Raw genomic sequence first — 72,089 nt, forward strand, 5'->3', positions numbered from 1 at the left:
AAATTATAGATATTAAAGTTTTAATGTTTTACTAAATATATTTGAACATAGTAATTTCAATATTATAATTGTTTAAAAAATATAAGATTCAATTTTAGATTTCAATTTATATAGGTTATTATTAATATTAAAAATATAATTTAATATATTAGTATAATGATATCTTATATACTATATTATAAATATTTTATAACCATTCCAATAATGAATTTTTATAAATTAATGTATAATTTATCTGAAAAATATTGGTCTAAAATATTTTTTATATTTTTAATATATAATATTAACACTTATAAATTTATTCTAATTTGATTCATAATCGTATTTTTTTTTGTTATTTTAAAAACTCATACAACATAATATTAAACCATACTCTTATACATTAATTAAAAATAGTAATTTAAAACAAATACGCATAATTAAACCATGTTGTTATAAATATTCACCAAAAAGTTGTGGTGTAAATAGCAATTAAAACCTTCCCAAATATGACACATTAGATACATTTCTTTTAATAAAATCATTTATTAATTATGGAAGGACTCTGCTACCTAGTATGACCAGTAACAACAACTTACCATATATGGCCACAAAATTTCCTATATTAGATTATAATGCAATTTTGCATTGGTTGAAAATGGATTATAATGTCAAATTGCATTAGTTGAGATATTTTACGAGAAACCTTATATCTTAATAAATTTATTAAAATTATAAAGTATCTCTCACAACGAAAAAGTGAGATTTTATTTTATATATATATATTGTTTATTGGATGAGATTGAAGGGTAGTTGAAAATTATTTGTTAATCAATTTAATATAAGTTTAATATAAGTATGTAATTATTATAAACTCAAAATTAAAAAGAGAATTTTCTAATTTAATTTTAAATCAAACTTAATAGTCATTTTTTAGATAAGGAATTAGTAATTTCTTTTAGATATATGCAACATATATAGTTATGTTTGGAGACCATTAGAAAGTAGATTAAGATCCCAAATTTTAATAAGACATTTATCTTTTTAACCTTACTATGACAAGCCATGTCACTAAAAACTTGAATCTAACTGAATGAGATAGAAAACCACCATTGACAACAAACTTAATAATCATTACCCATATCATTAGTGAACTTGAACAGAGTCTATGTTGTGTATGTACCCATAGAATCCATGTTGTGTATCATGTTTCTTGAATTCCTCATTGGCTTGGTTGTTGGGGCATGTGCCAATCATTTGAGAAGTCTTGTCATCTGACTCACGTGTTGGGGCATGAGCCAAGCCAAGCTTTTCAGGGGTCTCATCATCTCTGACTCCTCCCCGAGAGAACTGAAGAGGAAAAGTGAATCCCATCGAGCCTTAAGATTAATCAACAGAGTTGTCTTTAGTGCGACATTTTGGACTTTCTAGTCCTGGAATCCGACGGAAAAAATTGAGGTGAAATCTTGATTTGTGTTATTTAAACTAGTTTTTTTACTATATATATGGATTGAGCACCCTCAAAAACCTCTAGGACACTTAGATTGTGCAGAGGTTACCTATCAAACTTGTAATTTCAATCAATTCCTGCCAGATTTTAAAGAAATTATACCAAAAAACCCGACCAAAAAAATTTCCAAAATTCACACTAAAAACAATTAATCAACTCTAATTTGCCATCCATCCCTATAACATGGTAATTGAAGAAAACATAAATGCTTCCACCAAATCCACTTAAATCAAGTTTGACTAATTTTGATGATTGATATTGATTCAACGATGTAAAAGTCAAAAATCACACCGCTTTCTAAAAATAGATCTACATTATCTTACAAACTAACCCGAGTCCGACTCCGACTTTGAGCTTTAGCCCGGATCTTAATAGATTCATCAGATTTAGAGTTTCTATGATCATGGTGTGGGGTGTGATATCGGTACGTGTCTTCGGTTTAAGAAGATATTAGTGTCCACGTGGAATAAGCTTTGCTGTAAAGGATGTACGGTCATAATATGCACGTGTTAATTTTTTTTTAAATTGGTCATCCTAGAGAAGTTTGAATAATCCTACTCAGTATTTGTGAAATTAATTACGTGCACCATGAAAATAATGTTTTGATATTTTGAAAAAATTAATACATTATTAGTGGAAATAATGTTTAGATACTTAAAAATAATAATACATCATTAATGTAATAATTCCATAAATATTTATTATTATTATTTTAATTTTAAAATATTTGTAAAATAAAAAATTTAATACTTACAATATATAAAGAATCAATATATGAGAAATATAATATGGATTGTTGTGGTTTAATATACGAGTATAATATGGATTGTTGTAGTTTAATATATGTTTTTTATATCAAAAGTAATATATATGGATACATATATAATTATAATTTTAAGATAATAAGAATTTTTTTTATAATGTTTTGAGGGATTGATTTTTTTATTTACAATTGGATTATCCGTTTATATATATATATATAATTTTAGATTCAAGTTTATATATTAAAATTTATGTTCGATTTAAGATTATAAATATTTAATTTTATAATAAATTTAAAAAAAAAAAAATCTAAATGTTTATATTATAGATTCGTAATAGAGATAAGGCAAGAGTCTGTGTATTTATTTGGTTAAGAATTTAGTGAATATAAAAATGTTATAAATTAAATTAAAATAAAATATTTATAAAATATTTTGATTTTGAAATGAATTATAGTTTTTTGGCAAGTGATATTGATAAGTCATGGTATTGTAATAAAGTATATTTACAAGTTATTAATATCCGTGGTGAAATGAAGGTAAATATCAACGGTTAAGAATCTTGTTATATTGTAAATATTAAGTTTTAATTTAAAAAATGTTATAAAACTAAATTAAAATAAAATATTTACAAAATATTTTGATTTTGAAATGATTTATGGTTTTTTGGTATGTGGTATTGATAAGTCATGGTTTTGAAACAAAGCCCAAATTATTAGGACACTAGGGATATAGAATTTTTTTGAAAAGTACCTAAATTATTATATGACACTTGGTGAATAGAATTGTTTTTGAAATTTTTTATTTTTTAATATAATTTTTATATCTAGTAAATTAATTTAAAACCACATAAAAATATTCAATAAACAATTTACATTTTAAATATTAAAAAAAAAATTCAATATATTTAATTTAATATTAAAAAAACTATCAAAATAAAAAACAATATAGCCCGAGAAAAATAACCTATAAAAATAGTATAGAAAAAATTAATAAAATACTATTGGTATCCTAATTATTTGTATTATTAAAATAAATTAGAAAATTATAGTTTAATTAAATATATTAATTAAGAAAATAAGGTGATCATATATATGAATGGAAGAATGATAATAATCTGTCTACCTATGTGAGGTCGTTTTCTCTCCTACATCTGATTCTCACTTTTAATCTCTCTTCATGAAATTTTAATAAGTAATTTAATGAATATTAAAGTTATTCATAGAAACTAATTGATTGATTTAACAAGTAAATATGTGGGCAAATCCACTCAAATGGATCACATCCTATGTATTAGGAGAGCCTAAGGTCATCGAGGAGAATTGACCCTATTGACCTTGTGACCTATTTGTGAGTTGCCATTAGTAGCAGAAACTCGACGAATTGAACTAACCTTAAAGACTTATTTGACCCTGTCTTTATATATAATTATAGAATATTTATATATGTTCAATATCTTAATAAATTTCCTATATATAATATTTTAAAATATTTAATATCTTAATAAATATGCATGAAAGAAAGATGACATTAGATTAAGTTACATTCATATTATTTTTAGTCCCTACCGTTAGCGGCATGGGACTATTGTAATCGATTTTTTTTGTCTTGGCATTAATCTATCTTCCGACTATGCTTATTTCATAAAGTATCGTTGCCAAACCTATCAAATAGATGTATAAAAATTTTGATCATCTTATTTGGCCTCTTCTCGAGGAAAAGAAGCTATATTGGTCTATATTGGTCGTATAATTTCTATATTTTTCATAAATTTTTGGAAACCGAAACTAATGCTAGTATTAGTTTCCTTGCATTAAATGTTTGGTTCTTTTTCGGTTCTTTTTCTCTTACAAATGGTTTGTTTCTATATGATGTCTTTTCAGGTAAGAAGCACGCCATAACACATGTCGCCAAGTCATCGTAGCACATGGCCATGTGCATGTGAACCTATAGACAATTATAGGGAGTTCTTCAAGCATGGCAGATGCAGGCAGGGATAGGTTATGGTTATCCAATTTGTCATTACCACCAAACCGTATATCATAGTATAGTAGCTCAAACCCTATATCGCAGCCTGCCAAAAGCAGGACTTCATTAGATTTATGAAGATTTCTATTTTTGCAGATGTTTGCTAGGATGCTTAAAAGCTCAAAATTGTGCAAAAGTCTAACTTCATTAGACATTAGGGGAACTTTGAGGTCTAAAATGGCCTCCTAAAGAAATTATAAAATAATAGTGGAAATAATAAAATAATATTAAATTACATCATCAAATTTTAGAGGGAAAAAAGAAAAAACTATTTTTTCAACTCGTATTCTCAACTTATCTCCCTATAGGTTTACTCAAATTTTGAGTGGAAATACTCATTGGATGCAAAATTTGATTCCTCATCCAAGGAGTACCCATGTTGCATACTTTCGATGGACCTTACTACGTCAAAAATCAGAAATACATGAAAAATGTGATTGCAATCATGTTTTTTCATGTATTTCTCATTTTTCGTGCAGCAGGGTCCACAAAAAGTATGTAACATGTGTACTCCTTGGATGAGGAATTAAATTTTTCGTCCAACGAATACCCCTGCTCGAAATTTGAGTAAAACCTTATGGAGATAAGTTGAAAATATGAGTTGAAAAAATAGTTTTATTATTTTATTATTTTATTATTTTTTAATCTTTTTTCTCTTTTACTCCAAAAATGGTGAATCATCCCTCATGGTTGACACCATCATCTTGAATCCCATTGGTTCTTATAAAGTTTATTTTGGTTGTGCATTTTTCTTAGGAGGCCCATTTTAGACCTCAAAATTCCCCTAATACTGGTCTTATTATGTAAATAGAGAAAGTTATTATGTAAATATTCTTGAAAAGAATAATCTCTTAGAAAGATTGTCTAGCTAGATGAATTGTGTTGATTTCTTGATTTAGGTGTGTAGAAGATGGTTAGCTGTGGTAATTTATTGAAAGGGAAGCATGAGAAACTTGCATGTAGAAAGATAGAGAAATGGCATTATATTAACTTGTTTTTGAAAAGGATGTATTTGTTTACATGAAAATAATAGTTAATGATGGTAGAATTCTAGAGAAGGGAATATGTGTTGCATACATTAAAGAAGGGTTATTATGATAAGCTCTTGCATACACAAAGAATAGTCATTGTGTTATAGAGATATGTTCTTCGCATGGATAGAAGAATTATTGAGCTATATTTCTTTAGAAAAAGTTATATGTGATTATTTTTATGCTATCATAACTATTATGTTAGTTTCTTTTGGAATAAAATCATGTATATGCATGCAAGATTTGTATTAATTTTTGTTGGAAATAATATACATTTGCATGTGGGAAATGATAGCATGTTGTGTTAGCCTACATTGGAAAATATTCTTTGGGAAAGAAGATGAATTACATGCACAAAAACCATAGTAATGTGTTGGTTTCCTTGGAATATATATATATATATATATATATATATATGGGTAATGTTGGTATAATATTTGGAAAAGAAGACATGTATTTGTATGCTTTATTGCATTAGTTTTATAAAAAAATAAATAAATAAATAATAATTGCATGCCCTATTATAGTTGATTTCCTCGAAAAGGAAACATGTGTTGCATGCTCTATTGTGTTAAGCATTCTTTTGGAAAGTATATGCATTTGCATGCATAGGAACAACATTCATTGTGTTAGCTTTCTTTACGTATTTGCATGCACCAAAAGTAATGGTTGAAGGGTTAGTTCTTTTTGATAAATTTTATGTAATTTGTGTGCACGAACATCATAACTGATGTGTTAGTTTCCTTTAAAGGAATGTTTGGACAGTTGTAGTGATTTGTCTTGCAAGAATGTGGGCTTATGTGAGGGGAATATTAGTTAATGTGGTATTTGTTTATAAAAATGCATTGATGGTTATACACTTATAACTAATTCATATGCAGTGTTAAAGGAAGCATGTCACAATATTTTGTTTCCATTTCATGAATGTACATGAATAGATGGTGAAGCACCACTAGTATATATTTATGAATTATTTTGATTAATAATTGATTTAATCATGATATCAAAGGTTGTTGGCAACAACAGTTGGAGGAAAAGGCTGCAACATACAAAGGTGGATTAAGTTACCATTATGGCGGGAAATAAGTTAGTGGTTTATGCAGATTGAAAGAATGTCGGCTAGAGGATAATCCATCGATGGCAATAACCAGGCCCTAAAGACACAATGCTTATGGGTTTATGGGTAAATGATGTCATGATGATTGTAATATCTTATCACAAGTTATGTTGTTTTTTGAGATGATATTCTTTGTAATATTTTATAGCAATGTTCAAGGGATGGACTCCCTTATAACCATTGAGTGAGGGGTCAATACCCTCACGAGCGTTTAATAATAAAACTAAACGTTTGTTGGTTTTCACCCTACGGGGTTCCTAGGGTATATTGATGTTCAATGATGTGATGGCTTATTGTGTCGGTTTGATGATGATGATTCCTTGCATTATGAGATGTTTATATTATTAAGAATATGTTTAACTAGTTGAGTTAAAAGAATCATGGAATTAATGCAAAGTTACATCAGAAAGTTTATGTTAACATGTTACAACAGTGGTTGTTAATGGCTATGTAATTTACTATTCCATTACTAAAATTACTCTATATAATGATGAAAATTATATCTAATGAAGAATCTAGAATAATAATTTGGATAATTACCTGCGAGTATATTGTATAAAAAAAATCTAACTTCATATATTTTCATACAAAATTACAAAAAAATATTACATTAAATTTATTAATAAAAACAATACATATAAATATTAAAAATATTTTAAAACATCACTTTAAAATATATATATAATTTAAAACATCACTTTAAAAATAATATATTTCCGATCAAAACATCACCTAAAAATATGTATATAATTTAAACATCACTTTAAAAAATAAAATATTTCCGATCTAAACATCACTTAAAAATATATATATAATTTAAAACATCACATTAAAAAAAAAAAAAATTCCGTTAAAACATCACTTAAAATATATATATATAAAATTTAAAACACCACTTTAAAAAATAATATATTTCCAATCAAAACATCCTAATAAAATACATCGAAGCTGTTAAAATAACTTTATGTAATTTTTAATTCTATGTTATGTTATCATGTTGTTTTATATAATGATTTTCAATTGTTTCATTTTTAAATAACTTATCATTTGAGAAAAATAATGTTTATTTACAATTAAGTTCTAATAAATAATAATACAATGAATTAAATTAACGTAAAAGTGATCATCAACCTCACAGGCTAACCATTTCAGCCAAATTGTCAAAAAAATCAAATAAGCATCTCCCATAACATAACCTAACCCTCAATTCAATATAAGCAAAGTACATCATTTGCTGAATTGACAAAAAAAAAAAATAGTACCACCATTAATTTTTTATAGTGCATGAAAAACAAAAATATTAAAAAGGCAAATAAAGAATATTAAAAATATAAATACTATTTTTATAAATTTAAAAAATATATATATAAATAAATTTTATTTTATAATATGATTTTAAAAAATATTATATATATATATATATATATATTAAATAGATTTAATTTTTAAAATTTTTGAGATTCCAATTATACAATACAACGTAAAAATAATCACCAGCTGCAACAGCTTTTAACTAAATTTCTAATAAAATTAATTTAAAAATATAAAAAATAAAATGTTTAAACCAAACCAATAAACATATAACATTCGCTTCATTTATTTTTACTAATTTAAGTTAAATACATTAATAAAATACAAATTTAATTTAAAATACAAGGCATAAATGAAAATTACTTTTAATAATTTAATTTAAAATACAAGGCATAAATGAAAATTACTTTTAATAATTTAATTTAAAATACACTAATAAATACGAATTTAATTTAATTTAATTTAAAAGATACTTGATAAATGAAACTTACAAACTACTAATAAGGGCATCCTTACATTGATGAAATATATTAACGACATAAGTGGATCTGATCCTTCATAATCAGACACTAACAATACATATAACTATATGCATATAATAAATATTTAAAACTGAAAATAACATAATAACTTATTTCTGCAACCGAAAACGCTTCCTATACTGCTGTTCAAATGGGTTGGAAACGGAGGGAAGAGGGTATCTGTCAATGCAATCCTTCCACACGTTACCATCATCCTCTGTGTCCTCTCCACAGCCATCCAGATCTCTCAGCACTTTCCACACCCCACTGTTGCACTTGAATCCCGACCCAAACCCTAGCATCCACACCCGATCTCCTTTCCTGAGCCGACACTTGGCCTCCATATAAGATAACACGTACCACAGGCAACTCGCTGACGTGTTCCCGAATCTGTGCAGCGTCATCTTCGAAGGCTCCACGTCATAATCGCTCAGTCCCAGGCTTTTCCCTACACCGTCTATTATCACAGGGCCGCCGGGATGAATGCAGAAATGCTGGAAGGCTTTCTTGAAATTGGGCGTCCTGAGTTTCGAACCCTTGCCCTGGAGCCTCGCCTTCAGCATACTGTACACATACAGGAGCTGTTCAGACAGGGGAAGAACTTTGGGTCCCAGTGTCGTTATGTTTTTCTTCAGCGCCTCGGTTGCAGAATCGATGAGACGATTGCTTAGAGAATACCCAACAAGCCCATCCTCGTCTTCCTTCTGCTGAACGCAGTAGTACCCTTCTTGGCTCGCGCCAATGTGGGTTCGAATCGCGTGAAGGAGCTTGAATTTCGCAGATCCCCTGTATCCGGGCTTGTTGGTCAATAAAATTGCCGCGCCCCCGGCCCTGAACAGGCAATTTGTCACCATCATGGATCTCTCGGTCCCGGCATACCAGCTCTGCGAAATGCTGTCAGAGCTCACAATTACCGCAAATGAATTCCCATGAACTCTGAGCAAATCCTTGGCCATGTCTATGGCGATCAGAGTTGCGCTGCAGCCCATCCCTCCGAGGTTGTAGACCTTGACATTTTCTCGCATTTTGTAATGATTTATGATGCTGCCCGCAAGCGATGGAGATGGGGCAAAACAAGAAATGTTGACAATCAGTATATCGATATCAGAGGGCGAAATCCCCTGTTTTTCGAAGAGCTTGTCCAGAATTTGACAGTAGCATTCCTCGAACTCGGCTCTCCCCTCTGCTATGGATGGAATGTAATCTTCCTTGAACATGAATCCCGGGCCATATGTTTCTTCTCCTAGCCCAGATTTCAGCAGCACCTTCAGCTGAAATGTAACATCCTCCTCTGTTAAATTCTCATGCCTTCTGACAAAATATTCACACAGGTCTGTGAACATCTTCCTGTCTTCTGGTGGCTTGAAGCAGCAATAGTCTACAAGATAGCATTCATTCATATGCTTGCGCTTCCAAATGAAGCGAAATACCCAAACTACAATGATCATACTTGCTGCCATTCGTAACAGAGAAATTTCTGATAAAGAATTTGGGGGAATTTTATCAAAAGCAGAGAAAATATTGTGATCTCCACCGAATATTAATTCTTGCAAACTCAAAACATATCCTCTCATTCCATTCCAGAAAAACCACAGAGCTGACTGAATACTGAGAAAGAGCTCCATGGCGTGAGGCTTCAAAGCTGACTGAAAACTGATAAAGAGATTCATGCTCTGAGGCTTTGTGGGTTATCAGAACTAGGGATTTCACTGACTTGCCTGGAAGATAAAGGAATTGTGATACACTTATATTTTGGATAAGAGAATGGCGTTATGGGGATTTTGTTGTTGCTGACATGGTTTGGTCGATTCATTAAACAAGCAGATGTTCCTGAAATGGTTTGGTCGATTCATTAAGCAAGCAGGTAGACTGATCGATAAAGTTAATGCACATTACGTTGTTACACCGGCTTTGCATTGATGGCACCATTAAACTGCAACTACCAGAGAAGGTCAATTTATTATCTCTCGGGAGCTTGGGTTTATCCACGGGACAACCCTCTCACATCGTAAATGTGATGGTCAATATACTTTTTCTATTTTGAAATGTAACTCATGTTGTATTTTATTAGCCATTTGTTAAAAAAAGGTAAAGAGAAAGTGTAAAGAGAGCGGATGAGATTGTAGAATTGTTGAATTGGGAATTTTTAAGAAGAAGAAACAACACGGCATATTACATTTGTTTTATTTTAGTTGTTTTATTTTGTTTTATTTTAGTTGTTTTATGTCATTTTATAAAGTTATTTAATAATATTTTTGCTTCGCATTTAAAATATTATTATTCTTATTTGTATTTTTTATTATTGATGATTATCTCATTTAAGAAAATTATCTATAATTGTTGTAAATCAAGACAGTGTATTCAAGTTGAACTCGATCCAAATGATTACAAATCATAAGAATCCTACTATTGTTATATATTGGTTGCTTCAATAGTAAGTTTTGGATGACATTGTTTGCTTAAAGAGATTTTTGCTTAATGGACCACAATCAATTGCCATAGGTTCTTTCATAGTGCATAACATTCTACATATGCATTTGTGAAGTAACTCAGAAACAATACAGAAAGGGGGGAGAGGAAGGAAAAGAGAGAGGACTTAAGAGAGAGAGGGGGGAGAGAGGAAGGGAGAGGGAGATGGAATTATAGGGGGAGAGAGAGGGAGGGAAGAAAAAATACATAAAGAGAAAATGGTGGAGATAGAGAGAGAGAGGGAGAGATGGATCCAACCTAGACAAGGTATTATAAAAACCAACCTAGATCCATCTTAATCTTGGATCTATTGAGAGAGATCAAATATCATGAGGTGCAAACCTCTTTTTTGAGTGCAAAACTTGAAGAAAAGTTTGTACTTCAAAAGATTTGATACCTCTTGGTGCTTGATAAATCTAAGGTTAAGATATGGATCTAAGCTAGTTATTTTAAGTATTTAGTATCCACTTTTAGTTAAGTATTTAACTACTTTTATATAAAATCACATATTATATAATATTATTATTTTTAAGTGTTTTTTACCCATTTTAAATAATTAAGTATATTATATTATTATTATTTTAAGTGTTATATATCCTCTTTTAAGTTAAGGATAAAAAATTATCATATAGAAGATGCCTCCTCATAAAATAAATTGTCCACATGTTAGTAAATAATTTAAATTTAAATTATTTAAGTTAATTTAAATTTAAGTTAGTTATAAAATAAATTATAAATTTAAATTATTTAAGTTAATTTAAATTTAAGTTAGTTATCAAATAAATTATCAATCTTCATAGTATTAAACTATCATATATTATGATATAGAAGATGTTTTTTCATAAAATTGTCCACATGTTATTAAAATGATATTAGAATTCAGTAAAAACAATTTATGTCCACATTATAGTAAAAATAATATTTAAATTTAGTAAAACAATTTTAAAAATAAATAAATTTTAGACCAAATCGTTTGAATTATAAACATTATTAAAAGATGTTTTATTAAAAAAAAAAAATCATAAATCAACAAATAACCATTAAAAATAATAATAATCATCATAAATATCCACATTACACCCAATCAACAATTAACAATTAAAAATCATAATAAACTTATCCATTTTTTTCTATCCAACATTTCATTTGTCAGTTTACATTTGTAATTTGAAAGAAAAACCCCTTTGGCATCAATCAAAATACAACCAAGGAGATAACAACAAAATATATTCCCTACTTCATTTGTATTTTACACCAAAAATATGTGGCAGTGCCCACATATTCCGGACTTCATGTCTACTTTGCCCACTTTCCAGAAAGTATGGGCATTATTTTCAGCGTAAACCAACCAAAAATCTATAGTGGGGCACATTCAATTAGAATTTTCACATTGAAGTCTGTCTGGTGTATCATTGTATAAAGTCCAACCAGACGCACATGAAAAACCCAGAGAGGTTCTATGGTTGGAGTTGCTTCATATTACACCAAACACACAATCACCATCAAAATCTAAGCCTGCAAATGTGGTAGTCACACACAACAAATTTAGTTTGGCAAGAAAATAGCCACTACCTAATCCAACAAGGACTGGTTTATTTCAACGAGAATAGAAAAAAATGGTTGGTCAGTGCAATTGCCATGGTTGTCAAGTACGGAATATCTTCCATAAAACTTGCAGATACAAATAGCGGAACACAAATTGTATGAAGGTGCAGAAATATTAGTAGGCACATGAATGTATTTTAGCCTTTTACTGAGGTGAGCAGGCAGAGATATTGGGAACAGTAACAGAGCATAATGTATATGTGTACCATTGGATGCATTTGTCTGAGACAGAGGAGTTGTTGTTTGAGACTGAGGAGTTGTCATTCCGCTTCCATTCCCGCCCACACTAAACCCAAACTGCGAACAATCTGCACCGATTAAACCTACAAAAAAGGGGGGGAAATCGGCATGGGATTCGAACAGGGGACCTTTGAAATATGAAGACAAGTATAGAGGGGAGCAGTTTACATGGTCTGAGGCAGGGGCCTGCTGTCATATTGAACAGATTTTCATAGCCTTCATTGCAGTGACACCTGTAGCCGAACTCAGATTCGGCGACACAGGAGCCCTCTCCGCACACGGAAATTCCAGATTTACATGCTGCAAAGTGATTTGATTTAGCTGGATGGATTGATTAAATGGAGTAAAGAGAAATTAGCAATGGAACTTATGGTTTAGAAGGTCGGCTGAAGAATTGCTAGATGGAGAATTGGCAGGCAAGGGAGTTGAGGAAGGGGCTTTGCCCCCACAGTCCACTTTAATTGTGCCTGCAAATAAATAGAGAACACATTATTCAATTTACCCCCAGTGCCCATTGCATCATGTATTGTTTACAGTATCAATTAAACCAACATTCTTACAGTTGGGTATAATGCAGGGAAGGAAGGAGAGAAAGAACTCAATTGAGAGTTGCTTCCATCTTGTATCGTATTTTTAATTCTCTCTTTTGCTGCAACATTTTTTTAGTAACATCATAGGCATGTTCAATTCCTTCAGTGTATCTTTGCACCTTTGGGAGAAATTGCTAGTTACAGGATTTTGAGATTTAGGTTGGAGATATGTGGCTACAAATGCAATCATGTTAAGGGTTGGTGTGGTTCATATTGTGTATAGCCATAAAGTGATTTTAACAACTTGAATGCCTTTAAATCCCACTAATCCCACAAATCATAGATAAACTAACAAATCAAGAAAACACATATCCACATATAACAAAATAAAGAGTATAACTTCATTACAAATCTAACTATATTAAAAGTTGGTGTGGCTTGTACCAAATGTGATCTTAAAGTGATTTTAAACATTTATATGACTTAAAATTTTGACATTTTCATCACAGACTAATCAACAAATCACATAAACTAACACTCCAAAAAAACACACATCCACATATAACAGAATGGAGAGTATAAATTCACATCCACCATAGAACGACCCGTATAAATTCACCTATATTAGAATATAAAATGTGCATACCACATACTAATTTTAGCATGTCTTTTCCAAAAATTCTACCATTTCCTGTGTTTTGAAGCAATGAAGGGAAGGTGATCAGTATCTATATACGCACATAAGTTTACAGAAACATAATTTGTACCTGAGTATTTGTAAACATAGTCTCTCCTTAGTATGTCTGTATAAAATGATAATATATACAAATTTTTGTCCAAAAGCATACACATGGTGGATATTTCAAGCACAACATAACACAAAACAAGTGTAGGCCCACAAAGTTGTCTGACAAACACTTAGATACTCTTAATCTTCCACATAAGAATGGTTGCAGAATTGGAGAGCTATTTACAACCAGTTATGGTAGACTTGATGTCTACAATCTTTTGTGCCAAGGTTGAACCTGTGTCTGTAACACAATGTCAGTGTTCAGGTTTCAAAGCCTGAACAAGGTAACTTTTAAAGAACAGCAAGAAAGCTAAAATCATGATCATGATCATAATTCTATTGAAATACAGAACTTTCAGAGTCAGTTGTCTATCACTTTTAGTTGAGCTCTCCATCCTTGACTCTGTTACTGGTGGTGATTGTATCTCTACGTCTGTTATGCATTTACGTGTTCCATACTGGCAGATATGCCATCAAAATAACTTATATAAAATGCAATAGTAATCAATATACCATCAAAACAACTTATGTAAAATGCAGCAGAAGGAAACATGATTAACCGAAATTTTTGGTAAATATAAAAATGTAAATCAAGTATATAGATTGAGTGGGTTTACTGGTTAATAACACTTGTTTGTTTCCTTTTAAGAGGTTATAGGTTGAAATCCCGAGGGATAGAATATATACACTTTCTTAGACTTTAGCAATCAAATTGATCTGCCTAGGTGAGCCCTTGTCCCATAAACAAAGAATCTCATAAAAAGAAAATTTAAAATGATTAATGATTAATAACATATAATTGTTTCCTTCTAATAAGTTACAAGTTCAAATCCAAAGATATATAAAATGTACACTTTCTTATACTTCACTAATCAAATTGCTACGTGAAGAGTCAATCCTTGTCCCCCAAACAAAAAATATCATAAGATGAAAAATACAAATTCTAGAAATTGTGGAAAAACCACATACCCTAGGATGATGCATTAATCTTTTCATTATTCTTGGTCTGTGATTGGAACGTCCGAGCTTCCACTACCCCAAATGATTTTAGGCATATGGTAGTCACACTTGGGGCATTTTCTTAAAACTTTTCCATCAAAACCAAGCAGAAGGGGTGGAATGTGTGCCCACACGAAGCCATGATGATATCCAAGGTCTCTGATTCTGATCTGAAATGGAGCAAATTAGTAATGTTGTGCTAATTCCACATTCAAAATAAGACCCAAAATTCTTATCATTTTCTTATCAAGTGCTTAAGGATTCACCATTTTTGCTAAATTAACTTATTCCCATGAGAGTTTCTTATGTAAATGTTATAAACAATTTAACATAAAACTTATGCTGAACAACAGCAAAGAACATCAAAATACAACATGCGACACAGAGATTTGATGAGGAGTTCACCCCTCTTGGGCTACATCTCCTTGGTCCAGCTTCTAATGCATGGGTCTCTCTATTATGCTCAAAATTACAACAAAATTGTGTTTACGATGCTCAAATGCCTCTGAAACTTGTCTCAATGAGTTCAGAATACTTAAAAATGGCTATCTAGCCTCTTTTTGAATCCAATTTGAATAAGAACGGAAGAAGCTATGACTTCTACTAGTTCTCCCACTATTTGTTCCACAAATTGCTCCAAAACCAACAGAAACCCACATTTTCACTCTAAAATCTGCTAACCGAGTGAATATTTCACCGTGTCATGGGCCATAAGCTGTCAGCCATATCGCAAATCACAATCGGTGAAGTTTGGAGGGTTGAAGGTCTTGTTAACACGACGACGATGTTGCGATAGCGATATCGCAGACTCGACGAGAGTATTAACTGGAAAATATAAAATATCGCATCCGGGCAGTCCATCGCAACTCGCAATTCCACGATTATTGTTAGAACCATCACAAACATGGCCCTTTTCTGTGATTGCAATATGCGATAAATCGCATCTCAACCGGGCTTCGTCGAGGACCGATTCTGTAATACTCGTCCACCTATGATATGCGATTGCAATTAGATCACACCACAACCTATCTGTGTCAGGGCCGATTTCAAACACCTTTCTGTCAGTGACTGCGATTTGCGATATGCAAAGGCCAATGGCAGCCTTCCACTTGGTGCCTCCTCATTCGCTGAAGGGCTTTGCCACGTCATCCAATCCTGTCATGTAGACAAGTCAAACTTGAACTTTGACTTGCTCTAACTTCTACATACGAGCTCGGATTTGAGTGTCGTTCACACCGTTGGATTCAGAATGACAAGATCTTCAATCTAAAGCTGAGTTTAACAAAATTATAACACTTTAATTTTTTGAACATAAACTTGAGTACGTGATCACGCCTCCCCACTAGAAGCCTTTTGGACCCTAAAAGATTATATTCAGTTATTTAATAGATGAGGGTACTGTTCCATCACCTTCAATCCATTTGGCCTTTGATGGATTTGTACCTTTGAGACCCACTCGAAGATAATCAAAATTTCCCCTCTTTGATGACCTCGTTCTTTTGTCAAGTATGGTGTCTTGTTGAAGCTCATCAAGAAATTCTGGAGAAAAATCTTCAATTGATGGAATTTGTACACTTTCTTCTTGATCCTCAATCAAAGGAGGGTCATACAATCTCAAATGTTCAACATTAACAACGGAATAAATTTGCATATATGAAGGCAAATCAAGCTTGAAAGCATTATTACCAATATTTTCCAGAATTTTAAATGGACCATAACGGACTGGTTTCAACTTTTTACCTTCACCTTGAAGCCTTTCCTTGCTAATGTATATCCAAACTTCATCACCTACTTGAAACGGATGATCCACACGATGCTTATCATGCCTTGCCTTATACTTTCCTTGACTCTTTTCTAGTCATTCTTGAATTGTTTGGTGAATCAACTGAATTTTCTCAATGAATTTATTTTCTCTGCCTATGTTGCTATGTCCATCTACAGCTACATCTTTCTCAAAAAATGAAATCCAAAGATGATTTAGGAAAATAACCAAGACATGCCTCAAAAGGTGAAGTTAGAGTAGAAGAGTTTTTTTCTTAGTTGTAAGCATGTTGAATATAATGCAACTGTTCATCCCACAACTTAGGATCTTTGTTGTAATATACTCTTAGCAAATGAATAATTTTCCTATTAACCACTTCAGTTTGACCATTTGTTTGCAGATGGAAGGTTGTACTTTTCTTCAACTTGGTGTCCATCAAGTTCTATAAACTTGACCAAAAATTCCCAACAAATTGGGAATCACGGTGGAATCATGATCACTTACAATAGAAGTAGGTAATCCAAAATGAACCCATACATTTTGAAATAAAAGTTGAGTTGTTTGTTCAGCTGTAATTTGTGTTTTACAAGGCATTAATACGCACATCTTGTTGAACCTACCCACAACTATGTACAAATAATCATGACCTTTTCTTGATAAAGGAAGACTTCCTACAAAATCCATAGAAACACTCTCCCATGGACGTGAAGGCACTGGAAGTGGTGTGTACAATCCTAGTTTCCTATTACTAGGCTTACTGACTGCACACAATGAACAACCTCTGATAAAACGTGACACACTTTCAAGCATATGAGGCTAGTAAAAATACCTCTGAAGATTTGCCACTGTTTTACTTACACTGAAATGTCCAGCAATAAGAGAAGTGTGCGCTTCCCTTGTGACATTTACTCTCTCTCCCTGTGGAACACAAAGTTTTCCCAAATGATATAACAAATTATCATGTACATGGTAGTCTAATTCCTCAACTTGGTGGCCTTGACTCAAGTTTAAATATACCTCTTGAAAGTCAACATCATGTGCATATTGTTCAACATAACTTTCAGGCAAAACATAATTATTCTTGAGTAAAATGGCTACATTAAGAACCGATCTAGAAACTCTATTATAAATACCTTTCTTGTACCTGATTACCAAGTGGAATTGTTGTAAGAATCCCATCCAACGAAAGTGCCTTGATTGCTGCAATTTTATCTGGGATTGTAGATATTGCAAAGGTTGATGATTGGTGTGAATAATGGTTTCTTTTCCCATTAGGTAATGCTTCCATTTCTTCACACTTTGCACCAATGCGTAAATCTCTTTATCATATGTAGGACAGCTAATGACAACACCATTAAATTCTCAGAATGAAATAAAATAGGCTTACCACGCTGTAATAGAACTACACCCATGGCATATTCAATTGCATCTGTTTGTATTTCAAATGGTTGTTTCAAATCCAACAATGCTAAAACTGGGGCTGAACTGATCTTTTTTCGTAAAGCATCGAATGCTTTTTGTTGTTTTCCTCCCCACTGGAAGACAACCTTCACACTGGTCAAATCATGTAGTGGAGCTGCTATGGAAGAGAAATTGGCAATGAACTTCCTCTAGTATTGTGTTTCTCCCATAAAACTCCTTACTTTTGTGACTGATTTGGGTATTGGCCAATTCACAATGACTGAAACTTTAGCAGGGTCAATCTTCAGCTCATCTCCTCCAACTATGTGGCCCAAATACACTAAGGAAGCTTTCCCGAATTCACATTTAGACATCTTCAAAAATAACTATTCTTTTCTCAAGACATCCAACACTTTCCTCAAATTCTTGACATGCTCTTCTCGTGATTTGTTGAATATCAAAATATCATCTAAATAGACAATTACAAACTCATCAAGAAAGTATCTTAAAACATCATTCATAACTCTCATGAATGTTGGAGCGTTGCAAAGACCAAAAGGCATAACCAACCACTCAAACAATCTCTATTTGGTTTTAAAAGCAGTCTTCCAAATATCCTCCTCAGCGATTCTAATTTGATGATATCCACTTCTCAAGTCTAATTTAGTGAAATATTTTGCATTCTTCAACTGATCTAGCAAATCATCTATTTTGGGTAGTGGGTATCGATTCTTTATGGTAATTTTATTCAAAGCTTGATAATTTACACATATGCGCCAGGTTCCATCTTTCTTGGGTACCAAAACAATTGGTGAACCACATGGTGAAGTAGAGGGACGAATTACACCTTTACCTAACAATTCCTGGACTTGTTTCTTAATTTCTAAACTTTCCAGAATTGACATTCAATACATACTGATGTTTGGGAGTGGATAGTCTTGTTGTAGCTTAATTTCGTGTTGAATTCCCCTTTTTGGTGGCAATCCCTTTGGTTATTGAAACATGTCCCCATATTGATTGACCACATCAACCAATTCAGATTTTAGTTTCACGTCACAGCCTGCAAAGGATTCATGCTCAGTGTAATTCTTCTGCTTGATCATAAGGAGCACAAGACTCTTGCTGGAATTGACCAATCACTTCATTTTCCCTGTGCTTGCTAAAGATAGATTAATCTTTCTACGATGGGCTCTCACAATATACTCCACTCCACATTTGAACAAATGATATTTGTTCTCAAACCTATGGAAAACGGATTTCCGGTCATATAGATACGGGCTTCCCAACACAATTCCAGAAATATCCAGTGGCACTACATCTAATTCGACTTCATCAATAAAATTGGCAGTAATAGCAAACCTGAAAACGCATTTCCTTGTGACTTGAATATTTTCATCCTTGGTTATCCAACCCAACGGATATGGTTTATGATGAGGCACAGTTTCCAAATTCAATTTCTTGACCAAATCTGTAGAAATTAAATTTGCCTGGGATCCACTGTCAAACAGCGTATCAATCTTGGTGTGTTTGGAAATAACTCGGATGTGGAACAACTCAATTCTGTTTTCCTCATTTGAAACATTGTTGGAGTTATTTTTTGCGCTGGTGCTTGCCACGGCTTCCTCTTTGCTTTCTTTTGCCACGAATTTTCCTTTAGTGACTGTGGTTGCAATCTTGGTTTCATCACCTAAGTCAGAACCCAAGTCTTGTTGTACAACAACGTTGGTCTTCTGTTTCCCTTTATTGTTAAATTTCTTTAGTCGTAATTCAAGATGAATCTTCCAGCAATGCGCTTCATCATGGCCCTCTTTGGAACAATTCTTACACACAGGTTTCTCCCCTTCTTTCTTAAAAGAAGCATTTTTCTTCTACTTTCCTTTAAAATTCTTTCCTTTTTCACCACTCTGGAATGAATTCTTCTTACCTTCTTCTTGTACAATTTTCCCTCTTGCTTCAAGGTGTGTAGCTTGAACACAGACCTCATCAAGATTCATGGGATTAAACATAAGAATGGTGTGTCAAAGATAGCTATGCAAACCTCCTATATATTCTAGCAAAGTATCTTGTGACTGCAAGTATACTCCTAGCATAAAAGCTCTTCTCCTAAACTCTTGAGTGTACTCTTGCACATTTTGACCTTTTATCTATCTAAAATTTCGCCAATTCATGATAGATTTTTTCATATGAGCTAAAGGGTAGAATTTTCTTTATATAGCAACAATGAAAACAGACCAAGTAATAGAGATCTTACCATGTTTTTTGTTCTTGTCTTGAGTCCTTTCTTCCCACCAAATGAATGTTGCACCCTCCATTCTCAATGAAACCAACTGGATTTTGATATCATGCTCTTGAAGGTTCTGAATTCTACAATACACCTCCAAATGACGAATCCAGTTATCCAACTTTTCTGCATTAACTTCTCCATTGTACATAGGCAACTTGAATTTAACATCAAGCTTTAGAAAAGGTGATTTAACAATTCCTTTTGCAGAATGATGATGAGTATGAGTAAGGGTTGTATTAGTGGAAGAATGTGAAGATGCTTTTGAAGAAGAAGATGAATAATATGGTGGGAGGGTGGAGGTTTGTCTCCATTCCCATAATCTCCTTTTCCATTATCTCCTCCTTAAAACCCTTCTGCTTTAGGAGGTTTGGAACTTTCTCCTTGCAATCTGTTATTCCTCTCTTCATAGAGGACCTTCACCATCTCTGTCATATCAAAGAAAGCCTTTCTAAAGGTCTTCTCATCTTCTGTCATGGTAGGTTCTCCTTCATGAGACATGGTCTCTGAAGACTCAATTGCAACTTGAGGCTGAACTGGTGTTGGAGACTGTGGCAACCTTGCTCTTCTTCCCCTTGACCCAACTTCAAGGCTTTCAACCAGATTTCCTTCACCTCTTTTGAGTTTTAACCTTGTTAGTATGACACAAAACTATCAAACGATAAAATCCTTCTTTGCATAAGAAAATCTAGTAAGCAAAAACCAGTCCTCTGATACCAACTTGATATGAAATGGAGCAGATTAGTAATGTTGTGCTAATTCCCCATTCAGAATAAAACCAAAGATGCTTATCATTTTCTTACTAACTGATTCCCATGAGAGTTTATTATGTAAATGTTATAAACAATTTTTTAATTTCGGATAGGAAAGGTCCACTTTCCAAATCTCCATCAAATTTCAATACCAGAGTAGCTTATATATTCATAAGCCAATGGGTCGGGTTCACTTACTTCTCCTCCGTTTTTTCCACTTCTTTTGAAGACTGGTAATTTGAAATTACCAGGTATCCATAATACCTCTGATATGTTCAAAATTGACAAAGATCGAGTAAACTATATACTGATCCTATAGTAGCAGGATGAAGAAGACTATAACATAAAACATTTGTTGAACAACAGCAAAATAACAACAAAGAACATCAAAATACAACACACAATACAAATATTTGATGAGGAGTTCACCCCTCCTAGACTACATCTCCTTAGTCTAGCTTCCAATTCTTGGGCCTCTCTATTATGCTCAAAATGACAACAAATATGTGTTTACAATGCTCAAATGCCTCTGAAACTTGTCTCAATGAGTTCAGAATACTACAAAATGACTATCTAGCCTCTTTTTGCAACCAATTTGGATAAGAACTAAAGAAGTTATGACTTCTCCTAGTTCTCCCACTATTTGTTCCACAAATTTCTCCAAAACCAGGAGAAACCCACATTTCCGCTCTAAAATCCGCTAACCGAGCGAATATTTTGCCGCACTGCGGGCCATAACCTGTCGGTCGTATAATCGCGATCAACGAATTTTGGCAGTGGCGATGTTGCGATAGCGATATCGTGGACCCGACAGGAGTATTAAATGGAATATATAAAATATCGCCTCTGGGCAGTCCATCGCAAATCGCAATTCGACGATTACTATCGGAACCACCGCAAACATGACCTTTTTATGCGATTACGATATGCGATAAATTGCATCGCTACTTGTTTGTGTCGGGGTTGATTTCAAAGACTTTTTTACCTGCGATATGTGATATGTGGGGAACAGTGGAAGCTTGCCACTTGGCACCTCCTTATTCACTAAAGGGGTTTTCCACGTCATCCAATCTTGCCATGTAGACAAGTCAAACTTGAACTTTGACTTGCTCTAACTTCTGCATATGAGCTCAGATTTGAGTGTTGTTTGCACCGTTGGATTCAGAATGACGAACTATTCGATATAAAGCTGAGTTTAACAAAATTCTGACACTTTGATTTTTAAACATAAACTTGAGCACCTGATCAACTTCAAACCCTAGAGTGCAGACAGGGCAAGAAGAAACATTTCTGACAATTATATCATCATTACCATCACTCTTTTCCCAAATAGGATGGCAGACTAGTCAAGGATGGAGTGAGCACCCGCCCTTCTTTGTCTATCTAGAAACTCCAAGATTTCCCAGTTTCCTCTTATATTTCTTTTGAATTATTAATGCACTCTATAACTCTGTAATGGCGACATTTACCCCAATTATTTGGTATTCAATCTTGTCCAAATATGTAGCCTTTTCACTCCTCTTTCGCTTGCAGGTTTGTTCGATCTTCATGTTGTCTTCAAGTATTTTCTGATAAGCTTCGTATTTAGTCCGAGCTTTCTTAAAGAATTGAGATATTGAATTCTTTTCCTTGTTGAACAACTCGTTCAGTGTTTCTTTATCCTTTGTACCAGATTTTCAGACAACACAAATTTCTCCAACTAATTTCTCTGCAAATACACAACCAGTTTGTTGTTTAATTTCCTCCTTGATCCACTCAACCCCAGCTCTGCAATTATTCACCTCATCAGATGCAGTTTTACACAAATAACAATATGACTTGAGAATTTCTTTCATATACTGAAATCTCTTCTCACAACTAGCTCTCAATCTCTTATGTTTTCCAATCCTAGAATTCAACTCTTCAATAGCAATTTCTATATGTTCAACATACAAATTGCTTATACTTAGAATTGACATGAACATGATCCAATGGAACCATTACTGATAATTCCGATTAAACTGGAACTCAAAACCATTAACCTGTAGACATGCCCCCTTGATCACATAGGGGTTTTCGTCAAGGTACCCATGTCATTATTTTTCTGATTTTGGTCAGAGTGACAGAGATTTCAACAAGATTATGAAGATTCCAAGGCAAAAAATTCAAGAATAGAGGTGGAAAAGGAGTGCATTTGATCTATGTTGTACACAGGGGTAGCGAATGTAAAGGAGATGCATAGCTAGCCCATCTGGCCCTTCAATCATAGACTCACATGCACAGAAGCAAGGACCCACTGCATGCATACTTGCCAGAGGCCCTAAGCTGCCAACCACATTCAAATATTATGCATTCTTCCATTTTGTATCTATTGGCTCTCCAAAAAACATTATAAACAACCCAAATCTCTTAGAAGAGCTTGGAGCCAGACTAGAATGCTTGATGGTTGTTCCTGTTCGTACAGGAAGAAAATAAAATATGAAACCAAATGCATGATCGTTATAAGAGGAAACATACTTCCACATGTCACTTTTCAACGTTACAAATCACACCAGACTCCTATATCCTAGGTCATATTCATGCAAAATGTAGTGGGTAATGGATGGAAATGAAAACACTTAAGTGGTGTTGCCACTCACTGCTAAATGTGTTTTCAGTTGTGAAAAGGGTAAGAAAGAGAAGTGAAGTTTTAAGCCACCTTCCAAGCCACATGGGCTCTCTAAGCTTAATCGAACCATCTCCATTGCATAGTGCTCAGAACAAGCTTTCCAACGCTATATGGAGGTCCAAAAATGGACTCCTGGATCAGAAGTTAGAGCAGTTTGAAGATGGGGGTTCTGTTGCCTTGAAATGAAAGACAAGAGCATATCGAAGGTCCAGGGGTCCATCGCAAATCGCTATCAACCCATTCCCCTTTGTCATACATTTCTACTCACCTCCCTTATCCTATTGCAATTGCGATATTGCATATCGCAGTTTCCCCGCCGATTGTCATATAAGTCCCTTCTCCGCCCGCCGATTGCGATATCGCAAATCCTCTGCCGATATTGCATATCACAAAAGTTCTCCGCCTATTGCCACATCCAAGTCCCGTCACCACTCCTCCTCCCGCCGATTACAATATCGCAATTGGGGATCGCTCAGGTCACAAGTTCCTCCTCTGCTTTAGCCTCCAAAAAGTTGTGATATCGCGATTTGCGATACGATTAGTGGTAAAGTTCCAGGAGGGCCGAAAAAAGACTAACAAAGAAAATCAATGAAAAAACAAGGGCAGGTGGGCCTTTTCTCTTTCCTCCAACAGGATGTGTGGCAGCACAAGATTGGTCTTAATAAAGACACACGGTAGCTGACGTCAGCATGATGTGGCAGTACAGAAGGACACGTGGCACGTAGATTCAACGTTTTAGGGGGTTGAAAGGGGCCAAAATTGGGTGACACGTGTCAGCACTCAGGAAGCACCACATGACACTGATGACATCATCAATCCTGCAAATCGACGATCGACGAAGGTAAAAGGTCACGATTCCATTTGCAAGGCTTGCGATTACGATATGTGGGAACTCCCTAGATGCGATATTCTGTACATTGGATTTAAAGGGCCATCAGGTCCACCACTTTTCAAAGGCCGCATAATAATTAAGCGTCCGCCATCTCTGGATGACCCAAATTGACTCTGCCTTTCTTAATGACTCCCAGGCCTTTTCAGCACCCCCGTCATGTTTCCCTTTATCGGTCGGGGGGGGGGGGGGGGGGGGGGTCTGAAAAGCGGTTTCCCTGCCGAGCCCCGCTGACATGTGTCCCTCTCATATCATTTCACACCCCCCTCACTTACCACTTACCGCTCATGCCCCCCTCCGAAAACCACTCATCCTCACATTCTCTCCTGTATTGCGATTGCGATACCTCAGGTGGGCCCAATACTGCAGATTAACGATCATAAGGGTCAAGGGGAATATTGAAGGAAAAGCATTATAAATCGTTGGTGTGAGGGATTCTATGTAACAAAGGAAGGAGACCCCCGAAGGGGAGTCCAAGGGCCCTAACACCCGAGAATTAAGCACCTGATCATAACCCCTAGTCACATGAAAAGAAAGGTAAAATGAAGGCTAAGCCAAAGGGAAATCGAGACCCATTGTTCTGTGACGCCTTTTAGTGCAAAAGTTTTGATACAACAAGGCCCCGGGAGCGAGGTACAAAGCTTTAAAGACAGACGGGTCGAAAGTTGAAACTTTGAATAGAGGTATGGGGCAATGACAAAGAGATGTGGGCTAATCTTATAGAAGCCCCTGCAACAAGAAACTAAGGACTAGATGGGTCGCAGAAATGGATTCGACGGCTTCACTGCATGACTGCTGTGAGTTAATGACAATATGGGAGGCTCAGGAAGACTTAGCGCCTCAGCATGGTGCTCCACTTCGTCACACAGCAAAGGATTATCGCGACATGCTCCATTTCCACTCCGCGACAGGCATTCACAGTTGACACACTCCCAACTCCGGAGAACGAGCTACTCAAACAGTTAAGACCGAAAGAGACAGGTGAACTATCCAGCACATAATGGAAAAAACGTGGCTTGATCAGAGGCCTTCACAGGAACAACAGAGGGATACCTCCTCCATCATCTTTTAGTTTTCTTGATTTCTCATTATTATGTAATTTTTGTTTATTTCCAAGAAGGGATCAAATCTTGATTGTAATCATTTTTGGCAACAGAGCCTTGCATGTTGAGATAGCTAGTCTAACAGACAGCTCGATACTTTGGCAAAGATATTTTTGTAACTATATTCCGAGCTCCCCCCTTCTTATAAATAGAGGGAAGAAACACTTAGAAAAGGTTCCGGAATTCTGCACCTGTAGTGGTCAAATTGTGAGATGCCATTCTTGGTTCTAGGTTGCTCGTTCATGAGGCACTTGAGTGATAGATTAATGAAGGTGATTGACTGGTATCTAGACCCATTTTGAAGATTAATGAAACTATTTGGTGATTCCAAGTAGATCAATGCGCAGTATGTTTCCTCTTTGTAAATCTCATTTCATATATGTTTTTCCTTCTCTGATATAGTGTAATGAGACTGCCGGTTTCTCCCTGATTCATGGATTTATCTGGGTTGCTAAATAGAGAACACTACCTATGTATATTACAGATTTACTTATGTTATTCAATAGCCTACAGTACCTGTAGTAATTACATATTTACTTGTGTTATTAGATTAACCCGCAATACCTATGTGAGCCCAGATTTACTCATGCTATTTGGTGCTAAAGATACCCATGTTATACCTGGTGTGAAACCTCAATAAGAACTCCTTTGTTTCTATCTTTCCACCTCCTTTCTCTTCCATATTTCTGTTGGAACATTATTTCTTAGAATTCTGTGTTGTTTACAACCCTATGTATCGAATTCCCCCCTTCAGCCGGAACATTGTTGCTTAGGATTATGTTTTGTTACAACCCTCTGCATCGAATTCCCTCCTTCCTTTCCTCCTCTTCACTTTACTACAACTTCAATATAAAGCTGCATGTTGTTGTGTGTCGGCCACCAGAACCAGACATTTCTCTTTGAGGTTGGCCCGATTTACCCCCTGAGCATTTGGATCCATGTATCAGCTTGAGTTTACCTGCATGACAGACTATTGAACCAAGCCCCCCTTTATTCTCTTTTTACTTACATGACAATTGGAGTGCAACAGAAACCCCACTCATAATCTTCCATGCACTCCTCTATTTAAGATGTCCTAGGCATTGGTCTACAATCAACCCAGAGGCTGTCTCTAGGAGGCTTTCTATGTCCCCTGAAGCACTCGTGCTGCAGGTGCTAGAAATAGCCACAACAAGCGGTAGTGGTTAGTTATTTAGAAATCATTGCCACGTGTCCGCGAATCCATACCAAGTAGCTGAAGTGACACAAATATCATGCATAAATGTGGTGTGGTCATATGGTGCACACATGTCACTTGCAGAGGAGAAAGAGACAAGATTCTAAGGTGAAGTGATTCAAAAGAAAGGCCTATCAGCCTAATTACCCTAATAACCAAATATGGATGTAATATAAATAAATTTTATTAAAAAAAAAAAATTGGAAATAAAAATTTTATTTTATTTAAAATTAGAATGAATTTATATTAATGAAATGTAAATAATTATTAATATCAATTTATTTCACTTATTTATTTATTAAAAGTTACAAAATTAATAGAAATAAAAAAAATATTTTTATTTAAAAATAAAATGAATTCATGTTAACCAAATCTATATATGTGCTAATAAATATTACTAAAAAAACATAAGTATTAACTAAATTATAATTTTATTTTAAATTATTATCATTATTATAAAAAAATAAAATAATATATGAATTATATATATATATATATATATATAGATTTTAAAACAAGTAAACTATGTAGATTTATCCAACTTTATTATAAAGATCTTTAATCTATAAAGAGGATGTCTTACAATATCATGGGCTAATATGGTGGTTTAGCAATACCATATATCTAAAAAAAATCATAACTTATTCCATATAACATTTTTAAGATTAATTTATTTAATTAAAAAGGAAAAAGAAACATAAATATTTTGAAAATAAATCTAATTTTAGATTTTTTTTTTTTTTTAAATTATTTGATTTTATTAAAATAAAAATTGTATATATAAATTTCAACTTTAGATTTGTGAACATTATTAAAAATATTTTATAATATTTTGTGAAGACTAAATTTTTATCATCCATTTAATAATTATTAATACTTAAATATAATTGTGAAAACCCAATTTCTATATATATAATATAAAAAATATTATTATATAAAACATTTCAAATCAAAATAGATTTTAAATTTAAATAAATATAATAAGAAATGAAATAAATGTTAATTTAAATTTAATGTAATATATATAACCATTTTTCCAATATATGGTTGTAATATATATATATATATATATATATATATATATATATATATTAAATATAAAAATTTTCAAACATGCTTAATTGTTATGAGGTTTTTTGTGTTATTTTTAAAAGTTTGTAATCAACAGAGATCTCTTAAAGGTTTTAAGGCATAATTGGTTGAGGCTTTGTTTTGGTTTTTTATGTTAAAATTTTATAATTTGATTTTTAATACAATTGCAATAGAAATGATAAAATTTAAATGTAAAAATAGTTTTAATGTTTTGAAAAAAAATTAAGGGTTTAAAAATAAATTTAATGTTGTGAAAAAATTAAGATTATATAACAAAGGTTTAAAAACACAGTTTAACGACATTATTTAGTTTGAATTATATATTTGAATATAAAATTAAATTTAATGTTTTGGAAAGTTTTTAATATTACTTTTAAAAAGCTAGATTAACTAAATATATATGTTTTTTAAATTCAATTAAATTATGTTTTTTAAATTCAATTAAATTTTGGTAATAAGTTTTGATAATATTTTAATATTTAATATTTTATATTGTTCTTTAAATAAGAAAATGAAGTCATTCTGTTAAAAAAAGATTAAATACATTTTTTCACTTTCAAGAAATAATGTGATTTTTTTATTGTTTAAAGTGTATTTTTTAAATGTATAAATGAATTCAACATCTTGAAAAATCCCATAAAACATTCTAATTTTATGGATTAAATAACTTAAACACTTTTAAAAATCTTTGCTGAATTTTAATTAAAATTAATTAAAAAAAAAGGAATATTTTGTCATATCAAAATTACCAAGTTCGATCCTACTGGCCAAAAAAAACGTAATTTCATTGATTCGATTGAATATAATGAATAATTTGTCCGATTTAAAAATTTAATACGATTAGGTACAATGAATAATTAGTCTGACTCAAGAATTCGACACTGTAAGCTCTCGCCCTTCCAATTCCAATTCCAATTCCAATTGACTCAAAGCCTTCCATGGGTTGTGACCTCCGACATTCGTTATGCCAGCGTCGATTGTGATTCGTGCCTCTGCTTTAGCTAATCTCCGACATTCATTATGCCAGCGTCCATTGTGATTCGTGCCTCGTCGTCGCTATTCTTTTTTTTTTTTGGTGATTTCCCCTACAGGACAAGACCCTACCCATTCAACCCAGCAAAGCCTGGAGCAAAAAGCCTCCTCGAAGTTCTGATCTCCTTCGAGGATTTCATGACTGTTAATTCCGATTTATATGTTCTTATATTTGAGCAGATTGTTCTGTCCCGTGACATGTCTTATGATCTTTATATTATCTTAATATAAATCTATGAAGATTTTTCTTTTTGAAAAAAAAATAATTTTGATATAAAAGAAGTTGTTGAACACAGAAAAGAGAAAAGGCAAAGATCGTACGTATTAATCGTCCACATGAAAACATAACATACAATACTTTTACAGAGGTAATTAATAAATAATTCTAGAAATATGTAAGATTATTTCACAGAGCTCCTGGACTTGGAACAAACAATGTATGTGTTTGGGAGAATAAGAGTTTGGACTTGCCCAACCTGCTCTGGTGAAAATAATGCAGGGAATGGCAAGACCAGATTGGAACTAATTATGCAGCTAAAGACAAAGTTACAGCCAGGATTAGTTAGCTTTTATAATTTTTCTTAAAATAAACGGTATTTTTTGAGGATTAATTAGTAAATTAATAATTCTGGTATGAAAAAATTAAGAAGGCAGTAATTCTTATAAAAAAATTACAAACAGTAATTTGTACATTAGAAAATTTCATAAAATGGAAAATTACTAAAAATAAAAAGATAATTTTTAATTTATTAAAAATTATAAAATGGAAAATTAATTGAAAATCAGTAATTTCTATATAAAAAATAAAGAATGGTAACTTCTATATTGGAAAAAAATGATAAAATGACAAATTTTAGTCTAATATTAGAAAAATTATAAAATTATAAAATGACAAACCTTAATTGCAAATCCATATCTGCTATACAAAAAAATAGTTGCAAATCCATATCTTTGTTAAAGAAAATTTTAATGAATTTTCATTAAAATTTAGAATATAATAATTGTTTATATATATATATAAACATGGAAAAAAATATGCGTTTAGTATTTATAAGAAATACAACGTAAGATTTCTAATAGGTCAATTTTTTTCCATGTTTAGTATTTATAAGAAATACAACGTAAGATTTCTAATAGGTCAATTTTTTTCCATATTAAATCAAATTCGAATTCGAATTTAATAACTCTATTCTATATATTAGACTACACCCTTAAAAACTCTTTAAAAATTACACAACATAAACATAATTTAACTAAGTTCAACCGCTATAATTGCATGGAGCAGAAAGTCACCTGAATAAACATGAACAATGGCAGGTTTAAGTGCTCCGTACCCACTCACACTGTTGTTGTACTTCCATTGAACGAAAACATTACTGAAAAAAACCATATAAAAAAAAAATAAAAAAATAAAAAAAATCACAAAAAGTTTCTGTCAGAGACATATATCATTTTTGATATCAATGGCTTAATGGAGTTGGTAAGGGATGTTACATCCAATAACGTATTTTACCAATATTGCACGTGTGGATCTTTATGGTTAGACACCTTTTTGGGACTAGATCATCAGTTTATTAGATGACCCGAATCTCCGAGTCATCTAAATAAATAAATAACAAAAGAGTTGTGCTGGTGGTAAAAAAATAAATAAATAAAATTAATTTATATACCATATGTGGTCAATTTAATGGGCAATCTAAGTTAATAGTAGATAAAAAATTAAAAAATTACATTAACTAGCAATTGAACCAGATGTTGCAAAGGAAATGTTGTAAGGCATAAATTCGAGAAGCATTGTCATATAAAAAAATCATTGAAGATAAAAATTATTTAACAAATTGTCATTCAAATGTATTTTGTGGGAGGGGTTACACATAACTCTCTCATTAAAATCTAGGTTAAGAAGGTTTTGTAACTGCAGGGGCAGCGCTGCCTCTAAACAAGAAGCCTGATTAAGGTCTTCTTCTTGTTTCAATTTACCAAAAAAGTTAATGTCCATTAAGTTAATACCCATAGACCCTGGGTGTGTAAAAATACTCTGGTTGTGTTTCTCAACGTGAAGAGAGTTACTTGGTGACGTGGATGGCCCAACTTTGCTGTCCAGTGTGGGTAGAGTTGCCCCACCTTCCATGCAATCCTGGCCTTTCCTCAAAGCCATTTTCTACATGGATTGGAGGGTTTACCTGCCATGAGTCTTCACAATTTTTAACTCAACCCCAGAAAGGGGTTTTCTTCTTCAACAACCTTTCCAAGTACTAGAAGGAATTTGTCTTCATCTGGGAGGGGGATAAGATGCTGAAACAATAATCAGTGAAGTACAACCACCTCCCAACCACATGCTTTTAGTGCCAAAGTCTAGACGACAAAATCTAGGACTATCAGTTGATGATGACCCAGCATACCACCTGCACACAAACTCTTGAACATGTCACCCAAGCTATCCAAGCTCAAAGTGGTTCTTCAACCCCTAATAAAATTGACAGTGAAAGGGAGAAAGTAGTTTGAAAAAACAATAAGAATAAAAAGCAAAATGGTTCTTTAAAGGCTCATGTTTCCAAAGCCCCTACTGCAGGTGTCTCCAATAAGCGCCCACCCAAAAAACAAATGGCTCACCCCACCTTGATGCCTTCCTCACAATGTGATGGTCATAGAGCTTGCTCTCTGCCCCTCTTCTCAACCCTTTGATTAAAGAGTCAACTAATGGCCTTCTAAAGAGGCCAATATGACCACCTCAGACCACTGATTTGCATAAATCACTGAAAATTCAAATCCCTACAAATTTTGGAAGGCCTTAAAGATAATGAGGAGATGGCAAGCATCCCTGCATTTTCTCAATGAAGTTACCTCGTGGAACATGTACGACATGTATGACTTCACAAAAAACACACGTTCTAGTTCAAACCTCGCTTAGCATTGAGAAAGCTTCTATTTTTTTCTACAAGAAGTCGAAGTTACAAAGTCAAAGAACAAGATTTTTGTTGAGAAAAGCCTTCCAAGTAATCTAGTTGAATGTTGTTTTTAATTCTTTCGATTAATATCTCCTTGGTTGGCTTCTGGGATTATTGATAAGGGGACATACCCTACCCAAATAACTTCTTTGGACTTTATTTATCCTAGATGGTCAACTTGTTGGGAGCTCACAAAGACACTCCTACTATTCACAGAGAAAAATTAGAGATGTTATGAAAAAAGATGGTGAATCTAAAAGGATAATAAAGTTTCAAGGATATATCTCTATAGATAGACACATGGAAATTGTCTTCTACATGATGTATATCTATATCCCCATATCCATGTAACACAAATTTTCAACATGACAATATACATAAAGATAAAAGGAATGAAGCTTTTACCGATGCCTAAAAAATTACAGCAAACTGTAATATTAAAGAAACAAATTCTGGTATAAAGAGAAAAGAAGGAAAATATAATTTTTTGATCTAAATTGCTTGTCAAATCGAGGTAGAATTATACCAACAGATAATACTAAATACGTTCTTATTGGTACAGAAAATATTATGAGTGAATGTAATCTCGAACAAATTTAAATATGAAGAGAAAGGACAAAAAACTTAATCTTCTCGATCACTCTACCTCGAACTTCTGTGGAGCCTCTATAACAATTTGTGAAAAATATTTAGCCATAGGAGGATTTCTCGGATGATCTACAAGTTGCAAAGAAGATACTTGTTTGGAAGTAGATAAACTTCCTGGAAGCATTGAATGAGTTCCACATGATTTCTAGGAATGTGAATACTTGATTGTTGTTAAAGATATTGCTTCTCCACATAATATTTTCTTTCTTCTAGTAATCCTTTTTCCTTTCTTCATCACAACCTCCATTAAAACTTGCAAACCATAGAATAATTATTGCAGTAACAGAGTGCTTAAATAAATCAGAAGGCCATTGCAGTAGACTCAAAATTTTAACACAAGAACATGGAAAATTGATTCAAAATGTTGTCACTATGCCTCTAAATATGAAGAGAAAGGAAAAAAAGCTTAATCTTCTCGATCACTCTACCTGGAACTTCTCTGGAGCCTCTACAACACTTTGTGAAAAATATTTAGCCATTGGAGGATTTCTAGGATGAGCAACAGATTGCAAAGAATATACTTGTTTGGAAGTAGATAAACTTCCTGGAAGCATTGAATGAGTTCCACATGATTTCTGGGAATGTGAATACTTGAACGTTGTTAAAGATATTGCTTCTCTACACAATATTTTCTTTCTTCTAGTAATCCTTTTTCCTTTGTTCGTCACAAACTTCATTAAAACTTGCAAACCATAGAAAAATTATTGCAGTAACAAAGTGCCTAAATAAATCAGAAGACCATCGCAGTAGACTCAAAATTTTAACACAAAAACATGGAAAATTAATAAAAATGTTGGCACTATGCCTCTTATCTACTTAACTATAAGTACAATAATAATCCCCAGAAGAAATTAAACATTGTATTTGGGCAAGGTAGGTTTCCAACAACCCAGAGAGGGTGGTAATACCTAGCATTTATAGAACAACTAAACTAAGTAAATCATAAAATCATGACTCTTAAGTTGAGATGTTAATTACACCTAAAATAAGTCGCAACCAGTATTTTCAAAGTAAATTGCACAATATATGTAGTACCCAATGAAAAAATGCCATGTCTCGAAATATGTAGAACCAAAGGGAAAAAATTAACACACATTCATATTCTAGCCATATAAATGAACAAACAAATTGTAGTTGTGTAATAGCCTTTGCATAATCTCCATTTCCATGAGCTCCTCAACATAGGAAAGGTAAAATGCCTAGTTTTGTCATAAAATCACTTAGAGACTCAATAAATGAAGCAAAAAGATATGCATTTTTCTCTTAAGAAAAAAGTAGAATTTGTTACGCAGGTTCAAGGGTGATGGAGATTGGGATCATTTAGTGGGGCAGTGCCATTTACTGACCACTCGACTTTCCAAGGGGCAATAGGTGCCAAATTTCCAATGTTCATCAAAATCATAGTAGGATCGTTAACGACTTGGAATACATATCCCAAATCCTACAGAACAACCCTTGTGATGTTGGAAAACAGGCTTGGATGACCAGACTCAAGGAATTATGGGATGAAGTTTTTTGAGCCAAAGGAGCCCAACTCAAAGCTCGCTTACACTCAGTGAACACTAAACACTGACCAACTAAAGTTTTTTCATAGTGTTGGCAACTAAGGACACCAGGGGAAACTTTTTCACTTAAAACAATGATAAAATGGTTGACTTTCCAAAGAAGAGATTGAAAACAAGTTTTTTGGTCATTACAAGTTGGTTTTTCAATCCCAAAAAACAACGGAGCATAATATAGGTAGATATGCTTAGACAAAGTCTCGATTATCAAGTCACCTACCAAAATAACATATGAAAACATGTACATATGCATTGAATCTTGATGAGTAGACAAGATCCCTTACGGAACAATGGAAGATAAAGATACTAGATTGGATGCATTCTCGTGTGAGGATGCATTCCCATGTGAGTTCTAGAAAGTAACTTTGGATTTTGACAAACCATATTTTTTACAAATGTGAAAGGAGAGCGATGAATTCTAGGCTCTTTAAATTTTTGGTAACCAATTAGCTTATTGAATGTATCCTACAAGAACCTGACCAAGGCCCTGGCGCTTATATATCCTGCTAATAGTTGTGTCTTCAACAAACTAGCTTCATTTAGGGCCAACTTTTTTTTAGACAACGTTCTCTTTTGGGAGCGCATAGAATGGACTCGATCTTTGAGCATAAATAACCTCTTCATCAAGGTAGATTTCAAAAAGTATTGACCATGTGGAATGGATTCTTGACTTTCATGCTAACCATCCTAAAAGCACTGGGATTTTTCCTTTTTATAAATGAAAATGATGGTTTAGAAACCAAGGTGGAGATTACATCTAACCATTCCATTAATTAAAGAACACCATGCAACCCGGCACTATTCCTCTTATTTACTTAACTGTAAGTACAATAATAATACCAAGAAGAAATTAAACATTGTACTTGGGCAAAGCAGGCTGCCAACAACCCAGAGAGGGTGGTAATACCTAGCATTTATCGAACAACTAATCTGAGTAAATCATAATATCAAGACTCTTAAGTTGAGATGCTAATTACACCTAAAATAAGTAGCAACCAGTATTTTCAAAGTAAATTGCACAATATATGTAGCACCCAATGAAGAAAATGCCATGACTCAATATATGTAGAACCAAAGGGAAAAAATTAACACACATTCATATTCCAACCATATAAATGAACAAACAAATTGCAATTGTGTAATAGCCTTTGCATAATCTCCATTTCCATGAGCTCCTCCACATAGGAAAGGTAAAATGCCTTGTTCTGTCATAAAATCACTAAGAGACTCAATAATTGAAGCAGAAAGGTCTGCATTTTTCTCTTGAGAAAGGTGGACGCAACAGGAAATATACTTCCTCCCCTCCTTCCATTTCTCTGAGCTTTTCAACACTGACATAGCCAAAGACTAGATGTCTTCTCGAAGTGGAGGAAACATGGGCCTAGGAAAAACACCAAGAGTGATGCCAAATCCAAGTTCTGTTAAGAGTATGTGGGCATCTCTTAGCTTAAAGCAGCAACAACAGGGGCCATTGACACAACCTTTGATTCCTTGTTCTTATAAAATTCCTTCTCCATTATCCCCTGATCACCCCAGTTATGTAATAGCCTTTGCATAATCTCCATTTCCATGAGCTCCTCCACATAGGAAAGGTAAAATGCTTTGTTCTGTCATAAAATCACTAAGATAAATGCCTTGTTCTGTGATAAAATCACTAAGAGACTCAATAATTTAGGAAAAAAGGTTTGCATTTTTCTCTTGAGAAAGGAAGACACAATAGGAAATATGCTTCCTCCCCTCCTTCCATTTCTCTTAGCTTTTCAACACTGACATAGCCAAAGACTGGATGTCTTCTCGAAGTGGAGGAAACAAGGGCCTAGTAAAAACACCAGGAGAGATGCCAAATCTAAGTTCTGTTAAGAGTATGTGGGCATCTCTGAGCTTAAAGCAACAACAATAGAGGCCATTGACACATCCTTTGATGCCATGTTCTTATAAAATTCCTTCTCCATTATCCCCTGATCATCCTTATACTTTGATATATAATATATGTGAAATTTGAGAAAAGCCATTGGTCAATGTTGGTTTCCTACAACCTCCTTTAGGAATGGGAATGCAGGAAACGTTGACCAATCTACAACGAAGACCAATGCTAGTTTCTTGAATGGCTTCCTGCATGTCTTCTGCACCATTGTTTGGACCAATGGTTCTGTTTGTCGGTTTGGCACTGATTACCAATACATGGTTTCCTCTTTTCGCAAGGGATCATGCAAACGATTGGGCATAGAATCCATTGCAACTAAATTCATATTTCTTGTACTCAAGGGTCATGATAACAAATCTCATTGGAAACTCCTGTTTAAGGTTGCGCATTGGAACAATGCCAACTTTCCTTACCAAATCACAGTCTATTAATAGCCCATACGCAAGCAGAGGCCGAGAGAAAAAAATAGATTCACGCTCTCTTCATTATTGTTTCAAAGAGGACATCCAGGCACACCCTCATAGTTTAAAAGTTCATCAAACGATCCCAATCCCAAGAAAATGAGTTATGTGGGCATCTCTGAGCTTAAAGAAACAACAACAGAGGCCATTGACACAACCTTTGATTTCATGTTCTTATAAAATTGCTTCTCCATTATCCCCTGATCACCCTTATACTATGATATATAATATATGCAAAATTTGAGAAAAGCCATTGGCCAATGCTGGTTTCCTGCAGCCTCCTTTAGGCATGGTAATGCAGAAAGCATTGACCAATCTACAACCAAAACGAATGCTCATTTCTTACATGGCTTCCTGCACGTCTTCTGCAGCATTTTTTGGACCAATGGTTCTGTTTGTCGGTTTGGCACTAATTACCAATACATGGTTGCCTCTTTTTGCAAGGGATCATGCAATCGATTGGGCATAGAGTCCATTGCCACTAAATGCGGATTTCTTGTAATCAAGGGTCATGATAACAAATCTCATTGGAAACTCCTGTTTAAGGTTGCGCATTGGAACAATGCCAACTTTCCTTATCCAAATAATTGTCTGTCAATAACCCATATGCAACCAGAGGTCGGGAGAAAAAATTGGATCCATGCTCTCTTCATTCTTGTTTCAAAGAGTACATCCAGGGATACCCTCACAATTTAAAATTTCATTAAATGACCCCAATCCAAAGAAAATGAGTTTATTAATCCACAATTACTCCAACTAGAGTAACAATGCACATACTTGGGTCCATTATCAGCGGATAAAAGTATATACCTCCCAATTTCAATGTGTAGCGTTCAAACAACGTTCAAACAAAACCCTTGTAGCTACACTAGAGTCTGCCGAGAGGAAAATGAGAGTAAAGTACAGTTCCTAGTGCGAATTATGTGCTGAGAGGCAACCATATAATATTACCCTGAACAAATTAAAACTTTAAATCAATTTATGCATGAAACCCGACTGCGCCAATTGAAACCCGACTGAGCTACCTGAAACCCGCATGTGCCATCCTGGTTGCAAAGCTCAAATAGAAGGAATCTTTGGTGAAAATTATTGGGCTGACAAGGAGCATTACACAACTTTTTGGCTCTGGCCCAGTCTCAGTCTGAGGCTCGCAACATAGACCTACAACAACAAAGGATGAATCCATGTCCTTAGAGATCGTAGGGTTTAGAGGGCTCATAGAGCTAGTTAGGTATTTAGAAAGAGGGATGGGTGGATTCAATAGCATAAAACATTTCAATTGTCTAACATTTGATCTAATGGTGCAGAAAGGTACACGTGGCAATTTGGGGAGTTTTTTTCAAAGGGGAACGCCTTACGACATAATTAGCACAACCATTTTAACAAGCCTTAGTACTTGTCTTTTATGCAAAAGTAATTGATAGTTAAATTAAAGTAAAAACAATAAAGAACTAAAATTTCATATAGGTAAATGCTTTCAACAATAAAAAATATAAGTATTAAAAATGGAGTTACTTTATCTACATTGTTTGAATTGATAACCTTTTTAATTTATTATTAATATTGTTTTAGTGATTTCTTATTGATATTAAGTAAAATTATATAATTAAGTCAGCACATTCACATTTTTACTCCTACTTATTAAAGCGTTAAATAAAACATAGTTCTTATCCATTTTTTATACAAATACTTGCTTAAATTGTGGCGGGAAATTGTCCATATGACATTGTTGTGCGACTCTAATAAAAATCATTATTATGACACTTGCCAAATAATTTTTATTTTTAATATAATTTTTATATTTTACAATTCAATTTAAAAACACATAAAAATAATCATCAACTAATTAGAAAAAAATAATTTACTTTAATAAACTTCGTAAAATCTATTTAAAATTTTCAAAACTAAATTAAAAATTAAAAAAAAAACTATATAATAATTCTAAAAAGTAGCGTTTAATTATATTGATAAATTCAAATATTTAAAAATAAATTAAAAGAAAAACAAAACTTTCTAAAAATATATCTTTTTCAATTAAAAGACCTCAAAATAAACCTAATTAAATTTTAATATTTTAATAAATTAATATAATCTTTAATCATTTTATGATTGATTAAATGTGATTTGAAAAGATATATATATATATGAATACTTTAAAGTAATATAATTTTAACAATTTTTATGACATACAAATTAAATTTCTATAATACTTTGGAGTAAGTGCAAAAGAATTTTGAAATATAGATGAATAACTTTCACATTGTGTTTAGGTGAAAAATTAACCTTTTATTTTAAGGTACATATTCTTTTCACTAAATTTTTAATTATATGAAAAATTAACTCTTTATATTTAATGTGAAATTTTATCGTTTTCATTTTAATGTACATATTCTTTATATTCAAGGTCAACATTCATAATAATTAAAAACATATAAAATGTCATAAGTTAATAAATATCTTTCTCATTCACCAATTACATTGTGAATATTTAGGTGCCTAGCATCCATATGATAATGATGAGATATGAAAGTGTGTTGTACACTTTTCTTGCAATAAATTCAAAGGATTCGGAATAGAATTTTTACTTATTTAAAAATATTATTTTAATTTTAACATATATCCTTTTATTATTATTTTGTTGGTTGTGACTTATGAGTTAATTGAAAAAATTCCGAAAATCCAATGTTTTTCATTGGTGAGAAGGAAAATAATCACAGCTCGTGGTGTTGTTGATTAGTGGTAGTTCAAATCATAATTGTGAAAAACTTAACGATTTTCTTTGAAATAGGAAATAATATGAATAATATTTTTCAATAGCTTTCCACATCGTTATCAGTGAAAGCGGTGATTAATATTTGTAGTTACAGCGGTTGTGCTCACAAACATTTAATGTTTGACTCACAACGTTGTCGTCACTTTGGTTCATTGCCAAATAAAAAATCTAAAACAACCCTCGACACAACACATCAAGATTAGGGGAGAGATTCCTAATGTTGTGCAGGGACCAGTAATTGATATAGTACTGGTCCCACCAAACTACCATAAATTGAGATTTTTGAAACTAATATTTAAACAAAAATAAATAACATTAAGTATAAATAGGTATTAATTTATGTCCAAAATTTCCTCATACATTGACTAGGCCCACAACTGTCCATAAATAGTATTTTACCAGTTAAGACTGCAAACCATATTGACCCAACTAGAAAACAGCTAAAACCATAAAGGCTTCCAAAATGGTCTATTTCAGAAGTAGAAAGCAGCAGTCACTTCAACCCCCACTCATCAGAATTGCAGCTTTGCATCCCAAATAAATATGCCTACTTGCACATAACAAAAGGGAATGTATGTCAGCCATAACTGCTGTATTGTTCAACAACTAAACACCCTATGTTCAATAAATGACACCCAACCCAATAACATTTAAACCCACTTTGTGCAATAAATGACACCCAGACCCAATAACTGCAATAAATGACACCCAACTCACTCTATTTTTCATTAAAACAGATCAAAGCACACGGATCAACAAATAACCAATTCCCAACCATTAGATCACATCAAATTAAATCCAGACCACACTTTCAAAATGAAGCCATTGCAATCCATGTGCATCCATGTCCACCAATTAAATTCAAGTGCCCAAAACTATAAAAGAAGTCCACCCACTGTTGAAGTTGCATCTTATGCTTTCAAACCATTCAACAAACTTGAAGACAACATCACAAAACAGTTGCCAATATACTCAGATTAGTTATATGAATTACAACTCATTCTTCTTACAGTTTTGTTTTCATTGTTTTCATTTATCAAATTTCTTACATGATCTGTCTGGCCATAACTGCTAGAAGGATACCTGGATGGTTTCACAAACAACCATTGAAAGTCATTGTTCTTACAGTTCTGTTTTCATTGTTTTCATTTATCAGAGTTCTTACATGATCTGTCTGGCCATACTAAATATTTAGAGTAACTAAATATTCCGAGGGAGGTTTTTCTTGGTTTTCTTGAAGATAATAGGGACGTCGTTCAAAAGAGTTCCATGCTACTATAGCAAAAATAAATTCAAAATTTTATTTAATAACCATGCGGCAACAATGATGAGAACAAGAGCAAACAATCTTGATTATAATTTATCATAAACTAGAGACACATCAACAGGGCTCTTTAGTGCCTTCATTACATAGGTAAGCCTATGTTTTTGGTAGTCATTGCTTGATGCTGGAATACAATACAGTTTAGCGTCAAAAGAGACTTCACTAATTTGAATGAGTATGGTATCAAAAATCATTGTGGTATTGGCATGGACCATTATCTTTGTTGTGTTTTATAGTGACATATGGGCTCAAAGAAATCACGCTTTGAGATGGTCAAAGGAGGAAAACAAAACATTGATAAACTACTTGACAGTTATCCTGGTTTTCATCACTTTTGAGATTTTGGCATTGTTTCTTTGTATTCTTCCTTGAGATTGTTGCTTGCAAATTTCCTCTTCAACTACTATTTCCAAATCAAACCTATGGTCTCTCCAATGAACGCAAAATTAAAGATTAAAAGTATTCCATGCAAGTGGCGTGTTTTACTTAATCAAAGTAACAAAATTTCTGTGGTGTGATCATGGGTCCTGGTTATTCATGTATTTCATGGACACCTTGATATGGTATTCCATTCTCACATCCTTCATTTTTTGTGGGAATATTCTCCCATCTTGGTGAGATAAGGAATATTAGACATTTGAGGTTGTGAGTGCTATCCAAAACCTAGAGAAAATATTAAAATGCAAATCCATCAATGTGAAAACTAATTTTTGCAGGTGGCCCTAGGAGGTGAATTTTGACTACTTATTTCAGGAAAACGAAGCAAAATTTTGAAAATCCACGAGAAGTTGTAGTATTGAGACATTTTTGGCAATGCCAAACAGCAAAAAAAATGGAAAATGATATTTGAAACAACTATCATAGAATCCTACTTGAATCCATATAAAAGTTGCTAAATTGATGAACTATGGATTTTCAAACAACTATCATAGAATCCTACTTGAATCCATATAAAAGTTGCTAAATTGATGAACTATGGATTTACTTGGAACAACATTTGCAAAATTTTGACACTGCCCTATGAAAGTTAAACATTTACTCTCATTATGAAAACAGATGAATACATGGAAAAATCCAGTGTGAACGAAAAAAATACTAAATATTCAGAGTAACTCCAAAATATTGAAATGCTCGATAAGTTCCCTGCGGAAAGAGGATTTGCATTAAATCGAAGGCTAGAAAATGTGAATTCATATTGATGTGCAATATTAATATGATTTATCACTTCTAGTGCTCCCATATCCAAACTTCAACAGCTTGAGAAAGAGAATCTTTTGAAATTGGATGCAGAATTTCATAGTTGTGTGATTGGTCATATAAAAGTTGCTAAATTGATGAACAGGTAGGCAATTGAGAAACCACAGGGCTGATCACAGCTGCAAGTTGTTCCCAACATAGAATTTATGCTTGGAATGGTGGCCATGGACTGCAATGGAGAAGTTGCAGTACTGAGACATTTTTGGCAATGCCAAAAAGAAAAAAAAATGGAAAATGATATTTGAAACAACTATCATAGAATCCTACTTCAATCCATATAAAAGTTGCTAAACTGATGAACAGGCAGGCAATTGAGAGACCACAAGGCTGATCACAGCTGCAAGTTGTTCCCAACATAGAATTTATGCCTGGAATGTGTTGGAAATAATACTGAGAGGGGGGGGGGGTGAATCAGTATTATCAAGTTCTTTTAACAAATCTTCCTTATTTATACTTTGAATTATTTTTGCATATCAGTACCATAAAATAATGAGCATGAACAAGAAAAACAGATAGTCACACCAAAGAACACCAGATATAAGGTGGAAACCCAATGTGGGTGAAAACCACCTGCTGCAATATGTCTCTATCTTCTTTCAAATTAGAAACTCCTTTTACAATGGTTTTGTACTGGTGCAGTCCTTTACCAGTACGCAGGCTGCAACCTGCAGAGAGCTACAACTCTCTCTCGTTTTCCAGTCTCTCCTGGAAGGGAGCTACAACCCCCTACTTATTTTCTTACAAGGACTACTTTTCATAAATTTTCAAACTGGATCCATAAATTTCAAATAATCATCAAGTACATGAAAATCACCCAGTCAACTGCAGTAACTAGATCAACAATAATAGAACTAAACCCAGAACACCTTATCAACAGAAAAGTACAGCCAAACAAAAGGTCTTAAGACAGATACGCAGTTTTTCTTTCTCTGGTCTGCGTGCGTACGCACTTCACCTTCTGCTCCCCTGCGTATACCCGCAGAGACCCTTCTGCCGCACTGCGTGTCCACGCACTGTTTCTTCAACCGCGCTGCGTACTGTTACTACAGGTACGCAGCCAGAGACACTATCGCGCCGCGTACTGCCACTGTAGCCATGCACTCATAGATACTATCGCGCCACGTACTTTTACTGTGCGTACGCACCTGAACCTTTGTCGCGCTGCGTACCCACGCAGCTCTCCTTCTTCTGCTCTGCGTACCCACGCAGTACCCCTTCTTCTGCTCTGCGTACCTATGCAGCTCTCCTGTTTCTGCTCTGCGTACCCACGCACCTGTACCGTTAATCACCTGCGTACTTTTGATTAGGGCCGAATTGGCAGTCCACCAGTGTGCCACAGTTAGTCAGATGTCCAGATCTGATCATGCGCTCGAGAGATCACCCTTCACAGATTCGCTTTCAACTTCACTTTCATATAGATCAAGCTTTTAAGACAATAACCCAATCTTTCAGATCTTAAGATATTCAAATTTGCAAAAGATGCTTAGCCAAGTGATCTCCTTTGCTTTATATAGGCAAGCTCCTCCTAAAATCATGGATCAATACCACGAGCCAAAACCATAATAACACAAATACCGTCGGCTAAATACCAAGGGTTAAACATAAGAAACCCCACGTGTGCTTTTCTCTGCCTTGAAGTGAGTGCACTGGGGGTACGCACCTCCTGAACGGCTGACCTGCGTGTCTGGCCGCGGTCCCTTCTCGGTGTACCTGCGTGTACGCGTCTTCTGAACTGTTCTCCTGCGTACTTCTTAATTTTCAACATTTTGAGAGTCTGATCAGAGCATTGCCACGGGTGTTGCCATCAAGTACAACATCTGTAACATAGAGCCATACCAGAATCATAATGCCAACAATCTCCCCCTTTGGACTTGATGGCAACCTCAAAATCTTCAGCTTCATTCTCCCCCTTTGACATCAAGGGCAAAGGGTTATGCTCCCCCTAAGAGCATGCTCCCCCTGAATATGAACCAGATCTGCAAAGAAGAACCATAATCCACCAAACACCATAAAAGATCATGAAAGAGATAGAGACATATTGCAGCTATATTCAGACAAGCTTCCATGATCTCCTTCTGTACATCCTCCATAATGCCAACAATGCATTATATGCTCCCCCTGAACCTGTGCCATTCAATCTTCAACCAATCAGCCACCCAGCACATGTACGCATATACCCCAGATGAACCATGCGTACAACCATCAATCAGAAGAGTTTCAACAATAAGATGATGCATCAACTACCCCCAGCTTTTGCCTGAGGTATTCAAAAGTCTCCCTGGGCAATGGTTTGGTGAGTATATCAGCAACTTGTTCCTTAGAAGGAACATACTCCAACTTGACCTTCTGTTCAAGCACTTGTTCCCGGAGAAAATGATACTTGATTGGTATGTGCTTGGTTTTTGAATGCATGACAGGATTCTTTGATATGCTGATTGCACTTGTGTTATCACATAAGATGGGGATAGGTGGTGTACAAGTGATTTGAAAATCCTGCAAAGTCTGCATCATCCAAAGGAGTTGAGTGCAACAAGATGCAGCAGCCACATATTCCGCTTCAGCTGTAGACAGGGCAATCGAACTTTGTTTTTTGCTGAACCAAGATACTAGTCTGGAACCCATAAAGAACGCACCACCACTTGTGCTTTTCCTGTCATTCACGCTTCCGGCCCAATCTGCATCTGTATAAGCATGAAGTGTGAGATCTATATCTCTAGGATACCATAAGCCATAATTTTGAGTCCCTTGAAGATATTTGAAAATTCTTTTCACTGCCTGAAGATGAGTCTCCTTCGGATTTGCCTGAAATCTTCCAACTATTCCAACTGCATGCATAATGTCCGGTCGGGTACCTGTCAAATAAAGTAAACTTCCAATCATAGATCTATAGGTTGGTTGATGCACTGCTGCAGATTCATCATTTGCACTGAGGCTACATCCTGTGACCATGGGTGTACATACTGGTTTTGCATCTTCCATGCCATATTTCTTCAAAATCTGTTTGAGATACTTGGTTTGAGACAAAAAGATTCCTCCTTCTTTTTGTTGGATTTGCAAACCAAGAAAATATGTCAGTTCTCCCAGCAAGGACATTTCGAATTCTTTCTGCATCACCAAGGCAAAGCTTTGACTCATAGCTTCTTCATTGCTGCCAAAGATAATGTCATCTACATACACAACAAGTATTAGTAATTTGTCATTTTCAACTTTTATATAAAGATTGCTATCTGCTGATCCTTTTGAAAAGCCTTGTTGATGAAGATATTTGTCCAAACGATAGTACCAAGCCCTTGGAGCTTGTTTGAGACCATAGAGAGCCTTCTTCAATCTGCACACAAGATTTGGATCATTTCCAAGAATGAACCCATCTGGCTGCTCAATTTATACTTCTTCTTCCAATTCTCCATTTAGAAAGGCTGATTTCACGTCCATTTGAAATACTTTGAAGTTTTGGAACCTTGAGAGAGCAAGGAACATTCGGATGGCCTCAAGTCTTGCAACAGGAGCAAAGGTTTCTTCAAAATCTATTCCTTCTTGTTGCGCATACCCTTTACAAACAAGTCTAGCCTTGTTTCTAATTACTTCTCCATTTTCATTCAATTTATTTTTGAAGACCCATTTTGTTCCGATAACATTCTTATCCTTTGGTCTAGGAACCAGCTCTCAAGTGTTGTTCTTTTCGATTTGCTCAAGTTCTTCATCCATTGCTTTCATCCAACATTCATCTTTGTATGCCTCTTTCACATTTTGTGGTTCAGTGGAGGAGAGTAACGCCAAATAGCTTGAAGCTTCTGCAACTGTTCTTCTTGTTTGTACACCTGCTTCTTTCTGCCCCATAATCTGAGATTCTGGATGATTCTTCTGAACATATCTGGATGGAGTTTTCTCTTCTATTCTTGTCTGCTCCTCTGGTTCTTCTTGCGGTTCTTCTTCTTCATCATTCTGTCTTTGAGGGTAGCCTTCATCTTCTTCGATGTCTTCATGATGTACTTGCCTAGGGATGTATCCCTTCTCATCAACCACTACATCAATGTTGTCAACAATTCTGCCAAGTCTTTTATTGTAGCACTTGTATGCTTTGCTATGTGGAGAGTAACCAAGAAGAATGCCTTCATCTGCTCTAGGTTCAAGTTTGCCAAGTTGCTCATCAGTATTCTTAATATAGCATTTGCTCCCAAAGATTTTGAAGTGCTTTACCGAAGGAGTCTTACCACTCCAGACCTCATGAGGAGTTTGAGTGCTGTTCACTCGGACATTTGTTTTGTTGAGAATAACAACCGCAACATGTGCAGCTTCACCCCAGAAAGTTGCGGGAGTTCCTGACTCATCAAGCATAGCATGAGCCATTTGTTGGACTGTTCTGTTCATTCTTTCCACAACTCCATTTTGCTGAGGAGTTCTAGCTGTAGAGAATTCTCTTCTTATCCCATGTTCTTCACAGAAATCGAAAAATTCATTTGAGGTAAACTCCCCACCTCTGTCGGATCTGAGGCACTTAATTTTGTGACCTGATTCATTTTCAACCAAGGCTTTGAAGGATTTGAATTTTTCGAATGCTTCATCTTTATGGTTCATAAGTCCTAACCAGACAAACCTGGAGAAATCGTCAATGAATAATATCAAGTATTCTTCTCCTCGAGGTGTTCTTTTCCTAAATGGACCGCATGTATCTGTATGTACTAGCTCAAGAGGCATGCTAGCTGATCCTTCCTTCTCTGGAAAGTTAGTTCTGGTTTGTTTTCCAAACTGACATGATTTGCATATGGTGTTGTCAGGAATTTTGATATCTGGAAGATCGCGAACTGCCTGATATTTGCATGCTTTCCTTATTTGTGAAAAGCTTAGATGCCCCAACCTCCGATGCCATAACCAGTGCTCATCATCCTTGCTCAGATAGCATTGTTGTTGTCCTTCTTCAAATATGTACAGATTATTTGAAGTTCTTTTGCCTTTGATCACCGTTTTACCTGTATCAAGATCACGAACAAGACATCCATTTGATCTGAATATCACCTCAGTTCTTTGATCACACATCTGGCTGACACTTAGAAGATTATGCTTCAATCCATCAACATACAAAACATTTCCAGCCTTGACCTTTTCTTTTAACTGAGCAATGCCTTTTCCTTTTATAGTTGCAGGAGTATCATTTCCAAAGGAAACTTTCTTTCCTTTTTCTAGAGCAGAATATGACTCAAGTTTTTCTTTATCACCTGTCATATGCTTCGAACATCCACTGTCAATGTACCATAGATTTTCCTGTCCCTCTGCATAAAATGCTATCCCACATCTTTCTGTTTGTGGTTCCTTTATTCTCCATGTTTTGGTGCTTGAGGCTTGTTCCTTTTTCTGCTGAAACCTGCTCCTGCATTCAGAATCTTCATGACCAAAGTTATTGCAAATAGAACATTCAACTTCATTTTCAAGAGCCGAAAAGTTGTTAGAGGTCCTTTTTGTAATCCCGGTCATACTTCTTTGTTTTTGAGCTTCTCTAGTCATGATTGTTTTATATGCAACACATTGAGCTGCTTTGTGACCAAAGTTATGACAAGAGAAACATTGTCCATTGAAGAAACTTCTGTGGTTATCAAATCTACCTGCCAAGTGATTGTAATTTCTATTGTCATTCATTCTTGAACCAAATTGAGAAGATTTTACCTGTGGCTGGTTGTAGCTTTTGTTCACTCTTAAGACGGATTGCCCCTGATAGTTTTCGTTTGCAATTCGTCCCTGCTTTACCTGATAGTCTCCATTGTGGTTTTGTTCATTCCTTTTTGCTGCATCAAGATAACTTTTTGAAGTGGATGCATGAGAAGTTTCTCCATTATAGCCCAGACCTGTCTTGTTTAGAGGAGAGCGCTGTACATTGATAATCTCATCCAGAGTTTCAGATCCTTTGACAAACTTAAGATTAATAGCTTTTGTTTTCTCAATCTCTTTTCTAAGAGCAACAATTTCACCTTCTAATTTTTCAAGATGTTTTTCCTTTTCATCAATTTGAAATTGTAGAGTATCAATGATCATATTCTTTTCTTCTATACATCTCTTGAGTCTAGTAATTTCTTCATAAAGGTTATCCACATCTATAGCATCCATATAATCATCATCTTCAAATGCCATTAATAGTTTATATTCATTACCTTGTTCATCTTCATCACTATTTGATAGACCATCACTATCTTCATGAGTGTAGTAGCTTTTCTTATTTGCACCCTGTTTCTTGTTCCATCTAGCAGGTTCCTTTCCTTTATCCTTATAAGGACATTTTGCAGCATAATGACCTACTCTTCCACAAGCAAAGCATTTAAAAGGTAACTTACCTCTGAACCTTCTAGAACCCCTTTGAAGATTTCTGACAAAATTTGATTCTTCTTCTTCTTCTTCTGGTACGTGACTTGCTTCATAATAATCTCCTTTGCCTGATGCCTTGAAAGCAGCTTCTCTTCTGTCTGATGGACCTCCCTTTCTCATTTCATAAGCAGTTAGAATTCCATGTAGCTGAGACATAGTAAGAATTCGTAGATTCCCTTTTCTTCTATTGCAGATACTTTAGATTCAAACATGGGGGACAATGATCTTAGAACCTTTTCAACCACAATAGCCTCTTTTATTTCTTCACCCAAGTTTTTCATGCAATTAACAATCTCATCTACCCGAAGAAAATAGTTAGCCACACTTTCATCATTATACATCCTGAGATTCTCATACTGAATCCTGAGAGTTTGAAGTTTAGCACGCTTTACCTGTTCATCTCCTTTGTAGCTCAAGACAATCTTGTCCCATATTTCTTTTGCGGATTTATATTGCATAACTTTTACGAATTCTGTTTGAGATAAGCATCCCAGCAAAGTATTGACTGCTTTAGCATTTGTTTCATATTTCTTCTTTTCGGCCGCATCTGTAGGAGTAGCTGAAGGAAAAGCGTAGCCTGTGTCTATGATATTCCAAACTTCTGTACCAAGAGATTGAAGATAGGCAGTAACTCTTACCTTCCAATAATTGAAGTTTGTCCCATCAAAAATTGGTGGCCTGATTGATGCTTCCCTCTCGTAGTTGCTCATGATGAATGATCTTCCTTCAAGCGATCAAGCTTCTCCGAAGGACCTGCTCTGATACCAATTGTTGGAAATAATACTGAGAGGGGGGGGTGAATCAGTATTATCAAGTTCTTTGAACAAATCTTCCTTATTTATACTTTGAATTATTTTTGCATATCAGTACCATAAAATAATGAGCATGAACAAGAAAAACAGATAGTCACACCAAAGAACACCAGATATAAGGTGGAAACCCAATGTGGGTGAAAACCACCTGCTGCAATATGTCTCTATCTTATTTCAAATTAGAAACTCCTTTTACAATGGTTTTGTATTGGTGCAGTCCTTTACCAGTATGCAGGCTGCAACCTGCAGAGAGCTACAACTCTCTCTCATTTTCCAGTCTCTCCTGGAAGGGAGCTACAACCCCCTACTTCTTTTCTTACAAGGACTACTTTTCATAAATTTTCAAACTGGATCCATAAATTTCAAATAATCATCAAGTACATGAAAATCACCCAGTCAACTGCAGTAACCAGATCAACAATAATAGAACTAAACCCATAACACCTTATCAACAGAAAAGTATAGCCAAACAAAAGGTCTTAAGACAGATACACAGTTTTTCTTTCTCTGGTCTGCGTGTGTACGCACTTCACCTTCTGCTCCCCTGCGTATACCCGCAGAGACCCTTCTGCCGCACTGCGTGTCCATGCACTGTTTCTTCAACCGCGCTGCGTACTGTTACTACAGGTACGCAGCCAGAGACACTATCGCGCCGCGTACTGCCACTGTAGCCACGCACTCATAGATACTATCGCGCCGCGTACTTTTACTGTGCGTACGCACCTGAACCTTTGTCGCGCTGCGTACCCACGCAGCTCTCCTTCTTCTGCTCTGTGTACCCACGCAGTACCCCTTCTTCTGCTCTGCGTACCTACGCAGCTCTCCTGTTTCTGCTCTGCGTACCCACGCACCTGTACCGTTAATCACCTGCGTACTTCTGATTAGGGCCGAATTGGCAGTCCACCAGTGTGCCACAGTTAGTCAGATGTCCAGATCTGATCATGCGCTCGAGAGATCACCCTTCACAGATTCGCTTTCAACTTCACTTTCATATAGATCAAGCTTTTAAGACAATAACCCAATCTTTCAGATCTTAAGATATTCAAATTTGCAAAAGATGCTTAGCCAAGTGATCTCCTTTGCTTTATATAGGCAAGCTCCTCCTAAAATCATGGATCAATACCACGAGCCAAAACCATAATAACACAAATACCGTCGGCTAAATACCAAGGGTTAAACATAAGAAACCCCACGTGTGCTTTTCTCTGCGTTGAAGTGAGTGCACTGGGGGTACGCACCTCCTGAACGGCTGACCTGCATGTCTGGCCGCGGTCCCTTCTCGGTGTACCTGCGTGTACGCGTCTTCTGAACTGTTCTCCTGCGTACTTCTTAATTTTCAACATTTTGAGAGTCTGATTAGAGCATTGCCACGGGTGTTGCCATCAAGTACAACATCTGTAACATAGAGCCATACCAGAATCATAATGCCAACAAAATGGTGGCCATGGACTACAATGGAGAAGTTGCAATACTGAGACATTTTTGGCAATGCCAAACAGCAAAAAAAATGGAAAATGATATTTGAAACAACTATCATAGAATCCTACTTGAATCCATATTAAAGTTGCTAAACTGATGAACAGGCAGGCAATTGAGAGACTACGAAGTAATTTGCAATGAGAGACTACGAAGTAATTTGCAATGAGAGACTACGAAGTAATGCAATTCGATTTCTTGTAACACACATGTTGATAATTTCCTGTAATAAAGGAAAATTATTTTTGCAGAAGTAATAAAGCATAATTTACAAATATTCTAACATTGTTGAGGATGACCATGTGACAGCAGCTGATGTTAACACACTATCAGCCACAGAACCACCATCAACAACAGTCCAAGGGGAAAGCTCAACTAAAAAGATCAATGCTATAAGAGGATGGAGAAGAGAACAAATGTTAGTTGCAATTGACGACATAGAGTTTAATGGATACTCAGTTCGGGCATCTGCAAAAAAACATGGTATTCCTCCCTCATCAATACATTATTGGATAAATGGACTGACTCATACAAAACGTAGAAAGCCTCTTACAGTTATGACTGAGGAGGAGGAGGCCGAGGTGGTCGAGTGGTGTAAAGAGATGGCCCAACTGGGACATGGGCTAGAGTTGATACAACTCAAATCAACAGTTGCTCAAATCTGTCAAGGGAGGCCAAACCCATTCAAAGATGGGTTTCCTGGTAAATCATGGTGGTTTGGGTTTAAAAAAAGGCATCCAGAACTTGTATTGCATACTGCTGAGGGCCTTGACAGAGACAGAGCATTAAATTTGTGCCCTGCATTTGTGAAAAAGTTATATGACACACTTTCTAGTGCTTACGATAAACATTCTTATGGAGTAGACCATATATGGAACTGTGATGAAACAGGTTTACAGGCAGGGAGGAATTGTGGCATGCGGGTAATTGCCAAGAGAGGGAGCCAAAATGTGCCAAAGATTTTGCCCAAGAGCAAGGAGTGGATAGCTATTTTATGTTGTGTCAATGCAATTGGTACTTCAATCCCAGGATTTTATCTATTCAAAGGTAAAAATCAACTGAAAAACTATATACAAAATTGTGAACCAGGTGCATGCATGGTTGTACATCCCCATGCATGGATGACTAAAGAACTGTTTCTAAGTTGGTTTTTTCACTTTGCTGAATCGGTACCAGGTGGCGTCTCGCCTAATAACAGACACCTTTTGATATGAGATGGCCATGGGAGCCACATGGATGTACAAACAATTGAGGAAGCAAAAAATTTAGGCATCGACTTGTTGACATTGCCAGCTCATACCACTCACAGACTGCAACCCCTTGATGTTAGTGTGTTTGGCCTTTTCAAGAACTATTTCAGGTCGGAGCGCGCTGCATGGATGGCAAAGAATCCAGGGGTTGAGGTGAAAAGGTTTGAGCTAGTAGAGCTTGCAAGTAAATCTTTTAAAAGGGCTTTGACACCATCAAATATCAAGGCTGGCTTTAGGAGGACAGGAATCTGGTCACTGAACTATGATGCTCTTATGCATGATACTGGTTGTAGCCAAGCGTTTCATGTGGATGTTCAGGAAGAAGGGAATGTCCAAACAGGGGTTGAAGTGCAAGAAGTAGATGACCAAGATGATGTTGTTGCAGCTGGTAATATGATTTCCCTGTCTCAAGGACACTTATATGCTGAAGATGATGAAACTGTATGTGAAACACAATATAACAATGAACAAATTCGCAGTAACATGGAGATCGTTCCACCAACTCAAGAACATGAAATTCTTGTTGCTGATATTGTTGAACATGCAGTTGACAATGACCAATTGACATTGCCAAGCCAAGTAACCCCACCTTCATGGCTAGCAGAAGCAATGATCAATATGAATGCACATAGTGTCTCAGCAACCAATGAAGAAAGCATGAACATGCCCTCACAACCAGCAGAATTGAACAGTGAAATTGTTCATTTTTTTGTGGACAATAGATCAATGGAAGAATATGAAGGACATAATGAGGCATCAAATGAAGATAATGATATAGTTCAATCAGTTCCAACAGAGACTGAAAGGGAAGTACCAAGCAATGACATGCAGGTGGGAGGGGTGGAGAAGACACTTGGACGGTTCCTAAAGCTACCAGTAGAGAGAGTATCAATGAAAAAAAAGCAAGGTGCACCGGGTAGTATTCGTCTGGGCCGAAGCTCACAATTACTCACCTCAGAGGACTATATAAACCTGTTAGTTGAGTCTGAAAAAAAGAAATTTGAAATGCAAGAATTAAAATAGAAAAAGAAGGATCTAGTCAAGGAGAAGAAGGTAGCAAGGATTGTTGCAACACAATGTCGAGCAGATGAAAGGATTGAAAGAGATAAATCAAGGCAAGTTAAGGACCAACAAAAGCAAATGGCAAGACAAGAAAAGGAAAAATGAAAGGCACAACAAATGCTTGAAAAGGAACAAGGGAAGATCAACGATACAAGAATAGCTGATGAAACTAGGATTATTTCAAACTCATTGGACTCCATTGCAGATAATACACCATTATTCCAAGATCTCATAAACATTCAAGTGCCCCACTATCAAACTGAGGGTTGACCCACTTGCCTTGTTCCTACCAGAGTTGGTGTCAATTCTCTGTATGCTCATTACACACCTCCACTTAATGCAGGGGTCAGTAGTGCAAATGTGAGGTATGGGTAATCAGTACCTCCATGGTTGGAAGCTACAAATTGGAATCAATCATATGAAAACAATCAACCATTTCCTAATCAGCCCTTGACTGGTAGGCCAACCTACCTGGCTCAAGAAGGTAACTTGGGGAGTTTTGGCACTCAAGATTTTCAAGGCCATAAAGAATAGGGGTGTCATATGTTTTTGGTTCTAACCACATTATGATGTGGATTTTGGATGGATTGTATCTTTTTCTTGGCACAGAAACATTTTGGCTTACAACACTAGATTGTATCTTTTTCTTGTCACAAAAACATTTTGGCTTACAACACTAGATTGTATCTTTTTCTTATCACAAAAACATTTTGGCTTACAACACTAGATTGTATCTTTTTCTTGTCATAGAAACATTTTGGCTTACAACCTAGTAGTGATTTCTTGTGGCAACCTAACTGTGTGTTGAAAAGAAATTTTCAATGGAATATGTCTTTCTGTAAAATATTAATTATGATAAAACTATTTCTATAAGTTATTCTGTGTGTCAAAGCGCATGGATCCGGTACGACACACGTCGACCGTGGAGGTCCACGTGTTGGGCATCGTGTCATCACATAAAATTTTGTGTCCGTGCCATTTCCTCCGTTTGTTTAGGGTCCTTGTTGCGATGTTTCTAAATTATTCTTAATCCTGGGTCATTGTGGCCTAGAGTTTCTAAACTATTCTTAATCCTAGGTGGATGCAGTCCTTAGGATATTCAATCTAAGGATTAAAGTGTTGAGATAGGGAATTTCCATGTTAATAATCGAGGTTTGAATCAGAGCAGGAATAGAGCACTGGAAAATAAGTTGTTGGTCAATTTTGACAACGTTGCATATGCAGCATTCACTCCAAAAAAGAAAATTGCTTTGATGTTGATCTGAATCAGAGTTGATTCATGATTCACTCACAATTCTTGTTAGATGGAGTCATGGACACAACCTTTTGAAATGCAACACATAACATGCGATAACAATAAAATAACAGATTCAATACACCATTCCCATATACTTCTAAAGATATACAACACTAGAAAAGAGCAAACTTTACTCAAAATAACGAATAATGTACCAATAACATTTATGACTGTTTTCCAAGTAAAATCTTATAAAGGTGGTCAATGAGGCCTTGACAATGACCAACTATATCTGCAGCATTCCTTCAAAAAAAGAAAATTGCTTTGATGTTGATATGAGTTAGAGTTGATTCATGACTCAGTAAGCATAACTCGCAACTACTGTTACATGGACACAACCTTATTAAATGTAACACATAACAAGCCATTAGAAAGATAGTTCCAACATCTCATTCTTACAATAAAATAACAGATTCGACACTCCATTCCCATATACTTCTGAAGGTACATAGCACTAGAATAGAGAAAACTTAACTAAAAATAACAAATAATGTACTAATAACAATTGAGTGTTTTCTAAGTAAAATTTTATAAAGTTGGTCAATGAGGCCTTGACAATGAGCAACCACACCTGTGGAAGCTCGTACTCAATTACCAAAGTACTCTAATGCAAGTCAAATGTCAGCAGAAAAGGACTATGGATATCCTTCATTCGCAAGCAAACACAACCGCAACCATTCATGGGTGGGGCAAATGAAATTTCACCCATCTGTGAAAGAATTGAATGGTGCCAAGCCAAAATAATTTATCATCGTCCTCAAGATCCCTTTCCATGAACATCTGTGCTTACGGTACAAGAATGAGTATTGAAAACATAAAATAAATATTGGTATTTCTGCTTTAATTTTCCCATCTCGTCCCATTTAAGACAACTATGAGACAATATCCATCATAAGCTTCTTTCTCACAGAACTAAGCAGTAATTTCCAGCTTCTAATGAATCATAAATTTTGAAAAAATAATCATGTCTATCAGCATAACATACATGCAAGGCTTAACTTGCAGTTTCAACAGGCCAGACAAGCATCAACAAATAAGAACAAAAAACTATGCTTGCCAGTCTAAATAATGTCCAAGTCAGTCAACTGCCTCCCCTTTCAAAATTATTCTTAATTGCTGCTTTCGATAATTAAGGGTTAACAACAGATAACTAATTTGTTCATAGATATAAATGCAGGGAAGCTATATATGCTCATAGTTAAATAACTGCAATGGTAGACTTATACAGCCCCATACATATGGCCATTAAAGAATTTGTTATTTTCAGCCCAACCAAAATAACCCCAAATTTGCTTAACTGTAAATATACTCAAATTAGTCAATCTAACGACTTTCTACAAAAGTGCAATGGCTTAATAATGATATCCATTGATCTCAGACTTTAAAGAGAAGTGGATTGTGGTCATTCAGAGTGGTTGGAACCCGAAAATTATTTTTAAAGTGAATTTAAGAAAATTGCAAGATGAAACTATTGGATAGGTGAGCAGTGAAATAGCGAGAGAGGCTTCATTTCAAATACAAAGAGTGAAGTTCCTGACAAAAGCTTTCACGGACGAGGTGAAGACAGGTGATGGATGCCATGAGAGGATCAGCTTTTAAAAGGGAAGCCTAAGGGAAACGTTATGCAAGTCAATTAAGAGCAGTGACAGAGAGTCTACTTAAACACCATTTCAGAGAAGTAATGGATGCATTGTTCCAGAAATACAGAGAAACACTGGGGAACAATTAAGTAAAATTAAGGAATTTGAGATGCAGAGAGGATATCTCATCATGGCCTAGGAGCATAAATCAACTTGTTGACCATTTACACAGTAATTAACACTCTTAATTCATATAAGCATGTGCTCTGTCCTTATGCCAAGAGGAGAGGGAATTACTGTCCTGGCTGGTTGTTGGGCGAAGCCCTCCGCCAAGGATGGCATGGGACGACCAAGGATGTCACGGGGTGAAAATAACAGTGAAAACAAGGAATCTATCAGACATATTAGAAATTAAGTCATACCAAAAGACAAGAGGGTTTTGAGGGTTTGTTTGGGGTCATTGCTGCGATGTTCCATTTTCCCTTTATCTTTCTGCTCGGGGCCGGTTGTTGGGCGAAGCCCTTCGCTGAGGATGGCATGGGACAGCTGAGGATAACACGGGATGGCAAAAATAACATCAAAACAACGAAATTTCCACAAAACCCTAAACCCTCAACAACAAACAGCATCAAAATATCCATAAAAACCCTAAACCCTAAAAAAAATGCCATAGAAAGTTTACAAAATATCCAAATAGAGTTGCTTGTGTTGAAAAACACAGAGAAATTGCTGGTAGGATTAAAATCCTACCGGATACAGGCCATGGATGGTTGCCGACCTTCCCCACCTTCCCCGAAGCTCGCCAGACCTTCTCCACACCTGCAACGACCTTTTCCACACATGTAATGAGAAGAAAAAGCCATTAGACAACAGAAAACCACCAAAAACACCAGCATAAAAAAACAAATTAACAACAAATTTTTAAATTACCTCGAGCTCAGTGAAACTGCAACAGCTCCTCCCTAAACAACAAAATCGCCAAATAAGACCACCACCAGAGAAACCCTAAACAACCGACAGTCCAGAACGACCAAGAAATCCAGGCGGAAAACCACAAGAAAAGCAGAAGCAATGTTCCAACCATAAACCCTAAACCTCTAGGAAACATTTGCACCAACACCTTCATACCAGACGAAGCGCGAAGGTCCACAAACCTTATCAATCGAACAAACGCTTGCAACAACACATGAATACAGGATGAAGTGCGCAGGTTCTGGGCCGACCCGCACCATCTTCGGCGGGGGGCTTCGCCCAACAACCAGCCCCGAGCAGAAAGGAAAAGGGAAACTGGAAAATCGCAGCAATGACCCCAAACAAACGGAGGAAATGGCGCGCAGTGAAAGTTTTATGGCATGACATGATGCCCAACACGCGGAGCTCCACGGTGGACAGGGGTCGTACCGGCTCCATGCACTTTGTCACGTGGTTTTCCAACGTGGCGGGGAGGGCGCACAGGTAATGGTGACCCTCCCCTAACGTGCACATGGTGGTGGATGAGCATTACATAAACCAAGGTTTAATGGTACAGTGTAATAAAACCGTTAGGTACAGATTGTTATCATTATCATTATAGTATAAGTGTTAATGTTATATTTTTTATTTTCAATTTTTTTTTTTATATTTATTTTTTATTTTTGAACCTTTAGGAATAAATCTTATAAAGAGTTTAATCATTTATTTCAGCTAATAAAAAAATAGAATATATTTCATTTAAATATCGTAATTTTTTTATGAACTATATAAAAAATTGAGAAACAAAAATGTCAAAAAGTTTTGATCAAAAAATGAAAACAATATAAACGTGTGTGTCAGTTTGTAATAAATGTGGTTGATATACATTGATAAATGTACATTAACTACATGCACAACTATATTAGTAAATGTGAATAACTATTAAGTATATGGTAGAGATTTAATAATAATAATAATAATAATAATATTTCAATTATTATATAATTATAATAGTTTTTTTTTTTTGAAAAAAAATTAAAAAATTGTAATTTTCTATTAAAAGATATAAAAAGTTACATATAGTAGATGCCACAAAGTGCATTCTCCAACTGTGCTAATAAAAGGGGTAGCCCAACCATCAAAAGTATAACAATCCATATAGTGTTTACATATTAGTGTCAAAAATTAACATTAGTCCATCCTAGAAATGTTCAAAATAAAACATATATATGAGTATATGTTGATGAGTGTCCTAATAAAAAAATATAACAAAAATAAATTGTTGTTGTAATAATATGCAAAGTGGCTCATATCTAGTACTGCTATGTTTTGTAATTTAATTTGCAATAAAAGATGGATGTTGATATTCTTGATCCTACCATCTATATGTTCTAGAAATTGCCAGGTGCCTAGATGCGATCGAGAGCCCTCCTTCAACAAGACATTCTCTTCATAATTTCTTTCCTTGTAGATGTGACAACAGAATACATGGTCAAATAACTCTTTTACTTGTAAAATTTATTCAAGAATAGGAAGCAATATGTGGTTGTGACATCATTGAGTGGCATTGAACCAATTAATAACATTCAATGAATCCCTAAATATTTGTAAAGATAGGCAGTGATGTTCCCGAGCCCAATAGAGTAGCAGTTTTAAAGAGAGAAGTTCAACATAATTATTGGAACCCTGACCTAAGCTATTCTTTTACTTAATGAAGTGTTGATCATTGAGATGAAGGATGAGAACTCCACCACACGGACCATCTTCATTGGATGCCTTATCGAAGTAAGACCAAGGGATGTGACTGTTAATTAATTCCTCATTGATGTACCTTTGCCCCTGCTGATGTTCCTTGGTAGGTAGTAGGGTGAAGATTGCCCCTACTTCAACAGAGATGAGATCAGGTGCAGAGGCAAGATCCCCGAAAGTGGTTTGTTCCTAGTCAGCCGCACCCCTTAGCATATAAATAAGAGGAGGGATGTTTTTCCAGGAAGCTTCGTTAGAGACATCCCACTAAGACTTCCAAGCCTCCAAAAATTTATTTCCTCGCCAGTCCACAATGCATTTGAAGAGTTGTTTGGAATTTTCCCAAATATAAATATAATAATTATATAAGTAATAATTAGGTTTAAATATTAAGTTTTAGTATAGAGTTTTATTATTACCTTTTTAATATTATGGTTTCAATATTGTGTTTCAATATTAGAGTTTTAATATTAGGATTTTTTTTTAACAGAAACAATTGATTTTTATTAAAAGATATGGTTGGGCCTGAGCCAAACAACCTCTATTACAGTCAATTGTAATATTTCTGGCGTTTTAGAATCCATAAAATCTGGCTTTTATATTGGGATTTCGTTGTTGCATTTGATTCTTTTTGGGATATCTGAGAGTTCATTGCTTTGCGCTTAGAGTCTAAAAAACCTGGCTTTTCCTTACCGCTTTTCTTTGGTGGATTAAGACAGACCTGACTTACCCAGAATCGCTTCCAGCAACTTGAAAATTGTAACCTCAGACATTGCTATTCGGTGGCAAGCCAGTTGCGTGGTTCGATTTGTGTTGTTGGAGCAGCGATGAGTCAAGACCCGTAAGGCTACGATGATTGAATTTCCAGTAGTGTTTGTCTACCTGTGGCGAACGCATTAGCTGTGGCATGCCAGTTTCGATGTTCGATTTGAACTGTTGGAGCAGCATTGAGTCTAAACCTGCAAGTCTGCGGTGATTGACTTTCCAACAGCGTTTGTCTACCAGTGTTAGAGCCGTGGGTCAACATTGATCTTCTGCATTCAGATGCGGTTTGGGTGAGTGTTGTTTTCGCCAAGGTTTTCACTTTCATGGAGACAAATTTGTTGCGTAGGGAGTGCGAAACAGAGTCATTGCCTTGGCTACCCTGTCCATGCTCAACTATCCTTCTCTGTTAAGGAATTGGGTGCCTTTCGATTTCTTCATATTTCTTTGACAGAAAACCTTGTGCTAATAGACATCCTTTATTTGCCATAATGTCAGCATCCTTGTTCAGAGTTTAGAGGATATGGTAGAATGAGCAGGAAGTGAAGTTTTGCAGCATATTTCTTATTCTTTCAAGGGTCCTGTTAAGCACAGAGCTATTGAGTTGGTCACCAGTCTTAAGGATTTTAATCAGGATTTCAGAATTCCTGAGGACTTGAAGATTTTCCCCTTTATTCCTTTGAGCAAGATGACACGCTTTGAGCAGTCCTAGAATATCGGCCTGGTTGTTAGTGCTCTGTCCTAGGCCCCAACTGAAGTTGTCCTTTTTGTGCCCGTCTGAGGAGTAGATTGTTCCTCCTACACTTGATATCCCTGGGTTTCCTTTGGAGGCTCTGTCGAAGAATATCGTGACTTTCCCTGATTTTTCCACCACTTATGAAAGTCTGCCTCAGAGATCCGAAGTCGCCACTTTGGATTGTGGCAAGGCAGGGAGAGGTTCTTTTTGTTGTTGGCCCATCTCTGGGATTCACCTAGCTAGCTGAGCTCTTCAGGGAGTAGATAATTGTCTGGCTTGTGAGGTCTATTTTCGTAAGTTTCCAGCAGCAGAGCTTTGGCCTTGGCTGTCACTGTATTGATGGATTGTAGTCTGTTGTTGAAGATGGCTTCATTCCTTGCCAACCAGATTCCCTAGCAGATGTATTTTGGAATTGCATTCCAGATTTTGGCCCATGTTGATTTGCTCTTTAGAGTGTGTGGATAACGCTCTTTCCATGAGGCGAAGAGACTAGCTACTGAAAGCTTCTCTGGAGTTTGGGATTTGAGCCCCAACATTGTTTGCAACTAGACTTCTTGAGAGAAGGGACAGTCAATGAACATGTGTTCAATCGTTTCTTGAGCCATGTAGCATAGAGGGCATCTATGGGGACCAATAATTCCCCGTTTCTCTAAATTATCTCTAGTGAGGACCCTTCTGTGCATGATAATCCAGCAGAAGAAATTGATTTTTGGGAGGCCAAATGGGTCCCAAACTAGCTGCCAAAGCTTTGTAGAGTGGATTTGTTGCGATTGATCTTGAAAATATACAAATCCCTGCAATGCTAAGTAAGCTCTAGTCTTCCCCTAGCCCCACTTGTCCCTCGAATGTAGATGCATGGGAGCTAGACCAGAGAGCTTAGCTATAAAGAGATGGAGTTGGGGGAGCATCCAGTCAGGGGGGCGATGGAGAGCCCAATTACTCCAATTCCTAGTGGAATCCCAAGTGCATATGTTAGCAAATTTGTGAATACCTTTTTGCATGAGCCAGTTACACAAATCTGCAATTTCCAGAGCAAGATTTAGGTGTTGGAAGCCCATGATCTTGTTTTCCCACAGTCCAATTCTTTTCCCGTTTCTTGGGATTCTATAGAGTTGGTCTTTAAAGAACTCCCAACCTTGTTTACACAGCTTCCACAACGTGGTTCCTTTGTGGGAAGCTCCTTCTTCCATATTCTTTATTGAGAGTCTGTGCAGATATTTTTTAATTAGAACTTGAATTACAAGATGTCTTTGATTTGAGAAGATTTTCCAGAGAATCTTGCCTCCCATCCCAGATTGGTCAACCCGGGATCTCTTACCTATAGTCCACCTTCAGATATTGGCCTTTTCACTATGTCCCAGCTTATAAGATGAAATTTTTTTGGTTCCCTTTTCCTCCTTACCATAGGAAATTTCGAATCAGCTTAGCTATTTCTTCGGTGATCATTCTTGGAGCTAAAAGGAATGAAGCCTGGAAGATGGGAAGGGATGAGAGAACTGACTTAACAAGAGTGAGCTTCCCAGCTGTAGTAAGCCACTGCCTGCCCCATGTAGTCATTTTTGCCTTGATTTTGCTGATAATCTCCATCCAATGAGGGGCCTTATTGATTCCCAATTTTAAAGGTAGGCCTAGATACTTAAATTTTTCCCAAGAGACATAGCCAGTGAAGCCCAGGGCTTGGGAAATCCTGAGAATAGTTTTTTGGTCTACCGCCCAGCCATACACTGCACTTTTCCTCTTATTGACCATAGTTCTGGAGACTCTGCAGAAGCTTTGGATTACTCCATTGAAGGCCCTTGCTATTTTAATGGAGGCTCCTCTTGTAAGGATAAAGTCATCGGCGAACAAGGCATGATTGATTGGGTTTGTTCCGTTTATCTCCCTAATGCCAGGAAGAGTCTCGTTGAGCTTCTCTACTAAGAGCTTTCGGCTTAGGGAGTCTACCATCAAAATGTACAAGAAGGGGGACAGAGGGCAACCTTGCCTGATGCCCCTCGAAGATTTGAAGTATTTTGCGGCCTGCCATTTACTAGAGGGGCTATCCAAGGTTCTCCAATACATGCTTTAATCAATTTTATAAATTCATAACTAAAACCAAATGCAGAAAGAACTTGGAGGAGGAAAGAGTGCCTTACTCGATCAAAGGCATTCGCCATGTCCAACTTGATGAGCATACCTTGCTCTTTGCGTTGCTGGCTAGAATGGATGATTTCCTACACCAGTATCACGTTGTCTAGGATATGCCTGCCTTTGACAAACCCTCCTTGGTTGGGCAAGATGAGTTTTTCCAGCAGTGGCTTTATTCTATTTGCAAGTAACTTGGTGAGAATTTTGTAGGATGCATTACATAGCGAGATTGGCCTGAAGCGGTCAAACGCCATCGGGTTGGCTTCTTTGGGAATTAGTGCTAGGAAAGTGGAGTTTGTGCTTCCTCCCACTTTGGCTTTTCGGAGGAAGCCTTTGATCATTCGGTACAAATCAGCCTTGATGATGTCCCAGTAGATTCTATAAAAGTGTATGGAGAACCCATCAGGTCCTGGAGCTTTGTCTGGTTCCATCTTCCATATGACATTGCTGATTTCGTCTTCAGTGAAGGGCTTTAGGAGTGTTGAGTTATCCTCCTCGTTAACCAGCCTTGGAACGTGCTTGAGGAAGTCTTGAGCTTCCTCATCATCCTCTGCACCTTCTTCTTTGTACAACTTCTGAAAATGAGAGGTTGCAACCTATTTTATCAGAGTTGTGCCTTTGAGAACAACCCCATTCGACAAGGTGATTTCGGTAATGTGATTTCTAGAAAGACGGGTTCAAATTTGCTTATGGAAGAAGGTTGAATTTTTGTCTCCAGACGCAAGCCAGAGATTGCGTGATTTGAGCCTCAAGGATTCTTCCTCCTCTCTGAATGACCGAAGGGTGCTGATTTGGAGTTCTTGCTCGCTCTATATTTCTGAGCAAGTAATATCTTGCATCTGCAGGTCCATTTGTAGATCCAGTAGCTGCTTTATGTTCTGTTTTCTATGACTAGTGGGGGAGTCAGTGGGATTTTTTATCCAATGTTTCAAGGCTGTTTTGGTGGCTTTTATCTTTTGCTCCCAGACATAGCTGGGCGATCCGTGAGCATGGATGGACCAGGCCTTCTTGACTGTGTCCATAAACCCTTCTTTGTTTGCCCAGAGAGGGCTGAACTGGAAGGGGATTGGCCCCAAATTTTCTTCTTCTTCTAGCAGAGGGAGGATGGGTTTATGATGTGAAGTCTACTTTGGCAGAATTTTTGTGGAAATGATCTTCTTCTGGGAGAGGAAGGTACTCTGAAGAAGGAATCTATCCAACCGGGTTGAGATGTGCTCCACCCCTACTCTGTTATTTGTCCATGTGTAAAGCCCTTTTTTTGGCTTGAAATCCAATAAATCCCATTGTTGAATCAGGTCTTCCACTAAGGGGAGGAAGTGGTCCCTGCTGCTAGTTCCTCCTCTTTTTTCCTTTGGGTCGAGGATTAAATTGAAGTCTCCCACAATAATTATATTCTTGAGGGAGTAGGCTTCAAGGAAATCAGTCAAGGTTTGCCAACATTCTTTCTTTTCTGCATAGAGGACAGGTACATAAAGATTAAAGAGAGAAAAGTTAATCTTACTTGGAAGATGTCAGAGTTCAGTATAAATCCAGTGATGCGTATGAAAGGAGCTCTTGAGCTGAAACTTGTCCTCCTCCTAAAGAGTGGCTAGCCCACTGCATGTACCTCTAGCACTTACAGATTTTATAGCATTTGTTTTCCATTTTTCTTTGCTGAGTTCCAGAAGGGCTTCGCCTTCTATTTTAGTCTCTTGGAGCATGAGGATTTCTAGGAATTCTGATTTCAATAAGTTCTTGATTGCTTCAGCTTTTGAGGGGTTCCCAGTCCTCTGCAATTCCAAGAGACTAATCACATTATTTATTGGTAGAGGGTGGGGCAGCAGCACCTCCCTTGGGAGGCTCGGTTCTAGTATTCTTGTCGATAGACATCTCTATCTTATGTTGGTTTCCTTGCATTTTTGGTCTCTCTGCCTCTTCTTCTCTGGCCTTTCTATGAGATTTCCTCCCCACTCTTTTCGAGGGCCTATCCATTGTCCCATCTTCTGAGGGTCCTGAAATCTCTGGGGTCTTCTTCCTTGTCATATCTGCATAGGTTGGGGAACGAGTGACACCTTTTGGAGTTCTGATTTGGAGAGGGCCTATTTCCTCTTGCCTTTTGTTTTCTTCCATGATGATGGCCTACTGTTCATCCTCTTTATCTCTTGGATCTTGGAGTTTTTCTGGTGTGCTGAGTATTTCAAAGGGATTTGTGGGTTATGTCTTTTCTTGGTGGGACTAAGCTTCCCTCTGCTTGGGCTTTGGGAGGAGCGCCCCTCCCCATGAACAAGGCTTTCCCTTTATTTCTATTGCTTTGCTTAGTTGTTCCTGGTTTCTGAACCTAAGTCCATTGATCTCCTTTCGCATTATCAACCCCATCCTTTGATTTATTTTTACAATGCCTGGAAAAGTGCCCATAGCCATGGCAATGTTGACATTTAAATGGGAGTTGATCATAATCTAACACTTGTATGTGAGTCCAGTCAGCCATCATGAGTTTAATAGCTTCAGGGAGACATTCCTCCAAGTCTACTTCTAAACAAATTCTCACACAAGAGTACCGGTCCCTTCTTTCTGCTCGATCGATGTATTTGCCAAGTTTGTTGCCTATGGTTTCTAAGGATTTGGGGTTCCAGCAATGCAGAGATAAATGGGGCAAGCACACCTAGACAGGGACAGCTGAGGGCACATCCTAGGTTGGATCGAAGTCTGGAGTCCATTGATTTAGATACAAACCTTGAGGCCCCATGAAATATGGGTTGTTGCTGAATATGAGGTTCCTATCTTCCGTCACTTCAAATATGAATACAAAGAAGCCTTTGCCGACGAAGTGACTTTTGATACCTGTTACAGATCCATTTGGGCACATCACTCCCATCATTCAGATCAATACCTTTAGGGCTCATCAAACCCTAATTCAGTTGCTACATGCCCTAGACAAGTCACCATTTTGAATGCCTCCTTCCCTGAGAGTTTCTTGGCCTAAAACCTTCCAGAAATGCCTCCTTGAGGGACCAACACAACCTTGGATATGGGTAAGTGCACTTCAATGTAGATAGGCCCATGTCAGGGTGCTCTACAAAGCACCTAGGCCCACTTTGACCTGCACTGGGCGAGATTGAGCGAAATTCACATAGGGTTCTGGGAATATTCTTATCCTTTGGAGTCATCTAGAAGATTCCCACACTTATCATCTCCTATGAGCTCGAAATTGGATATGGAATGAGTTAATTAACCTCCTATCCTCTCATCCCTTCCTCCATGGAAACAAACTCTAAGTTTGGAAGGCCATTCAATACCCTCATTTATGACAAAACCTCCTCCATTTGCCTATAAATTGAGCACTCATCTAAGTGATCAGGGGCTGGACTTTGAGAATTTGTAAGGAGACACTGTTGGTGTGAGAATTGAGAGTATAAGAAAGTGTTGTTACGCTACCAGAGTGTTGTGCTATTGATGTGATGTTGGTTGGAACCCAAACTGGAAGAGTGACAATGGATCGGACTTCATGTTTGTAATTCTTCCTTCTACTTAATAAAGTTGTCTACACCTTTTTCGATATGCTTATCTTATTATATGATGTTAATATGTGTGAATGTATCTGATTCCATTTACTTATAGTTGATAGATCTCTTGCTTTGATTGGTTCTCTGTCTTCTGTTTATGCTTGTAGGTACTTGTTGAGCGAGTTAAGTTCAAGAAGGAGCGACGAGAGTCATACAAAGGAGACAAAAGGAAAGCGAAAGAACAAGTAGGTCATTTGATTCCCTTTGTCTTATTTATCGTCTATAGAAAAAGGATAAGTACTTTAAATCTGTTGTTTTAGGTATAGCTACCTACCTAGGGAATTAGTATTTATCTGTAGATGCAAATTTACTCATAACAAATTGGTGACTTTGCTGGGGAACGATCATCGTTCCGGGTAGTTTACCTTCATCCTAGTACACTCTAGTAGACCTTACTTGCTTCCATTGATCTTCTTTCAGCCTTTTGAAGTGTTTTTTGGTGAAAATTGTGCTTGTAAGCCCCTAGGATGACCTCTCTATGATCCAGGTGGATGTTGGCCGCCACCCACCTATCCCATCTAGACCCCCACAACTATCTCTTTCAGCTTTTTAGTTTCCTTAATTGTAGCAAAATTTACTATTTTTAGCAGTTTTTCAGGTCATGAACTTCCGGAGCCATTTTGAGGCCCTAAACGACGTTTTTTGGGAAATCTGGGAGCAAGATGGGTCCATGGACTGACGTTGTTGTTCCCAAAATTGTATTGCTCGGATAGATCTTTCTAACAAGCTATTGTATGTGTCAAATGGAGATCGGTGGCCAAAGTTACGACCCCTGGAAATTGATGTACCAATTTACCCAAATGGGGCCTACAATTTGGCGTTTCATCTTCTAGGGTTAGGTTTTGGGATGTTAAGGGTTTTCCATTGTTTCTCAACAATAAATAGGCCTTCGAGCCTCATTGTAACACAGTTCAGAGGAATTTAGCCGCCACATCTATTCTCAGAGATAAGCTACCATCGCCATAGCTGGTTTATTTCCGTTGTTGTTTGTAAGCATATTTCAGTATTTTACATTAATGAAATGAACTATTATTTCCAATGCATCTCTATGTTTATGATTATCTCTGTAATTTATTGCGTTTCTGTTTAAATCCGGATCAGTGGTATCAGAGCGTGTTAAGATTAGGTATGTTCTATGCTAGAGCAATTTATTTAAATTTTCATAGTTAGCAATCACATCAGCATTACGATAAACTGCAGATAGAACATAAATATAAAATGCAGAAGACAAGCCAAGACAAGAGGACACAAGATGTGGCGCGAGCCAGGGACAAACCCCACAATGTGTGGGGAAACCCTTTGATCAAATCTTCTTTTATCTTCAAAGTTCATCAGAGAAAGAGAGTGAGAGAGAGATAATACATTTACAACAGAAGTCAACACTTTGACTTATCTAGATCTAGCATAGATCATTTCGTATAATGATGACATCAGTTGAAGACATTCTGCTTCAACTGATTCTCAAGGTGACTCCTTCACCTATCGTCGAGCTGCATCTCGTCCATTTGCTGCACCTTACTGTGTAGCACCGTCATGCTACTCATGATCACACTTATCATGAAGCTACCCGTTGCATCATTCATCATAGTTTCACCATTCTCATGATTACATTTACTATGATGTTGTCCATGCTCCCCGCATCATTGTGCTACCCATGAACATGATCTTATTCATCATGATGCTCATGATATATGCATTATGCTGCTCATACTACCCATATGCATCATACTGCTCATACTACCCATGCTGCTCATACTACCCATATGCATCATACTGCTCATACTGCCCATGCTGCTCATACTACCCATATGCGTATATATGTTCATTTGCAGCGGATGTGTTATATATATCAGTCTCAGTGTATTGCCATGACTGTGTTGTATACATGACATGCGTATACATAACAGCGTTGAGTTTTCTACATATACATAACAGCGTATGAGATTTCATCATAGAACAATGTATCAATTCTCTGCTCAACGTGTAGAGACTGCGTGGTAAGGTTTTTATTGAACAACACATAGATAATGTGGATAAGGTCCAACGTATCAATTGTCTGCTCAACGTGTATTCATTTCCTTGATTGCCCAGCGTGCATTCATTGCCTGCATGTTATATCATGTCCTGCATATATGATCCGTAATGAACAGCATGAATATAACCTTGACTGCCCAACGTGTGTTCATTGCCTCCACTACCCAGCATGTATCTACCTTACCTTGCTTTGATTGCGTCACTTATTGTATGTATCTACGTTCCATTATATCATGACTACATTCCATAATGAATTCCATGAACAGGCCTACGATGTTTAGTTGTTCCTTATGACTGCAGCATTATATGATTCATCACGTTGACTATCTTGTGTATGAGTCTCCCTGATCTGCGTATCAATATACAACATACAAGGCTTCCCTGATTTGCGTATTAATGTCATCATACGACTTCTCAGATCTGCATATCAATATCATCACAAGTCTTCTTAGATTTGCGTATCAAAACCCGTGGTAGGGCACCTTTCAACTGCGGTTGTGCTTCCTTTTGTCACTGTGGCTAGGGTTTATTATGGTCACCTTTATACGGCGTATGAGGATCCTCGATGACTGCGTTTAGGGCCTATGTCTAGATGTCCAACATTTCATCTTCATTAGGATAGTGTAGATACTAGGGCACTTCTTTTGGATCTTTTCTCCATCAAACCCAAAACAGGATGAAGAGAGATCACAAGAGAGTGAGTGTGTAGAATGAGTTAAAGTCTCCTTCTATTTATACTAAAAACGAGGATGATGAATAGACACGTTGGTTGGGCTTCTAGAGCCTACATAAGAGCTGGTCGGCTTGATAATAATTACATAAACAAAATAAATTCATATCTCCATAAATACTTATCGAAATCGGATGATCTTTGGATCAATCCTACACCTCTCGATGAGAGGGATCCAATAAAAATATCAGCTACCATAAATAAGCCGACCCACATGGAGTTTGGCCCTAGTTTCCAATTTAACACTCCCTCTCAACTAGGGAGAACTCCATCCATTGATCCATAAGTCTGACTATACTATCTCTGCCATCAGTGCCATGCACTATTCTGCCCAACTCTGCTTAGCTCTGCTGGCTTTGCTCTACTATGCTCAGCTCTGCTGGCTTTGCTCTGCTCTGCTCAGCTTTTCTGGCTCTGCTAGCTCTGCTCTGCTTTGCTCAACTCTGCTGGCTCTGCTCTGCTCTGCTCAGCTCTGCTGGCTCTGCTAGCTCTGCTCTGCTTAGCTCTGCTGAACTATGAAGAAGAAGAATTGATCGAGAATGTCTCATACCATTCTCTATTGACCCAAAGTCAGACTCAGAGTGCGTACCACTGGTCCCAGACCAGTCTCAACCGACCCAAAGTTAGCGTCATAGTAGGTACCACTCCTACTACTGGTCCCAGACTAGTATCACAATCTTAGAGAGTGTACTACTGGTCCCAGACCAGTCTCAGTGGACCCGAAGTCAGCATCATAGTATATACCACTCTCACTGGTCCTAGACTAGTACTGCACTGACACGAAGTCAGTCTCGGAGTATGTACCACTGGTCCCAGACCAGTCTCTGCCGACCCAAAGTCAGCGTCATAGTATGTACAACTCCTAGCACTGGTCCCAGACCAGTATCGCAGGCTCAGAGAGTGTACTACTGGTCCCAGACCAGTCTCAACCGACCCGAAGTCAGCATCATAGTATGTACGACTCTCACTGGTCCCAGACCAGTCCTGCACTGACACGAAGTCAGTCTCGGAGTATGTACCACTGGTCCCAGACCAGTCTCAGCTGACCCGAAGTCAGCGTCATAATATGTACAACTCCTACCACTGGTCCCAGAACAGTATCGCAGGCTCAGAGAGTGTGCTACTGGTCCCAGACTAGTCTCAATCGACCCGAAGTCAGCGTCATAGTACGTATGACTCTCACTGGTCCCAGACCAGTCCTGCACTGACACGAAGTCATTCTCGGAGTATGTACCACTGGTCCCATACCAGTCTCAGCCGACCCGGAGTCAGCATCATAGTATGTACAACTCCTACCACTGGTCCCATACCAGTATCATTGATCCTAGATCAATGGAGGACATCCTAGCATAGGGAGTACGGTAGATACAACAATGCGTCCATCGGTACTACTATGGTCCCTAACTTCATTTCCCTGCTCATTGATCATATGAGAGGTACTTCCCATGAGTCCCAGACTGCATGGGTAGGATGCCTCGACAGGAGAACTTAATCAATCCTGTCCTCACAGGAGAACACATCAATCCTGCTACAATCGCCATGGAGAACACATCAATCTAGGCCGCCATGGAGAACACATCAATCCAGGCCTCATAGGAGAACATCAATCCTGCTACACAGGAGAGCAAATCATCCTGTTCTAGAAGAGAGCGAATCATCCTGTCCCACAAGAGAGCGAATCATCTTGTCCCACAAGAGAGCGAATCATCTTGTTCCAGTGCGCACCACCAGGGGAGGGTGAGTCACCCTGTGGTCGTATGTTGCTCTAGTAGAACTGCAAGCCCCCCCAGAGCTCCTAGAGCTCAATGTATGCAACATGCAGGACCCTTTTACAAAGGTCTCTTGATGACTTCAAGTCGTTCGGAAAATCACAAATTTGATCTTTCCTCACGGCTCTGTCCTGTACATCATCTCAGTGCGATGGAGCCTCCTTGATCATCGACTTACCATATCCCAGATAAGGCAGTATTTGATGTCTATCAGCTGGAGCAATTGTCAAATACGTGATTCCTCAATAATCGAATCCCACCTCTGGTTGTCACAGAGAATCACAGTGGTATTCATCATGTGTACAAACAGCTCACTGAAGAGCTTCAGCAACCAGACTGCCTCACAGAAGGCCATACTATCAACAATGTATTTTGCCTTGGTGGTGCTCAGAGTCACCGACTTCTGCTTCCTACTCATCCAGGATATCGAGGCAGATTCTAAAGAGAAACAACACTAAGAAGTGCTCTAGTGATCCTCCATACTGCCTGCCCACTCATCATTCGAATAATCATGAGGTTTCATATTTCCGGCAGTGTATCTCAATTCATGAGAGATTGTGCCCTGAAGATATCTTAGAAGATTCTTGGCACCAATCCAGTGAGGCTCAACCAAATATGAGCTCACCATGCTAACTGCAACACAGATGTCCAGACGGAGGTTCTCCAAGAACATCAACGCGAATGAGTTTATGAAACTCAGAGGCATTTCCCAAATCAGGTCCGACATCACTACCATATAACTTCTGGAAGTTAAGATCCTTGAGGTAGTCACAGGCTTGCAGCTTATTCAGAATCCAACTCCCTCTGTCTCCTATAAATGAGAGGGTCTGCACCTGTCAGACATAGGTGTCGGTACGAGAGGTTTATCATCCACAATCTTTGAGTAATGGTTTGGATCGGTTTCACTCCTAGTGAATCTCAGCTGCATTAGACAACTATCAATCCTCTCATACTACGCCCGAGGTGTTTTTCTTCAAGCCATAGAGGGCTTTCTTCCACCTGTATACATGAGATTCCCGATCATGAGTCTCAAACTCCTCGAGTTTTTCCAAGCTTGTGGACCTGTTGCATGAGAGGAATGATCCCCTTATAATATTTTCCTTCGTTACATTTCAGACATGTACCTTCATGCTTCTTTTTGAATTCAGGCATCCTAGTCACCATTTGACTCACAGACCTCTGGTGCTGAGTCAATGGACATGGTCCCCAGTGGACTTCCTGCAACTTGATACAACCTTGAACTCAAAAACATCTTTGAAAGATCTATTTTCAAACATGAACCTTTCCATCGATAAGTGCCACCCTGTAACCTTTGACTTCCATTTCCGAGATGGACATCAGGTTCGATCAGGTACATAAAAGAGATTTTGGGGTTTCTTGCTTTCGTGGAGGAGTCGACCACTTCCTTGATGACCTGCATTACCAGTCATTCCTTTGATTATTGAAGATGTCCCAGGAATGATTGTTATCTTCATCAAGAGATGTGTCTCTGCCATGCACAACGACCGAACTTATTTCAACAAGGCATCCGCCTTTCCTTCCACCCTTAGATCCGAACTTCCCAATGAAGTGATCATTAGATGGGCCATCAGAAACTTCCGCTGCGCCATTCTGATAACATTCTCTGGTTCGACTTCACCCTAGGTGAATTATGAGAAACCCATTGATCCTTTTGTCTTGTCCCAACTGTCTTCGGTGATTGCTCTTTCACTCTTGCTTGGGCAATGTCTTCACCTTAGCTCTGATACCATGTTAAGATTAGGTATGTTCTATGCTAGAGAAATTTATTTAAATTTTCACAGTTAGCAATCACATCAGCATTACGATAAACTGCAGATAGAACATAAATATAAAATGCAGAAGACAAGCCAAGACAAGAGGACACAAGATGTGGCATGAGC

General features: G+C 36.4%; 2 protein-coding genes across 2 annotated transcripts; both read right to left on the reverse strand.

Annotated features, from left to right (window-relative positions):
* Positions 1-8,229: 8,229 nt before the first annotated feature.
* Positions 8,230-10,040, reverse strand: LOC149190571 (3-ketoacyl-CoA synthase 19-like). Its single transcript, XM_089412209.1, has one exon. The coding sequence runs from the start codon at positions 9,926-9,928 to the stop codon at positions 8,369-8,371; it is 1,560 nt and encodes a 519-aa protein (XP_089268335.1). The 5' UTR covers positions 9,929-10,040; the 3' UTR covers positions 8,230-8,368.
* Positions 10,041-12,319: 2,279 nt separating this feature from the next.
* On the reverse strand, positions 12,320-57,201 carry LOC149190572 (uncharacterized). Its single transcript, XM_089410554.1, has 8 exons — positions 56,986-57,201; positions 56,722-56,753; positions 56,542-56,610; positions 13,133-13,191; positions 12,944-13,039; positions 12,741-12,872; positions 12,562-12,655; positions 12,320-12,398 (listed from the first exon to the last, which is right to left on the reverse strand). The coding sequence occupies exons 1-8, from the start codon at positions 57,199-57,201 to the stop codon at positions 12,320-12,322; spliced, it is 777 nt and encodes a 258-aa protein (XP_089266680.1).
* Positions 57,202-72,089: the final 14,888 nt, after the last annotated feature.

This window comes from Pinus tabuliformis, chromosome 3_1 (assembly GCF_031772625.1).
Source record: "Pinus tabuliformis cultivar Carrire ecotype Pingquan chromosome 3_1, CPIR1, whole genome shotgun sequence".
Lineage (NCBI taxonomy): Eukaryota > Viridiplantae > Streptophyta > Pinopsida > Pinales > Pinaceae > Pinus > Pinus tabuliformis.

Bases quoted from the DNA above. Each gene is read 5' to 3' on its own strand.
- LOC149190571 (XM_089412209.1), bottom strand. From the start codon at position 9,928: ATGAATCTCTTTATCAGTTTTCAGTCAGCTTTGAAGCCTCACGCCATG.
- LOC149190572 (XM_089410554.1), bottom strand. From the start codon at position 57,201: ATGGAGCCGGTACGACCCCTGTCCACCGTGGAGCTCCGCGTGTTGGGC. The intron at 56,754-56,985 runs GTATTCATGTGT...TTTGTTGTTTAG, and splicing joins GAACCTGCGCACTTCATCCT to GGAGGAGCTGTTGCAGTTTC. The intron at 56,611-56,721 runs GTAATTTAAAAA...AGGTCGTTGCAG, and splicing joins GCAGTTTCACTGAGCTCGAG to GTGTGGAGAAGGTCTGGCGA.